The sequence below is a fragment of the Macrotis lagotis genome, chromosome 6 (genome assembly GCF_037893015.1).
Source record: "Macrotis lagotis isolate mMagLag1 chromosome 6, bilby.v1.9.chrom.fasta, whole genome shotgun sequence".
In the NCBI taxonomy this organism is placed as follows: Eukaryota; Metazoa; Chordata; class Mammalia; order Peramelemorphia; family Peramelidae; genus Macrotis; species Macrotis lagotis.
Window position 1 is genome coordinate 189,777,807 of NC_133663.1, and position 72,089 is coordinate 189,849,895.

The 72,089-nt window shown below is 35.5% G+C and overlaps 1 protein-coding gene across 2 annotated transcripts; it reads right to left on the reverse strand.

The window, feature by feature from the left end:
• Positions 1-12,492: 12,492 nt before the first annotated feature.
• Positions 12,493-36,385, reverse strand: SULT1C3 (sulfotransferase family 1C member 3). 2 transcript variants are annotated; one of them, XM_074192664.1, is made up of 7 exons: positions 36,214-36,385; positions 33,672-33,771; positions 31,662-31,803; positions 27,002-27,128; positions 20,076-20,170; positions 13,084-13,264; positions 12,493-12,605 (listed from the first exon to the last, which is right to left on the reverse strand). In XM_074192664.1, exons 1-7 carry the CDS (start codon positions 36,383-36,385, stop codon positions 12,493-12,495), a joined length of 930 nt encoding a protein of 309 aa, XP_074048765.1. The 2 variants fall into 2 exon arrangements, with proteins under 2 accessions (XP_074048765.1, XP_074048766.1); XM_074192665.1 differs by having other exon boundaries at positions 31,662-31,759; positions 33,643-33,771.
• Positions 36,386-72,089: the final 35,704 nt, after the last annotated feature.

Sequence of the window (72,089 nt, forward strand, 5' to 3'; positions counted from 1 at the left end):
CATCTTTAGGAGTCAGTGTCCTTCTTTGTAAAGTGTGTAGATGGAGTTTTGTTACTAAAGGATCTCTGGTCCTTTAAAAACAGGAAACATTCAGGGATATAGATTGTGTTTCCACATTGACCATTGCTTGGCCTAAAAATGACAATTATTTTCTCCAATCCTATTCTTTTACAGATGAGGAAACTGAGACCAAGAGAGGTTCCTTGAGGTCACAAAGAGAGTAGAGTAGCAGTCAGTGCTCAAACTCAAGCCTGTTTCTCCAAAGCCATCACCCCAACCATTATTAAATACTTGGTGCTATGTTTCATGTGACTTGTAGACATCAGAGTACTCTAACCTTTCTCACTCTTTGTGATTCAAAGTGTGAGTTCCCTTCGTACAAGCTGGTTCCCATCTCTTACAATGCATTCTCTCTTTAACTCTATGTCTTATGATTCCTAGTTTCCTACAAAACTCAAATCAAGTCCACCTATATGAGACCTTCCTATCCCTCAGCACAGTCTGACCTAATGCATATGAAGCTGCCGTCAGACTCAAAAACACCTGGTTCAATTCTGCCTCATATACAAACTGATTGTCTGATGCTGGACAAGTTACAAAGTATATGTTGATACATGAATAAATAGTGTTCCCCCTCTAGGTATTCTCTCACTAGATATATTCCCTATACCAATGAAATTATAAATAAAAACTGAATAAAAAAACAATGAAAATTTAAAAAAATCTCTAGAATAAATTCTAAAGCATAGCACTTGACATGGAACAGACTTTGATAAATACTTGGTGATTGATTCTTTTGCCCTCAGACTAAATGTAGCTTAGTCAACATCTTCCTCAAACAACTTCTTTAAACGTCCAAATACAATGTCTAGCTTAAACATTTACTTTGCTAATCAATCTTAACTCTAATTTTCCTCTATTAATTTAACTTTTCAAAACTAATCAATAATACAGCTTTTCTTTGGAACTCCTATGATTTTTCCACATTCTGTCTTGAAATATAGAGCTAGAACCCTAAAGTACTATGCACAGTATTAGGATTAGTAGAATGATGGCCTAACAAAAGAATATTTATTTAATACTCTGACATTTTACACATTAGAATTCATTCTTCCAATATTGCTTATCTATCCCTTTTATACTAAACTATTAATACATATTTTATCAGGGGTTCCCTTGGACTGTAGGCCTTTTTAAATTTTCCTGTAACATGAATGAATAGTTTATTTTCACTCCCCAGTTTTACTTCTTTATAATTCTTGCTGTAGGATGTCTTTCTGTTCAATATAAATGTTTACCTTTATTTATTGTTCAGGGTCACCTTGAATTTAATTGGTCTTCTGAGACCTTAACAACCTTACTATTCATCACACTTAGTCCACATGTCCTCAATGTCATTCTCAGTTGCATTTTGAGAGCTGATCAAAAGAAATTGTGAGAAGAAAGCTTTGTGTAATTACTTCAAGTATTCCAAGACAAGTTGTAAAACAGGTATGTGAGCAAAATATGACCCAGGCAATATTTTAATTGACTAGTTTTGTTTATTTCAATATCCTGTCTCAAAGGTGACTGACTGTCCAGTTATTGTTACTTAGGATATCTGACTTCATCTGAAACCAAAGTTTGGGATGTTAAGGTCCATATATATAGATGGTTTTGGTATCAATACTCCAATTAGATGATGTGGTCAGGGTTCATCTATATTCCTAGGAATTCTGGGAAAAGCTAGAGTAAATGGTCTTTTAATCTTCTCTGACCTGATTTCCTTCCCCAGGAGCAGCTCTCCTTATCTCCTATTAGGAGTTTGATTAATGTATTTACATTTGGAAGTACTGCCTACAACTAAGTGGTATATCAAGCATGAAGTTACTAGTATGAGACTAATTTGTATGTGTATGTGTGAGACAGAGAAAGAAATTTCCTGAGCTTCTTAAACAAAAGCCTTGAAGCAAATGGTCTTTTTATATCTATCAGAATTCATTTTTTTGAATGACAGCCCTAAAGTTAAAATATGAGGCCAATCATATTCCAAACAAAATAAGTTACAAACCCTCAGAAATCAGTAGTATTTGCTCTCTAAAGATATAGAACTCCCCAGAATCAAGACTTGGAAAATTGATAAATTTTCTTGTTTATCATGGAGATTATGAAAATGAGGATAGAGACTAGTGAAATCTCAACTAGAAAGGGCCTCTTAGAAGCCTTAACAGATTATATCCAATACCAGAAATGACCAATAATAACCAGCCTAAGGGGTCATGGCAACAACATCTTAGGCTTAGTGACTGACATGGAGAATGGCACCCTGTGTTATTGTTTCACTTGCATACTATTAAATGATTTGTACATTGGTAGAAAAAGGCTCTAGTTTTAGAGCAGGGACTCCAGAGGTTATCTGGTCCAACCTCCTCTATTTATAAATAAGAAAAATGAAGTCCACAGTGGTTGTGCCTTGCCCACATTCTTCCATAGAGTGAGCGACAGAGTTGGGATTCACTTCCAGGTCCTAAGACTTTAATTCTTACACATCTCCCATTATATCCCTGGAGTCATTGTGAATTATGGAGCAAGGGACATTCAGGGAAATATCGTGACTTTGGTGATTATATCTATTTGTAGTGGGATCTTTTTGCCTTAGGTCATGGCAGAAATATACTGTATTACTTGACAGCATTCAAGAAAAATACCAATGCCTTATTCTGCATTGCAGACTCAAGTCCACAAGAAACTCATAATTATTTTTATCTTTCTCTGCTTGAGAAAGAAATGGCCAATCTGTCAGATTCCCTTTGTGGTCATAGACATTTCTCCTGTCATGACTTTTTTGAAGTAAAATATACAAGAGTATTGAATGATGGAATTGTCACAATATAATTAAATACAGTTACGCAGCTCAGCTTTAACATTTTGCTTTATTTAGTAGAATAATTCACTTAGTCTTTTGGGCTCAACCCTGAAGAATTTTACCAGAAAGAGTGGTCCATCAGGTAGGAAGAGGACTATTCCTTAAACTTTTCACTTGAAAAAGATTCCAAGTAAATTTTAATTCAATCCCTAAATAGGTTTTTATTATTTTATTTAATTAGGAGACTGTACTAGTTGAACTAAACTGGTTTTGGAGGTAAATACATGCAGGTTTATTTAAAAATTACTTTGTGGATACTGGAGAATCATTCAAAAAATATTTCTACAAAGATTGTGTCTGAGCATATAAGTTCATGATTTCTTCTTTCAGACACTTAAATACATTCATTTTGCTTTCAAAGTGTTAAACAAGAGGAAGGCTATGCCAGGGGATCATGGTAATAATAATATTGGAGAAAAGATCATGCAAATAGAGTAAATTATCAGGATCTGGATTAATATATATATATATATATATATATATATATGTATATAGACACTTCGGACTTTGAAACAAGGATAGTTGAGAAATAAAATAAACCTGTTCATTGGACCTCTAAGAGAATTTGAATCAGTAGCAACATCTTTTTTTTTTTTTTAGGTTTTTTTTTGCAAGGCAAATGGGGGTTAAGTGGCTTGTCCAAGACCACACAGCCATAGCAAACATCTTTGAGCATTTTCCCCATATAAGATATGCCCTTACTCTGTGGGACAGAAAGAAGTAAAAGATAGGAGCTTTCTGCAGTGAACTTAGAATTTAATTAGGGAGCTGAAAATTAAATATATAAAAAAAGTAAATGATACTGCAAGATGAGCATTTTCAATACTCTCTGAATGCCATAGATAGGATACTGATCTTGGTATTGGATACCTACCTCTGATACTTACCAACTCTCTGACCATGGGCAAGTCAAATAATATTTCTGTAAAATGAAGGGTTTGGATCAGATGATCTCTACATTTCCTTCCACATCTAAACTTCAGCTCATATGAGAGTTACATATAGCAAGTTCAAGGGCGAATTAGAAAAGGAAGAAATCACTGTTAGCTGGCATGGATAGGAATGCTTTTGTGAAGGAGCATAGAACTGACTATAAATGGGAACAGGGAAAGGAGGAATTGGCATTCCACTTAGGGAGAATAGAATAAGTGAATTGATAGTGTAAGGAACAAGTAAAGCATGTTGGAGGCATAGTGAACAATTTGATTAATTGCTACTAGTAAATTTTGGTTGGAATAGTAGATTGATATAGGGAAATGAGATGGAGAGAGAGATGCAGTTGAAATTTTGAAGGACCTTAAGGATTTTTGACTTTATCCTAGGGGCAATGGGGAGTCAATGAAAATTTCTGAGCAGGGGAGTGTTAAAATTAATATGGAAAAGTGGATAACATAAACTGGAATGGGAGAGGGATTAAAAGAAGAAAAACTAGACAGAAGGATTTTGAAATAGCCCAAGAATAATGTGATATCTTTATACTAGGTGAGACTAGTGGAAATTGGAATAAATGGATAAATGTTTTGAGATACTCTGAAAAAAGAATAAGGATTTGGTGATTCATTAGATGTGGAAGCTGAGAAGAGGAGAAACAAAAGATTCCCTTATCATTATGAAGATTGAGCTTCTTAGCAATTAAAGACATTGATTGATCTGGATATCCTTATGTCCCTGACTGTTCACAGGGTCTAGGTCAATACTCATAAAAAAAATCATACAGATTTAGTGATGATTTTGCTCTATCTCCTTTCTCATCATAATTCTCTGTGATCCCTGTATATTTATTCAGTGTCATAGAGTGTCTGAGATAAGAGAAACCTTCAGTATTATGCAAGAAGTATACCCCATTTACTAATATGCAAGAAATTCACAAGTAACCTTGGGGGCAGTATAGACAGGGAACCCAATTCATTTACAATCTTAAGATCAGACATAATTAGAGGCTTCCTTTTCAATTAAAACAATTGTTTGAGAAACCAAGGAAGTCTTCCTTCATAAGATCTCTTTGAAAAATATGTGTATGTGTGTGTATGTGTATATCTGTATATATATGCATATATTATATATATATATATATAATATCTTCAAGTAACAAAAAATAAGCCTTATCTCTGTTTTCTATTCTCCCCCACCCTTAAAACTCCTATTATAAACATGTATAGTCAAGTAAAACAAATTCCTGCAGTGTCCATGTTCAAAAAAACATGTTTTATTTTAAACATGGCATTCTGAGTCCATCACTTCTTCATCACTTGGTAGGTAGCAGGTTTCAATGTTAGCCCTCGGGAGAGTTTTCAGTTCTTTCAAAATTGTTTACCTTTCCACATTGTAGTTCTTATATAAATTGTTTTGTTTTTGTTCAATTTACTTTGTATCAGTTCTTACCAATCTTCTGAAGTTTTTCTAAAATCATCTCCTTGATCATTTTTTACAGGACAACAGTATAACATCACATTTATTTATTATAATTTGTTTATCCATTCCAGAATTTATCCATACTCCTTTCAGATTCTCATTCTTTGTCATCTCAAAAAGAGATATAGTTTGATATATATCCTTAATTAGAGTTTGTTTTGCTTAGGACTAACTCTTCTTTAATCTAGCTTCTTCCAGTTTTCCTTTCTTTATTTTTCTTCCTATTCCCGTGTTGAATGAAATACATTTTGGTATTTCTTCCTCTCTTTATTTTTTACCTGACAGTTCAGAAGAGAGTGAAGGTCAAGTGTTAGCCACTTCTCCCAATAACTCCTCATCTGAATACTCAAATTTCCCCCAACCTTCTTTTCTTTTTCCCTCTTCCCTGTCATATATTTCTTTACCCTTCTCTTTCCATTTTATTCTTAACAGAACCTTCCCCAATCTTTGTCTAATTAAATTTCCTGATGATGACAGAGTTGAGAAGAGGAACACATATCATTCCCCCACTTATTTATGATTAGTTTTTTATCATAGTTTGTTTTTGTTTAATTTTTTAATTTAATTTTTTAAATGCCTGTGTTTGAACTTCAAAGTTCTATGCATCCTTGATCAGGAATGATGAAAGTCCTTTTATTCATTAAAGATAAATTTCCCCTCTGTAGTATTATACTCAATTCTGATTATGTTATTCTTGACCATAAGCTATACCTCCTTTGTCTTCTGGATTACTATATTCCAAACTCTGTTTCTTTATAATAGTGGTTGTTAAATCATTTATGTGATCCTGACTGACTTCTTAGTACTTGAATTCTTTGTTTCTGACTCTTTGCAGAGTTTTTTTTCCTTTTGACCTTGAAGCTCTGGATTTTGGTTATATATTCCTGGAAATTTTCATTTTGGGTTTTTTTTTGCAGAAGATGGATTCTTTCTATTTTCACTTTTCCCTCTAGTACTGAGAAGATCTAAGAGATATGAACAGTTTTCTTGAAGTATAACATCTAGGTTCTTTTTCTGGTCAGGGTCCAATGGTCAATTTCTTCCTTTCCTTCCCCCCCCCTCCTCCCCTCTCCTCTCCCCACTTCTCCTCTCCTCTTCTCCTTTTTTCTTTCCTTTCCTTTCCTTTTTTGCCCTTTCCTCTCTTCCCTCTCTTTTCATTTCCCTTCCTTTCTTCTGCTCTTCCTTCCTTCCTTCCTTCCTTCCTTCCTTCCTTCCTTCCTTCCTTCCTTCCTTCCTTCCTTCTTCCTTCCTTCCTTCCTTCCTTCTTCCTTCTTTCTTTCTTTCTTTCTTTTTTCTTTCTTTCTTTCTTTCTTTCTTTCTTTCTTTCTTTTCTTTCTTTCTTCCTTTCTTTCCTTTCTTTCCTTTCTTTCCTTTCTTTCCTTCCTTCTTTCCTTCTCTCTCTCTCTCTCTCTCTCTCTCTCTCTCTCTCTCTCTCTCTTAAATACATTTTTGATAGGAAAGACTGAAGCAGAGATTACTTAGGTCTCAAGTTATTTACTATCTGTAAGTAAGCTTTTTCATAATAATAATTAACACAAGACTATTATGGAGTATACTTGATCCTAAATACTTTTCAGTTTTGATCTCTTTGATATCTCCTTTTACAATGAAAGATAACTTAGATACAGTAATACTTTCTATGGCATTATTAACTGTATGAAACTGGAGGAATAATGATTGATGATAGAAAAAAACTTCCTTTTTATGATATTGTCATTAACGTTTTAATTATACATGTTATTTCATTAGTGAAAGGGGACTCATAATGGTCCCTCTGACCAAAAAGAGTAACACTTACTCTGCAAAAATACAGTTTTAGAAAATTGCTTGGGTCTCTCAAGTGTTCAATATGGTACTCAGAGATACATTGTCAATTTGTTTCTTCCTGACTCTGAGGTTCACTCTATCCACGTTGCTTTTCATATTATTATAGGTAACATTTTTATTTTCATAAAATACAGTACAATGGGTTTTAAAGATTTTTCACTATAAAAGACTGTAAAAGCACTGTCTAATTGTTATTAATAATAGAACATTTTCTGTATTCTTATTGCTTGCAAAGATATGTTTGGGAAAAAGTGAATCCAAAAAGGGAAGTTAAGTGCATGTTAGTACAAGTTATAAATGATCAGATAAAGAAAGGTATTTGCAGAGCAGAAAGTATTTGGTGTGAATGTGTAGGTGGAACATGATAATTTTTTTTTTTTGCTGAGAGATTAGCTTTGTACATAAGATAATATATTTTGGGCTATTACTGTTTACCATGATTGTCACATGGATTATGTCCTAGGCCAGTAGATCAGTAGAAGCCTCTTTAAAATAATAGTAAGTTAACTAATTGATTCTCACAGCAATTAGTAGAAAAGGTTTTGTCTAGGGAATATGATTTTAGCAACTCTAAAAAATACATTTTTTTAAAAGAAAAAAGTATGCATCTATCATTATTCAGACATTACCAGCTCTCTCTCTGGGAACAAATATCATTCTTTATCATGAATCCTCCAGAATTGTCTTGGATTACAACACTAATGAGAAAATTTAAGTCATTCACAGTTGATCATCCTACAATGTTACTGTTACTTTGTATTCGGTACACTTCTCATTATATCTGCTCATGTAAATCTTTCCAGTTTACTGAGAGCATCCTGTTCATCAATTTTTTAATAGTAGAAGAATATTCCATCATCATCACATACCACAGTTTGTTCAGCCATTTCCCAACTGATAGGCATCTCCTCAATTTTTAATTCCTTTCCACTAGAAAAAACTGCTATAAATATCCATATAAATCCCTTCTCTTCCCATTTAAAAAAGGTATTTTTTATCCACAAAATCTTGCAATTAGACATTTTTTATTCCCATTAAAATGGTAACCAGAGAAAGGCAACACTTTTAGATTTTGTCAGTTGTTTATGCCTCTAGCATAAATGAGTTTCTAATTTTTCCTCCAATAATAATTTTTGTAAAAAAGAGAATGAAGGGACAGCTAGAGGGTACAGTGTGGTTAGAATGCCTACCCTATAGTCAGGAGGGTCTGAGTTCAAATTTGACCTCAGACACTTAATAATTATCTAGCTGTGTGACTTTGGGTAAGTCACTCTTGCATATATGAAGGGGGTTATGAAAGAGGGGTAATGGATTAAAACAGAGAGGTTGGTGGCAAGGAAGAAAATTTTTTTTAGAAGTTTTCCTAGGAAAATCATAAAATATATTTTTCTTTAGAAATGTGATAGTTTACTTTTTAAAATAGTATTTATTTTCTCCCAATTATATATCTTTGAGGCAATTCTGATGAAAAGTGAGCTTTAAGTCCATCTCCCATTTTCCCCTGCTTACTCTTCCATCTTGGCTTCCAAAACTGATATTCTACTTTGGGTAACCCTGCATAAAATATTCTCATGAGTTTTGGGCCAGTGTGTTTTTTCTTTTTTTGCCTTCATTAACTAATCTTTCTGGGTTTTTTTTTTGTTTTTGTTTTTGCAAGGCAAATGGGGTTAAGTGGCTTGCCCAAGGCCACACAGCTAGGTAATTATTAAGTGTCTGAGGCTGGATTTGAACTCAGGTACTCCTGACTCCAGGACCAGTGCTCTATCCACTGTGCCACTTAGCTGCCCCATTAACTAATCTTTCTAACATCTAAAATTAATCCCTCTCCTATTTTCTCTTTACTCTATTTCTTTCATTAGCCACAAAGAGAAAGTGTATTTTTCTTCATCTTCCATTCCCCAACTTTAATCTTTTTCTTAGGTTCTCTGGTTCTATACGCTGAACAAATTTTACTTTGGTACTGGAAACCTGTGCCCATTTTTCTTATTATCTTCTTGATCCACAGATTCTATTTCTAGTCCATACCTGGTATGGAAAGAAGGAATCCTTTTTTTTATCATTTAAATCATATTGTATTCTTTCCTTTCCCTCTATCTCTCTTGTTCGCTCTGTCTTTTCTCTTAGCTTTGATTCCTCCCTCCTCCCTTGTGCTTTAGGTTATCACTCTTTTAAACTTTACTTCCTGGACATTCAAGTTACTAAAGATCTGAATGTGATGATGGATTTAAAAAATTAGCAGACTTTTCCTTATTGCTAATGAACGTTGTAATCACAAGGTAGGTGACATACTCAAGACAGATGAATCTTCTATTTTCTATCTATCCAACTACTCAGGATTCCAGCCTTGGCATCATCTTTGACTATTCATTCTTGCAAAACTCTCATCTCCAATCATTTGCCTGATAGTGTTTCTCCTCACAATGTCTTTTTTCCACCACCGACTCTTCACTAGTCTAATTCAAGCCCTGATTATCACTTTTGTATATAATTTCAATGTTTCTGGTGATTAAAAATATGTCCCATACATTCTTACTCATTCAAATTCCTGAAGAGATGGGTATAGATGATGAAGGTGAAATGTAAGCTGACTTCCATTTAGCACACAGGTGACCTTGTCAGAATACAGATGAATTTATTTTTTCTTTTTAAAAAATTATATAAATATTTTATTTGTTTTCCAATTACATACATTAGTTTCTACCAATCATTTTTTCAAGGTTTTGAATTTTAAAATTTTTTTTCTCTCTCCATCCCTTTCCTCCCCCCTCTCCCCAACAGAAGACACTCTGATATATTCTTTACATTTGTTTCCATGATATGTATAGATCCAAATTGAATGTGTTGATAGAAGAAACAGATCCAAAAGGAAGAACATATTAGAGACAGCAAAGCTGAAGATAATAATCTTTGGTTTTTTGTTTAAACTCCATAGTCCTTCTCTTGATACAGATGGCATTTTTTTTTTTAGGTTTTTGCAAGGCAAATGGGGTTAAGTGGCTTGCCCAAGGCCACACAGCTAGGTAGTTATTAAGTGTCTGAGATGGGATTTGAACCCAGGTACTCCTGACTCCAAGGCCAGTGCTTTATCCACTATGCCACCTAGCCACCCCGCAGATGGCATTTTCTATCACTATCCCCTAAAATTGTCCCTGATTATTGCACTAATAGAGTGAACTAGTCCATCAGGGTTGATCACCACTCCATGCTGTTGTGAAGGTGTTTGATGTTCTTCTGTTTCTGCTCATCTCTCTCAACATCAATTCATGCAAGTCTTTCCAGACTTTTCTGAAATCCTCTTCCTCAAGATTTCTTACAGAACAGTAGTGTTCCGTCACATACATATACTGTAATTTGCTCAGCCGTTCCCCAATTGATGAACATCCTCTCAGTTTCCAGCTCTTTGCCTCTACAAACAGAGCTGCTGTGAATATTTTTTCACATGTTTACATTTTTACCTCTTTTCATGATTTCTTCAGGATATAGACCCAGTAGTGGTATTGTTGGATCAAAGGGTATGCACATTTTTATTGCCCTTTGGGCATAATTGATGTATACATTTTCAAAACTTCGTGTCTACTTTTTGATTATGCTGAGGATTATCCAGCCACCCAGATTTCAAATTTTGGTGCCATACTTGACTCCTAACTCTTACAAGATTCACATCTCCTTTCAGTTGCCAAATTTTATCTTTTCTGTCTCCACAACATCTTTTGTATCTGTCATCTCTCTACCAATCAAGTTCAAGTCTTCATCACATTTTACTTCTTGCCTCAAGTTTGTTGCATCTTTAAACTTTCATAGACTTATCTGCCAAAACAATTTTCTTAGATCTTTCTTAATATGGTTTTGACCTTGTTACACATTGACTCAGTAATAGTCTAGCTTCCTTAAGTCCTTTAGCATCAAAAATAAATTCCTTAGTTTGCTACAGCCTTTTATGGCATGGCCCTAACATATCTTTGCAATTTAATTGCTCATTATTTCCCTTTATAACCAGTAAGGTCTTGACAAACTCATTTTTTTTTTTACCATTTCTCATACACAGTAGTCTTAATACTGTGCCTCTACAGATTGACTGTCTTCAATGTCTAGAGTGGACTCCATCCTCACCTCTGTCTCTTAATATTTTTTTTTAGGTTTTTGCAAGGCAAACGGGGTTAAGTGGCTTGCCCAATGCCACACAGCTAGGTAATTATTAAGTGTCTGAGACCGGATTTGAACCCAGGTACTCCTGAATCCAAGGCCGGTGCTTTATCCACTATGCCACCGAGCTGCCCCTTAATATCTTTAAGATACTAAGGTTCAACTCAAATCTCATCTTCCACAGAAGTCTTGACTAATTCCTGTCGTTACCTTTCCAAATATTCTTGTCTTTAACTTGTACAATTAATCCTCAATTTTTCACACAAATGTCAGAGAATGAAAAAATGCAAATGTTGATACAGTGAGCTTACAGGAAATAAGAGGCAAGATTTCCAATGACCACCCAAAACTGCAATCTTTCTCTAGAGATTGCTAAAAATATACTTTTCTGCATGGAATTCCTTATAACAGAACAGTAATTCTGATAACATGTAAATATCTTAATAAAAATAATTTTTATATGTTATTAATTTTTATAACATGTGATATCAACAAAAGCATAAATACTATACAGGAAATAAAATTCTTTAAATCTAAAGTATTTTTAAACTCAAAACATACTTTCCACTATGTCAGATGGTGGCATGAATGGGAGGATTATTTTGTATACTACACAGCTGTAAACCTCTCTACCATGTCTGGTACTCTGACCTTCATAACTGGTGGATGTATGTAGAAGCCACTTTTCTTTTTAATTTAATTTATTTAAGTCAATGGGATTAAGTGACTTGCCCAAGGTCACACAGCTAGGCAGTTATGAAGTGTCTGAGGCCAGATTTGAGCCTATGCCCTCTTGACTCCAGGGTTGGTGCTCTATCCACTGTACCACCTAGCTGCCCCTGTGGTGGATGTATGCAGACATAAATATATATATATGTATATATATATACACACACACATAGATATAATCATATAAATGCCTATATATCCATATTTATGTCTATACATCTAGGTATAATTATCTCCTTTTGCTGGATTATAGAAAGTCACTGAAACAGAGATTGTTTCAGTTTTGACTTTGTTATCACCAGTGTCTAACTTAGTATTCAATAAATGCTTAATAAAGCTTGTTGATTGATTAATTGATGAGAGACTGGAGTGCTGGTAGAAAGAACAAGACAGGAAAAAAGCTTTTATATGTGACCATGAGATTTAATGGGGAAAAAATTCAGGGAACAATTTTAGGTATTTCCATCATTTCCCCTTTAGATCTCTGTGCGAAAAGTCAGAGTAGTTCCTATCATCTTCTTTTTGTAGTCTTCATCAAATTTCTCATTCTGGGCAACAGTAAAATGGTTCTTCCAGTCCCCTGGCATTCCTGAAACAGAGTAAAACCATATTGTTGAGCTATCAAGGTAGAATTTAAAATATATATAGATATTTCTATATATATATATATCTACATATTCATAGTCATTAAATTAATGGGAGATTAAAAGCTTTGCTTACTAAGGAAAATGTAGGCATGCCATTGATCTGAATATATATAATAATAGATTAAATTTGTATTGAATTTTACACTATACAAAATACTTTTTCCCTATCTTCTCATTTCATTTTCACAATGATTTTGTAAGGTTAGGAAAAATCATCTACTTTTAATAGTTGAGTAAGCTGAAACTCAGACATATGGTCACATATTGGTCAGAGCTTGAGTTGGTCTAGTGATCCAATTCTGCTGTTCTTTCAGTAATGTTATGTTTTTTCTCCACAATATTCAGTGTTAAGGAAATTCTCAGAGAAGTTACAACTAGCATACACTGAGATTTGATGTCTCACAGAACATAAACTCTCACCTTTCCTCATGAATGGGGAAATGGAGTGGTCCATTATGCTTGTAGGCAGGGTAGTATAGTTTGCCATAGGATTTTCTTTCATGATGTCAAAAGAGGTGTGATAGATGATCTTATTGAGGGTTTCCTCTGCTAAGTCCTTCTCCAGGAATTTTAATATCTTCTGAATTTCCCGCTTTGGATTCTAGGTGAAGAGAAACAAGTTAAAAAAATATAAAATAAGTAGGCACAGAGCCCTACTACTTCTGTAAATGTGGTCATAGGAGCTTCTACTTAGAATCAGAAGGGACTTCAGAGGTCATTTAATTCAATCCAAGGTCAGTCAATCAGAATTAAAAACGTTTTTGTTTTGATCAGTCAGTATTCTCATTCTTAACTCACCTTTCCACACTAATTGAGAATAAGAAAAACAAACATATAATTAGTCAATCAGAACAAAAGTTCATATGTACCAAAAAACCAGACTTACTTAACATTATAAATTCTTCACTTCAGTATCAGGAATTGGGTAGCACATTTCATCATTAGTATTCTGGAATTACACTTAACATTCAGCAGAAGAACTTTTTTTATCATTTATATGCTGTAACTTGTTCATTCACTCTCCATTTTATGGGTACCCCTTCAGATTCCTATTCTTTGTCATTTCAGAAGAAATATATTTTTGTAAGTCCTTAGAGTCTGTTTTGCTTAGGACTAAGCCTTCTCTAATTTTGACCTCCTAATTACCTCTTCCCTTTCCCTACAAATGTAGTTTTCTGACCAGTTTTATTGAGTGTGAGGTTCAAGTACTATTTCTCTCTATCCTCTTTTCCATGTTGTAACAATGTCTATATTGAGATAATTTTCCCAAACCTTTCTTTCCTTCTCTACTCCATTTTTTCCCATTCTTTCTTAAGACCGTCAAGACATAACAGAATCACTGATAGGCCTTATCTAATTGATGAAGGGTTCAAAGGAGATGCATATATCATTTCCCTTTATTTGGATATAAGCAGTTTTAGCTTGTTTAGTCTTATCATTGTTCATTCATTTTTATATTTTTTTTTTTAGGTTTTTGCAAGGCAAATGGGGTTAAGTGGCTTGTCCAAGGCCACACAGCTAGGTAATTATTAAGTGTCTGAGACCGGATTTGAACCCAGGTACTCCTGACTCCAAGGCCCGTGCTTTATCCACTACGCCACCTAGCTGCCCCTCATTTTTACATTTTTATGGGTTTTTTTTTGTGTCTTTGAATGTCAAATATATCTTTAGTTCTGATCTTTTCATCAGAAGTGCTTGGAAATTCTGTTTCATTTTTTTCCAGATTTTTTTAATATTCAGATTTGGTAAGATTTGGGTAAGCTGTTCTTGATTGTAATCAAATATATATGACTTTATCCCAAGTTTTCTGTTTGTTTATAGAATTGTTTGTCAAATCATGGTGTGGCTGCCTGTGGTCCCCTGGTTCTCTTTTTTTCCCCTGGTGGATTGTAGTATTTTTAATTCAACTTGATTTCTATGAATTTTGGCTATGATGTTACTGGGCATTTTCATTTTGGGTTTTCTTTTAGGAGGTGATGGATTGATTCATTCTTTTTCTATTTTGATCACTGATTACAAGAGATCTGGGAAGTTTTAAAAAATTCTTAATATATCATGTCTAGATTCTTTATTTTGGTTATGATTTTTCAGTTAGTTCAATAGTACTTAATTCCCCCCCTCCATAATATATTCTCCAGTTTAATGGTTTTTCTTATGAGATATATTTTCTTCCACTTTTTTTGACTTTAATAGTTTAGTGTGACTTTTGTTTGCTCCATTCTGATTTTTCAGAGTTTGTTTCTTAGGCAAGATTTTTGTACCTATTGTGACAAACGATTAAATACATTTCCAATTCTGTCTTTCATGGTTCTCATTTCTTTTTCAATTGTTCTCAAGTGCTCTTATTCTCTTTATAAAAATATTTTAAAACTCTTTAAAAAAAAACAAACTCTTACTTTATCTCTTTCAGAAATTCTAGTCAAACTGCTTTTCTCTGAGTCTTTGTTTTTGGACAAATTTTTTTCCTTCTGGTTTTGATTCTGTAATTATAATAGCTCTTTAAGGTAGGGTTATTTTTTTGATTGCTCATTCTTCTGGTTTACTTTCTGACTTTGTACTCAAAGTGAGGGATGGCCTAGATTGGTCCTGTTGCATTTTTGAAGTATTAAGTATTGGGTTGTTCTAGATCTAATTGTCAAGTGGTGTGATTCAAGGAAAAGTCTGATTTTTTCCCCCTGATCTGAGGTTTAAAGTTCTTGACCTGGGGTTAGGTCGGAGAAAAAGGAGACATTACTGGATTCAGTCCTTTTCAGTCTAAAGCTCCCCATTAGTAGAATTCTTGCCCTGCTAAATTTCAGGTTGGACCACATGCTTCAAGTTAAGGTCAAGCTCTAGTACCTGGGAACATCAGCCCTGAAGGCAGATCCTCTTCTTAGTCTACCCAGAATCTGTGATCTAGAACTGGGCAATGGGTGACAATGTTGCCAATTTTTAAATGTAACCATCACAGTGTCCTGGTATGTAACTGGTGGTGGGTTGGGAAGGGTCTGGAACCTCGCATGCTTGGTGCACAGTCTCTCCATAAAGGTTAGAGTACTCCAAGAGCAATATGCTTTTGGCCCCATCCTTTTCCCTTTGGGGAGTTCCCTGTTACCCCAATCCAAGATGGATCAGTGCCTTCCTGAATCTTTCTGGATTTGTCTGGTGCATTTTTTAGATGTGATTGTTAGAGTTTTGAGGAGGAAAGAAAAAGAACAAGCATTTATAGTGCCCATTCTATGGTCCAGATATTATGTTAAGGGCTTTTTTTTAACCCAACACCCTCGGGTGTTGGGCTTCCTGCCACCTTGGTCCTACCAACCATAAATGTTTAGTAAGTTTTTACCTTGAGCCAAATATACCTCTCCAGGTTCCTGACTCTGCAGACTATCTCTTCCATACTATAAAATCCTCCACACACATTTGACCTCTGGACTTCTCCAAAAAAGTATATTTATCTTTGGGACCCATTTCTCTGATTGCCTAGTTCCTTCCAGAACCTCCATTTTAAGAAAAGTGTTCAGGCCAGTCCTATCTTCTTCTTTCTTCAGGTTCCCCTCCTGACTCTCTTACTCTATCATATCTTGAACTTCCTTTTGTGTTTTTGTTTTCCCTCATTAAATTTGAGCTCCTTGAGGACAAGGACTATCTTTCCATTAATACTATTTCCTTTAGCTATCATAGAATAATTGTTTAATAAATGCTTGTTTACTTATTAGGGATACAAGAAAGTAAATACATGACTACTGTCCTCAGAGAATGTATATTCTAATGGAGGAGAAAGTTTGCAAATAAACAGTTATGTACTAGATGTATACAGAGTTCTTAGGAAGCAATCTCAGATAACTTGGCAGAGAGCAGCAGCTGGCAGGTTGGAAATGTTCCATCACTGAAAGTCAGATTTAAAATAAGTCTTTAATGAGACCAGGGAAACCAGAATGTAGAGGGGGAGCATTTCAGGCCTGGGGAAACCACTGAGAGATGTAGAGTGATATGTGGGGAATGTCAGATACTTCTGTGTAACATCATGTTAAAACACTGGAAAAAAAAGGAAGGGACTAGGGGTGAGGTCAGTGAGGGGAAAGAGTTTTAAGTAGAAGACTTGATATTCAATCCTAGAGGTGATGGTCACTGTAATTTAGATCAAAGCTAATAGGTCAAACAACATTTATTAAGTAACTATTATGTACCAGGAGCTGGAGATAAAAAGAAAGCCAAAAGAAAGTGCCTGCCTTCAAAAAACTTATAGTGTATTGGAAGTTGGAAGAGATCTGAGGAAGGGAGACTAATTAGAAGTCCATTGCAATAGTCCAGGTGAGAGGTAAAAATGGTCTCAACTAAGGTGGTAACAATGTGAATGGAGAAAGGAGAAGTATCATATCTAAGAAGTAATATAATTTGTCAGTGGACCACATATGTAGGGTGAATGAAGATCCTTTAATTCCAGAACCAGAATCTACAGAAAAGTACAAAAAAAGTGGATATGGATTTCTAGGGGGAGAGAATAGAGGATTTATATATGAGAATATAAATAATTCTAGCATACCTAACTATCATTCCGCAGAAATGGAGATACATGGACTAGGAAAACCTTTTCCTTGTATCACACTGATTAAACTATAAGCACTGATTTAATTAGAGTAGTCATTTATTAGAAGAGAGTAGAAGGTCTAAAATTAAGAGATCTTGTAATGGTTAATCCTCTCTGAAAATTTTTCCTTCCTCTCTAAAATGAGTTAGTTGAGGGTCAAGTACAGGTACATCTTACCTAGACTTGTCAATCCATAAGTATGTGCAAGTGCACACAAGTGAGATGTTATATGATCCTCAAACATGTCTATTAAATAAAAGTCAGTTTAGAAAGGAAATATGCTTCATACATGTTTGTGTTGAAAGTATGTGTGCACATGAGTATACATGTTTATAATCTCTCTTTAGAAATTTGTTAATATCAGCACCCCTTAATTGATGAATAAACATTTTCCAAACCTCTGACCAGGATTCAGTAGTAGATGTGCATACAAAGATGTATAAGATACTTGCTTGACCTCAAAGAACTTGAAATTAAATTGAGGAAACAAGGTATTTATATATAAAAAAGAAAATGACAACATAAGATTATATGAAGCAGTGATGCTACAGTAATTCAGAGGAAGCTAAACAGAGAACTAGGGTGGTTTTAGAATGAATAAAAAATATGAGACTTGAGTTAGACTCTGAAGGCAGAGGAAGTTATCAAAGAGTAGCAGGAGAGAAGGAATAACTAAACCACAGGAATGCATAAGAATTTTTCAGGGTTATTAAGTAGACTGATTTAGCTAAGGAGAATGGGTTGATAGAGGGGGAATAATGAGAAATAATATAGCAAATATGGAGGCTCTAGAATGTAAAAGTAAAGAATTGGATTGTAAAATGTCCTCCCAAATGTAACAGCTGTTATAGTCACATAGAATATTAATGGAGGCATAGCCATTTAAAGGCAGCTAGGTAATAGAGTGGACAGAGTGCTTGGTTTGGAGTCAGGAAGACTTGAAATCAAAACTAGCTTCAAGAAACTTCCTAGGCATTAGACCTTGGGTAAATCACTTAACCTCTGTTTTCCACTGGAGAAGGAATTGGCAAACTATCCAGGAACTTTGCCAAGAAAACCTCAAATGGGATCACAGAGAATTGGGCATGATTGAAAGCAATTGAAGAACAACAAATAAATTTGTATAGTTTTAGTTAAACCTCCTGTCTATCTCTGATTCTCTAGCCTTCCACCACATTTCTTTGTAATTAATTTGTATATATTTTGAACTTAATTATCTGTGATTGTTTTGTTTTTATTGTTTAACCTCAGCTCCTCTAGAGGAGGGATTGTTTTTTGCTCTGACTTTGAATTGCTAGGGCCCCACAAAATTCTAGACTCTTAATAAATGCTTGTTGACTAGGAGACCTTTTATGGACAATGCTATCCACATCCAGAGGAAGAAAAAGAAAAAACAAAACAAAACACAACAACCCCCCCCCAATCCCTACAGAATTTGAATGAATATTACACTCACTTTTTAAAAAATTCTCTTATGATTTTCTTTCCTACCTCATGGTTTTCCTTCTTTTCCCTTTCTTCATACAGCAAATGACTAATTTGTAAATATGTTAAGTGCAATATTCAATATTAACCAAACTGTTTGTCACTAAGGGAGGGGAGGATGGAAAGGGAGGGTGGAAGGAAATTATGTAACTTAAAAATATGCACATGTATATGGATAATGTTGAAAAACTTTCATAACATGTAATTAGAAAAAATAAAATAAAACATCAATTAAAAAATAAATGGTTGTTGAATGAGTGAATGATATAGTATCTCTGTAACTTTGGAAGATTTCTATACTCTGTTTAAGTATGTCACTTGGTAGCATCAGCACTAATGAAATAAAATCCACAGGATTTATGACTGGGATCAAACCCATTCAAGTATAGACAAAGGAGTCTGTATCACATTATTCAATTCAATTAAATCCATTAAGCATTTGTTGTGCTAGATTCTGAAGAATTAGAATTAATTTTTTTAAAAGTCCCCACTTTTAAAGAGTTTCATGGGCACAGTCTCTAACTGATGAACTTCTTTCCTACCATTATACCCTTTTAATTTCTGACCCTTTCCAGTTGTCTTCAGGTCTACTATCTTTTCTATGTTGACTTCCCTACCCTTCCACCCATCCCAACCCCAATTAGAAAGGAATTATTTGAGAGTAAGGCTATCTTGATTTTTTTTTGTTTGTATCCCCAGTGTTTAATATATAGTAAGTGTTTATTTTTCTTTCATTCATTACTAATCTGGAAAGAAGTGACATTGTAGGACAAGGTGACTATAGTCAGAAATATATGATTAGAAATTAGGGATGAACTGGGAACTAAATATTATGTCAAGGAAAATTTAAGAATAGAAAACTTTTGGTTAACTCTCAATTGATAAGAGAATGAAGTAAAAATATGGAAAGAGAAAATTTAACCTATAAGCATTTGGTAAGAAATCTTTGTAATACCATTCAGAGTCCTTTTCCAGGAAAACTTTGTCATTAAAGAAAACTATTGTAGAAACTTGGAAATAATTAATTTTTCTTTAGGAAGGGAAATAATAACTGGGTTTAAGTGTTGGAAGGGCTAACACTGGAACAAGTAATACATTTATTCTGTTTGGTCTTAGAGGCTGAAAACTAAGATCAATGGGTGGAAATCAAAATCTTTCAAACAATTGGAGCTATTAATCTGCAGGAAGTTGTGAGTTTTCCCTCATTAGAGGTTTTTAAGAAAAGGTTGAATAAACACTTGTCAGATACTTTGTAACTGCAGCCTTGGGTTCTTTGGCTCTGAGAATATTTCCACTATGATTCTGTAATTCTGTAACAAAGCTTGTTGAAAATATGAACATTTAAGCTGTTACTTACCTCTTTCATGTCTTCATAGAACAGATAAAGAATGGGATGCTTTTCTTTTGCATCCCACCATCCTTTTACATGATCATACCAGGAACCCCAGAGCACTGGAAGTGAATGCAATGAAACAATGGTTAATATCAGTTATGCTAATCGTGGAATAATGATTCATATTCTACAATCTGACAAAGTATATATTCATTCATTGATGTTGACCTTCCTGCTTATGAAGATAAACATCACCAGGAAGTTTAAACAAGAATTTAATAAATTGAATTAATATCACAAGGTTCACAAATTATTTGTTGTAGCAGAAATAACAATACACATATGAATGTTTGTATATTCATCGAAGGTGCTGTTGTTGAGTCATTTCAGTCATATCTACTCTTTTGATTTGGTATTTTCTTGGCAAAGATGGTGGTTGGCTATTTCCTTCGCCACAGTTTCCTCATATGTAAAATAAGGAAATCATCAGTAAATTACCTATTAGAGAACTCTACAATCCTTTATGCTCATTCTTACCTTTGTGCCCTTGACCATATTATTTAAGCTTAGGGTAACAGGACCAGGTAGAGTGATATGGAGGAACGATGGGTGAATTCCAATTTGTATTATAGGGAGAACTTTCCAAAGCAGTGAGATCATATGTATTCATAAAGCAGTGAGATTCAACTATATATTCATATAGATTGAGCACAAGCTCTTAAGACTTCACACTTTATCTTCCTATTCATTTGATACTTCCAACAACTGTGAGATAGGTAGAAGAGGTATGGTTCTAGTTTTATAAAAGAAAAAACTAAGGTCATATGGTTGCTAGTAGTACTAATATACTAGTACTATTATGAAAATGCTAGTTTCATGTATTTTAGTCAATTTTCTACAAGGTTCTCAAAAATTGTTCTTGACCAGTAAATTGTTTTGAAAAAGAAGTTATAAATAATCCATTTTGAATGGTTTATAGCAAGGCTATCCAAAATGTGGCCCATGGGTGGCAGTGGACCACAGTGTGATTTTCTGCAGCCCCCAATGGTTTACTAAAAGCTTTAGCAAATGAAACTGAGCTACCACAGGGCTCTCACTAAAATGGCAAATCAAAATATATTGTCTATTGTTTCAATAAAATCTTTTAAAAGTAAGGTTGGACAGCCCTGATTTATAGAATCAAATTTTTGGAGAAGTCTGATGATATTAATTCAGAGTATAGTACTTCTGGGGAGAGCTGAGATGGTGGGGTGAAGCTAGCATGCTCCTGGAGTTTTTCTTTATAGAATATTAAGTCTCTACTCAGACATTAAAGCTATAGTTTCTACCAAAAAAAATTAAAACAAGTTTTCAACTGTAATCATCATTCAGTGGAGGGCTGTCTCTTGGGGGGTGGGGTGGGGAGATGAAGTAAAGCCCAGGTAGGTGGGAGAGTGGGAAAGCCAGAGGGCTTTTAGTCACAGAGCAGCCCAGGTCCCAAGAGCTTGACAGTAGTACAGGTCCTGGCAGTTAGAGAGCAAACAAGCAGGGAGGGTCCCAATCCCAGACAAATTCTGAACCCTGGGAACACTGGGACAAAAGATAGGTCTGGGTTGGGAACAAACCACTGCATAGGAAGAGTCTGATTCATAAAGGACAAAACACTGCATAGGCAATGTCTGGACTGTATAGGCAATATCTTGATCAGGGATCAGACCCCAGCCCCTGGAAAAAACTAAGTACTATACACTCTATGCCTCAGGAGCAGAGCTCAGCAATCAAAATGAGCAAAAAAAAAAAAACAAAACGAAACTAAAAGAGTACTAATCATAGAAAGCTACTATGCACATAGAGATGATGATAATGCTATCTCTGAAGAAGAAAGTAGTGATAAATTAGCTACAAGGGAAGTCTCAAAGGAATCTATGAATTGGACTCAAATCCAAAACCTCATAGAAGAGTTTAAAAAAGAATTTTAAAAAAAAGAAGAGAGGAAGAAAAAAATGGAAAAAAGAAATGAGAGCCATGCAGGAAAATTATGAAAAATTGATCAAAGAAATCAACTCCTTTAGAAGTAAAAATAACCAACTAGAATAAGAATATAATGCTTCAAAAAATAAAATCAACCAACTGGGAAAGGAATGCAATTCATCTAAAACTCAAATCAATCAATTGAGTAAAAAGTAAAATTAACCAGGAAACACAAAAGCTAACTGAAGAAAATAAAACCCTAAAAATTAGAATTGGACAAATAGAAGCTAATGAATCTATGAGACACCAAGATTCCATCAAACAAAATCAAAAGGCTGAAAAAATTGAAGAAAACATAAAATACCTTTTAGAAAAAATTGATGACCTGGAAAATAGATCCAGAAGAGATAATTTATGAATTATTGGTCTATCAGAAAGCCTAGATCAAAAACAGAACCTGGAAAAATATCTTTCAGGAATTACTAGGGAAAATTTTTCCAAAATACTAGATCAAGAAAACAAAATAGAGGCAGCTAGGTGGTGCAATGGATAGAGCACTGGCCCTGGAGTCAGGAGGATCTGAGTTCAAATCCAGCCTCATACACATAATAATTACCTAGCTGTGTGGCCTTGGGCAAGTCATTTAACCCCATTGCCTTGCAAAAAAAAACTAAAAAAAAACCAAAAAAGAAAAGAAAACAAAATAGTCCTTGAAAGAATACAGAGAACACCTCCAGAAAGAGACCCCAGGAGAAAAACTCCAAGGACTATCATAGCCAAATTCCAGAATTCTCAAATAAAGGAAAAAAATACTACAAGCAGCCCCCCCAAAAGCAATTCAAATATAAAGGAAGCATAACCAGAATTACACAGGACTTATCCACTTCATCATTAAAGGATTGGAGGACCTGGAATATATTTCATAGGGCAAAGGACTTTGGATTACAAGAATTTATGATCCTGTCAGTGGAAAAGATGTTCAATGCAATAGAGCACTTCCAAAATTTTCTGATAAAAAGACTAGAAGAGAACAGAGAATTTGATCTTCAAACATAAGATTCAAGAGATGCATAAAAAGATGTAAAACAGAAAGGGAAAAAAATGTTAGTCAAGAACATTAAATTGTACACAACCCTACAAGGGAAAATAACACTTGTAACTCTTGAGAGTGGTATTTCTCTTCGGATAGGTAAAGGGTTGAACATAGTTGAAGAAATTGTACTTAGAGGTTATGGGTATGGTTACTTCCTGTCCATTATCAAAGAACACCAAAATGATATCACTATATTTGAGACAAAATACAGGGCCTCTGACTGTGGCAGATCATACTCATATGAACTCAGAATACTCAACCACAGTTGGGAGTCCAGGCGAACACTTAGGTGTTTACTCTAAACTTATGTATCTCATGTTTCCTTTGAGATACTTTAATTCTACCTTGCTCATAGAGCTCGGCACTTCCTCTGATAAGGGTACCTAATGCTGTGCAATCCTGTGCCAGTGTGTCCCATCACTTACAATCAATTCTTAAATTCTCAAGAGAGACCTTCAGGGTATCCTAGTACTTGGAGTACTTAGAGATTCTATCCATAATTAAGTCAGAAGTGATTACTTTACTTGATCCCTGGAAGTTTTTAGTATAATAGGGACAGAGGGTGGGAAGTACTTAGAATGGTCGGTCTTAAAGAGATTAGGAAGTGATCTTGTCTCAATCCATACTTTAGTTAATGAGGGTTTTAGTAACATGTTGGGGTACTAAAGGAACAGTGGAAGAGAGTATACCCAATATTTTGGATGGGGAGGGTTATAGGGCTATAAGGTTGGGGTATTATAGAGATGGAGGGAAAGAGTATACTTAAAGGGACTGAACATGAAAACATCATGAAGAGATTTTGCTTTGCTTGACACTTTGGATACTTGGAGGGAGTATGTTGTGGGGGGGCATGCATCGTTCATGAAATGATTTGACTTTGTATGATGCTTTGGTTCATGAGGATTGTGTATCCATAAAGGTTACTTGTAAAGGGGGTAAGATATAAAGTGATTATAATTTGATGTTGTTCATAACTCTTGAGAAGTATATATCTAATGAGACAGAAGAGGTGACAGTACTTAGTGACTATGAGGCAATTATCAATCAATCAAGTTTTGAGAATAGTACTTCTGTCATGTAAGATAAAAGGAACATATTTTGACAAAGGGGATATAAGTACAAGACAGGGTTAAAATAATAAAAACATAAAGAAAGTATTATACTGGGAGAAGGCTAGGAATTAGCAGATAAATAATATCAGAAGAAAGAGAAACAAAGAAGGGAGGGTATGAACACTGAATGAAACCTACTCAATAGATTTAACCCAGAGAGGGAATAATAACATTCCCAATTGGGCTTATCCTACCCTACAGGGAAAGGGAAAGAAAAGGGTAGAAGGGACTGATAAAAGGGAAGATAAAGGTAAAAGTGAAAGTAAACTTAAAGTTAAAATTTAAAAGAAAAGTTAAAGGGGAAAGGGAGCAAAACATTGGTGAGGAAGAATAAGAGGAAAGGGAAAAGTACAAATAGGGAAAGATAGCATGAAGGGGAGTATAGAATTAATAATATTAATTGTAAAATGACTAGAATGAACTCTTCCATAAAACTGAAACATAGCAGAATGAATTAAAAAACAGAATCCTACAATATGTTGTTGATAAGAAACACATTTGAAGAAGAGAGACATACACAGGGTAAAAGGAAAAGACTGGAGCAAAATATATTATGCTTCAGCAGAAGTTAAAAAGTCAGGGGTAGTGATCCTCGTCTCAGACAAAGCAAAAACAAAAAGATCTCATTAAAAGGAATAAGGAAGAAAACTACATCTTCTTAAAAGGCTCTTTAGACAATGCAGTTATATAATTAAACATATATGAAACATTAAATATAATTAAACATTAAACAATATATTAAATTTTAGGAGAAGCTGAATGAATTACAAGGAGACATAGTAAAACTATGATAGTGGGGGACCTCAACCTCCCTCTTTTAAAACTTGATAAATCTAAGCACAAAATAAACAAGAAGGAAGTTAAGAAGGTAAAATTGCCTGATACTGGTTAAGAAACAGAGTAATGGAACAATGGATTAAGATAGGTACAAAAGTCAGACACTTAATAATTGCCTGGCTGTGTGACCTTGGGTAAGTCACTCTTAACCCCATTGCCTTAAATAAAAAAAAATAGGTACAAAAGAAATGGTAGTGAATGATTATAGTAATGTATTATTTAACAAAGTCAAAGAATTAACTTCTGGGATAAGAATTCACTATTCAATAAAAATTGTTGGGAAAACTGGAAAATAATATGGCAAAAACTAGTCATAGACTGACATCTCAAACCCTACATCAAAATAAACTCAAAATGGGAGGAGGATTTAGACATAAAGGACAATACCATAGACCAATTAACAGGTCAAGAAATACTCTGTCAGATCTGTGGAAAACTGAGAAATTTATGACTAAATGGATGATTTTGACTATATTAAATTAAAAAGTTTTTGCACTAATAAAACCAATGCTGCCAAGATAAGAAAGAAAAGAGAAAGCTGGGAAACAATTTTCATTGCTAGGGGGTTCTAATAAAAGTCTCATTTCTAAAATATATAGAGAGTTGAATCAAATTTATAAGTTTACAAGTCATTCCTCTATTGATAAATGATCAAAGGACATGAATAGGCAGTTTTCAAATGAAGAAATTAAATATATATATATATATATATGTATATATATATATATACACACACTCAAATTAAAAAAAGATCCACATTACTGATTAGAGAAATGCAAATTAAAACAAGTTACGAGGTACCTACCATCTCACACCTATCAGATTGGCTAAGATCAATGATGTCAGAGAAGTTGTGGGAGGATTGGGACATCACTGCATTGTTGGTGGAGTTGTGATCTAATCCAATCATTCTGGAGAACAATATGGAACTATACCCAGAGAGCAAAAAATCTGATCATACCCTTTGACTCAGCAATACTAATATTAGGCCTATATCCAGAAGAAATCATAAAAAATGGGGAAAATTCCAAATGTTCCAAAATATTCCTAGAAGCTCTTTTTGTAGTGGCAAAGAATTAGAAATAGAGGGGATGCACAACAATTGGGGAATGATTGAGCAAGTTATGTATATGAATGTTATAGAGAACTATTGTTCTGTAAGAAACCATGAATTATCAGATTCTAGAGAAGCATGGAAGATACTGAATAAAGGGAGCAGAACCCAAAGAACATTGCATACTTTAACAGCAACATTGTGAGTTGATCAACTTTGCTGGATGCAGCTCCTCTTAGCAGTTCAGAAAATTAGGACAACCCAGATCAAGAAAAAATAAAACAAAACACCCCCCCATCAAAATCTGAATGAACACTATATTCTCTTGTAAAAGATTTCTCTTATGTTTTTCCTTCCTATCCCATGGTTCCATGGATTTCTGTCTTTTCCCTTGGTCTTCATTACTCATACAGAAAATGACTAATATGTAAACACAAGTGTACATGTAAAATGTTGACTGTTCCCAGTTCAGGGGAAGGGGTTAAGAAAGAAGGGTGGAAGAAAACTGTGCAATTTATAAATATGCATGTGGGGTGAAAGTTGAAAAACTCTCATAATATGTAACTGGAAAAATACATTACAATAAAAAATAAACTAAATAAATTAAAATGCAAAGAGAAGAATCAATGAAAAAAAAACAGTATCCAAGTACAATTAGAAAACTTCTTCCCAGGTCAGCTAGGTGGTAGAGTGGATAGAGGACAGGCCCTGCAGTCAGGAGGATCTGCGTTCAAATCTGATCTAAGACACTTAATAATTGCCTAGCTGTGTGACCCTGGGCAAGTCACTTAATCCCATTGCCTTAAATAAATAAAATAATAAAAAAAAGAAAACATCTTCCCATGGTTAGTGCTAATGTCAGATGAGTTAAGAATTAGATGACCAAAGATCTAGTTCCACTCACCTCTGCCATTCATGAATTCTTCGATGTATTCTTCAAGGGTACCTGGGTCAGGTAACATTTTATTCATTCTTGAGAAATGGTAATAAGATACAAGACAATCTTTTGCATTTCTTGCCACATAAATTATCTGTAGTGGGTACAGACATAGGTGAAGTCAATGGAAGGCAGCAAAAAAGAAAACAGAAGAGGAATGTTTATGCTCCTTATTAGCAATTATTTAAAAACTATTTTTAAATTCAGTTTTATTTCAACTCTGAATTCTCTGCCCTCCCTATTGAGAATGCAAAATATTGAAACCTATTATAAACATTTAAGTTAAGAAAAATATGTTCTTTCTTTTGCCAAGTCCAAAAATATGCCTCAGCATTTACTCTGAGTCCATCACCTCTCTATCTGGAGGCAGGTTAGCATGTTAAATTATGAATGTTCTAGAACTATGCTTGGTTATTTTGTTGTTCAGAATCAAATCTTTAAAATTTAACCTGTCTGTAATTGTACACTCTAACAGCAACATGGGGGTGATGATCAACCTTGATGGACTTGCTCATTCCATCAGTGCAACAATCAGGAACAGTTTTGGGCTATCTGTAATGGAGAATACCATCTGTATCCAGAGAAAGAATTGTGGAGTTTGAACAAAGACCAAGGACTATTACCTTTAATTTAGAAGAAAAAACCCTGATATATTATTATGTAATCTTGCTATCTCTTATACTTTATTTTTCTTCCTTAAGGATATGATTTTTCTCTCATCACATTCAATTTGAATCACTAGAAACATAGAAACAATGTAAAGACTGGCAAATTGCCTTCTGTGGGGGTAAGGAAGCAAGATTAGGGGAAAATTGTAAAGCTCAAATAAAATCTTTAAAATGAAAAAAAGAGAATAGGAAAAAAATTTAACCTGCTTTATACAAATTGTTCTGCTTCTGCTTCTTTCACTTTGTATCAATTCATACAAGTCTTTCCTGGTTTCTCTGACACCACCCTCTTCATTTCTTTTTACTTTTTTTTTTAAAGTTTTTGCAAGGCAAACAGGGTTAAGTGGCTTGCCCAAGGTCACACAGCTAGGTAATTATTAAGTGTCTGAGACCAGATTTGAACCCAGGTACTCCTGACTCCAGGGCCGCTGCTTTATCCACTGCGCCACCTAGCCGCCCCTAACTTTCTTCATTTCTTACAACACAGTAGTATCCTATCACATTCATTTATCTCTTTTCTTATATTCCTCGTCCAACATTTGTTATTTTGCCTTTTTTGGTCAATTTTGACAATTTCATTGTTATAAAGTTTGATTTTTGTTTTTCTAATTGTTAGCGATTTAGAACATTTTTTGGGTATGATTCATAACTTTTATTTTTTCTCAGAGAACTGCCTATTTATATCCTTTGATTATTACTTGACAAATGATTCTTATTCTTGTAAATTTGCCTCAATTTCATATATATAACATATTGAAAAACACCTTTCACAGAGAAGCTTTCTACAAAAATCTCCCACTTACTTTCCTGCTTCTCTAATTTTGACTGTTTCTGATCGTGTGGATATATGTCTACTGCTTTCATGTGGCAGTGGGTGTTATGTTATTCCAGGATTTCAGGGACAGTTCAGTCTAGGGACCTACAAGCTATCATCAGTGTTCTCAAACATTTTTTTGTCTTTCTAGGGTTACATGGGATGAAAAAATATCTCATTGTGATCTTTTTATTTGGAGTTTCTGATCATAATTTGGTCTAGATTTTTTGAGGAAAGTAGAAATAGTGAGGTAGCTAGATGATATTTCTTCTTTGTGTTAAAATTTCTGTCTTTCTTTACTCCATATTCCCCACATAAGATAGTTCTCAGAGCACATGAAAGCTGAGAGTCTGTCAGCTATAGATTTTAGAGTGTAATGGAATAGAAATTTTTCCTTTTTATCCACATGATCATCTTTAATCTGGTATTAGAGCAGGATTATGCACTTAAAATTTAGAGATCTGGCTAGGTGGCGCAGTGGATAGAGCACCATCCCTGGAGTCAGGAGGACCTGAGTTTAAATTTGCCCTCAGACACTTAATAATTGCCTAGTTGTGTGTGACCTTGGGCAAGTCACTTAACTCCATTGCCTTAAAGAAATAAAATAATTTTTAAAAATGTAGAGATCTGGTAATTTGTCCATCATGAATTCCAGCACTGTAGGTGAGTCTTCAGTACAACTCTCCCCACAATTACAGGATTAAAAAGACTCTTTAGAGTCTTAGTTGAATGTTGGGTTCACATGCAAACTCTATTTCATAATTCCCAAGTCATTTATGGAGTAGCCTGTTGCTTGGTAGGCAGGACTAGACTGGAGGAGAGAGGGAAGAGTTGTCATCCTCATACTCTTTTTCTGAGTCTAATTTGATCTCCTTCCTTGACGCATGCTATTTACTCTGAAATAGCAAAGAAGAGATAAAGAAACTTCTTATACTTTAATGAAAATTATCTTTACTGTTCCTAAGGTAGTTCATTATTCTGTTTCTCACAACTCTACTAATCTCTGATCTTTAGAATCAGAATGGATCATTGGAAAGAGAATTGGATTTGGAACTGAGAAACTCGGTTTCTAATCTTGGCTTAATCCTAATTTTGAGATCTTCTTCCTTCTGCTTCTTTATGCCTTGCTTTCTTTAATCAGACTAAGATTACTGGGATTAGATTAATGATCTCTTAAAACTACAGGATATAATGAGAAAGTTTTAATCCTGATAACCACAAATACATATATATTTCTAGATGCTTATGTTATGCTTTCTAGGAAGCAAACTAAAAATAATAGCTGACATTTGCCTATTGCTTTAGATAGATTATCTCATTAAGCTTTCATAATAACACTTTCAGTTAATTACTAGGAATCTTATAGCTCATTATTATAATCCTAAATTTACTGTCAAGGAAGCTCAGAGACAGAAATTTTAGTGTTTTTTTCATGATCATACAGCTAACTAGAATTTGTTAGTAATTTGCATCCAGATCTCTTCAGATCCCATGTCCCATGTTCTTTCAGCTTCCTCTTTAAGAAGTATCAATTGATAAAAGGCCAAAGAATATGAACAGGCCTGTTGAAGGAGCTGTAAATTAATGCTGCTGTTCTGAAAAAGAAAATTGAAGTTATTAACAATGCATACCTTGTCATCCAACAATACCAATTCTAGACCTATTCCCCAAAGATGCCAAGGAAAGAGTAAAAGCATTTATATGTACAAATATATTAATAACGGTTCTTTTTTCCTGGACAATAACTGGAAACTAAGGGTGCATTCATCAGCTGGAGAAAGGACAAACAAAGCAACATATATGAATGCAATGGAATAATAATATTCTAAAAGAAATGATGAAATGGATAGAGTCAGAGAATAACCATGTTTCCAGAGAACTGATGATAAAGAATTCTCCCTAAGTCCTGACAGAGAAGTGACAGCCTAATGCAGAATGAGATACACATTTCTGAACATAACCAATATGAAAGTTTGCTTATAATGCCGGGCATTATAAGAGTAATAAATTATGAAATAATATTATAAGTAATTTGAAATAATATTCATAGATTATGCAATTATACATTATGCATTATACATATTTATCATAATGATTTTATTATTTTTCTTTTTCTTACTGATGGGTAAAGGTAGAAGGGAGAGAAAACACATACTGTCTATAAGGCATTATAAGAATAATAAATTATGAAATAATATTATAAATAATATTCATATGCAATTATACATTATGCATTATACAGATTTATAATACTGATTTTATTATTTTTCTTTTTGTTACTGATGGGTAAAGGTAGAAGGGAGAAAAATACATGCAATTAAAATTAGATTAAACATAATATCTTCATGTCTTAATTTTCAAGTACTAAATACATTTGTTCACCAAGGTCTTATAACAAGACAAAAGATAAGGACTGAACCATTGATTTTATTGGTTTAGGATTCTCAAGTTAAAGGTTTTTTTTTTTTTCAAATTCTGAAGGTTAACATCTCTTCAACTTAGAGACTTAGAGAGTTACCTGGTGTAAAGAGATTCAGGGTCCCATAGCTTGTATATATCAGAGGCAGGACTTGAAATCCTGTCTTTCTGACTTTGAGGAGGTTGACTCCCTGGTCTTTCTGACTTTGAAGCTGACTCTCTAATGATTATATATACCATGACACCTCTTCATACATGGGCAAATGTTTCAATGTTAAGGAGACATTTGTCACTAGGTATTCCTGTTTCCTCCATACTCATCCTTTGAATTGTTTTCTATGTATAAAATTAGAGAGAATTTTAAGAATAAAACAAAGTGGGAACCTGACCCAAAGACATTGAGTGAGAGAAGTAAGAAAACTTTACTCTTAGAATGATAAAAATTGGATACAGCCTTTAGCATGTGAAGATATAGTTCTCTACCATGCATAGCCACTAAATGGTTATTTTATTTTTTATTTTTATTTTTTTTGTAAGGCAATGAAGTGACTTGCCCATGGTCACACAGCTTAGTAAGTATTAAGTGTCTGAGGTCGAATTTGAACTCAGGTCCTCCTGACTCCAGGGCCAGTGTTCTACCCACTGTACCACCTAGCTGCCCTTAGATACCTCTTTAAAAAAAAAGAATTGTTTGCCATTCTCTAGAATACAAGTTAATACAGCTTACCTTTGAATTTTGTGTCCAGAAGGATGGGGGTAACATCTGGACAGGTAGATGTGTTTTCAGAGTTCTTGGAGAAGGCATTTTAATGGCTAGATCCAGACCTGGAAAATAGTGTGATGTCATGCAGATTCCCTCTGCTATGTGACTTTTATTTAACTTTCCCACATATTCCAAGAATTCTTTACTGTATATAAAGTGATAATTTTTGACTGTCTTGTCCTTCTTTCTGAATATAAATAGTAGTAATAGCTAGCATGTATATAGTACATTAAGATTCGTAAAGCCCTTGATGTGTATTAACTCCTTTGATCTGAAGATGATTTACCTTCATGCCAGCAGCTGCACTAGGGGCACAGATGTAGCCAACAAAGAGTTCTCTGCTCCCTAATGTAAGCACAATGTCTTTAGATAGAAGGTAGTTTGGGGATCCAGGGAAGCATATGAGATTTGTGACCCTTTACAAATCATTTGAGAAATGCTTGACTATTCATTATGTTAATACAGTCATAGGATGGGGAATAGAAAGAGGACTACAGAAGAAAAGAAGCCCATATTTTAGAGGATGGAGGGTGAATTGTTGGCTTTCATATCTCTAACTTATGGCTTAGGTGTATTAGTTTAACCTATGGGTATCCTAGTTATTGTGGTTTTGAAACTCACCAGAAATCCATGTGATGACAGGTTTTATTAATATAGCTTCTATTTTAATTGCTGATAGATTTAAATCTGTTAGCATGATGTCTGAGAGAATTGGAATTCTTGGAATATGAAGTTATATAATCAATGTTAATAGTGGGAAAATTAGAATCTTTAAACTAGTTCTCCATAAGGGAAACTCTTTTTTAATTTTTGCTTTTTGTAAGGCAATGGGGCTAAGTGACTTGTCCAAGATCACACAACTAAGTAATTATTAAGTATCTGGGGTGGGATTTGAACTCAGGTCCTCCTAACTTTTCAAAACTTTTTTTAAAAACTAAAAATCTGGGGCATCTAGGTGGCACAGTGGATAGAGCACTGGCTCTGGAGTCAGTAGTACCTGAGTTCAAATCCCCCCTCAGACGCTTAATAATTAATCTCGCTGTGTGGCCTTGGGCCTTGGGCAAGCCATTTAACCCCATTTGCCTTGCAAAAACTTAAAAAACCCCCTAAAAATCTCAGGTGGGCCATATATGGCCTATAGGCAACATTCTGGATGATAGGATTTTAATCTTTATTTCTAAGATGCTTTCAATTTTCTAAATAAATACACACATGTATTGCTTTCTATGTGATGATCTTTTTAAATGTATGTTGTAGTACCGAATAGTTTGAATTGCAATAGGATGACCTCACTGTTTTATGAATCATTATTGTTATTATGTCTTTATCCTACATTTTTTGTATTATCTAAAATTGGATTTTTTGTATTATCAATGACCTGATAATAGTAAATGTATTTTCATTTATAAAGAAGATGCTTCAGAACTACCACAACTAGTGCATAAATTTGAGTTACTTTCTTAGAGTTAAAAAACCTGTAATTATCAAAAGGGAACAGAGTAAGCAGAATCTGTTTCATTTATAGATCACAAATGTCAGTCATATACCTTTTCCTCCCCCATTTACTGCTTCCTGTTTATAAAGAAGGAAATGAGATAAATGAAATGAAAAGTGTAAGAGAACTAGATAGAAGCACATCAACATTTAACAACTATATTTCTGAACATAAATGGGATAAATTCACCACCATAATTGAAAAGCATATCTAAGTAGAATAGAAAACATCCCATTAATAGCCTTTCAAAGAGTATTTTTTTTTGTAGTAAAGAGTAATTAAGTTGTTTCAAAGAAGAAGATTATACTGTATCATGGGCACTTTTTAAAGACAGGAGCCTGAATTATGCTTTTGGAATTATGTTTGGAATTATGTTTTCTCCTTCAGAAGAGGCTAATGGATTCAGACCATAAATCTGAGGCTAATCCAGTTTTAGAGTAGTAAACTTACCAGAATTGAGGGGTGGAGGCAGAGTCCACTCAATAAAAGGATGCCTATCAAAGGTGTTAGCTCGTTGGCACTTCTCTACATTCCCATCATTTTGGATCATATCCACAATCTCTTGTGTCCAGGTTGTACCTGAAACATTTGGACTATTTTTTAGTCTACCTATTTAAAATATATTTTAACCCTGCATAATCTATTTATTCATTCAACAAATCAAACTCTTGCTGTCTGTAAGGCATTATAAGAGTAATAAATTATGAAATAATATAAATAATATGACAAATAATATTCATAGATCATGCAATAAAAGATTCAGTATATCATTCTGTAAGCATTTAACAAGTACCCATTATGTCTAGAGCCTGCATTAGGTTCTTGGGGAGCTGCAATGTTTTAGTGAGATCACAATCTACTAGAAGGATAAGAAAAAAAGCAAAGACAAATGATATGCATCATTCCTGAAAAGTATTTTAGAAAACTGTAAAATGAATTATTGTTTGAAGAAATGGTCATTACCACCTTGGTGGGAGAGGAGGCAGGTGTGTTCAGGAAATGCTTTATAGCACAGTTGGAGTTGGACTTGAAAGTATAAGAATTTAATAGGTTAAAGAGGTAAAAGATGGATTCTAGCAATAGGGAATGAATAGTTTAAACAAAGGGAAATGACTGTTTGGAGTATTGTGGGGATAGAGATAGGGAGACATTTCTTATTCTTGAGGAGTTTAGGGGGATAGCCATCCTAGCAGTGGGGGCAGCTAGATGGCACAGTGGATAAAGCACCGGCCCTGGAGTCAGGAGTACCTGGGTTCAAATCCGGTCTCAGACACTTAATAATTACCTAGCTGTGTGGCCTTGGACAAGCCACTTAACCCCATTTGCCTTGCAAAAACCTAAAAAACATAAGAAGATTCTGATTTAATTTGTTCTTTTTAGTATATTAGATTTTTTTAAAAATAGAGCATCAAAAGTTCCCTCTATCATTTTTTAAAATTTGGTTTACTCTTTAAATAAAGATTGGCAAAGCCTGAATGGAAGGGGTAAGTGAATGGAAAAGAATATTTTTCATTTTCTAGAAACCATAAGAAGTAGAAAAGAAAAAAAGTACCAGAATGTATCAATACTTTTTCCTTGATATCAGCTTTCAAACACCTATAACTTCATTCTGAACTTCTGGTCACTGTGTAAATTTATGAGAGAGATTTTGGTGGGCACAGACAGAGGAGACTCCATCAGCCTGTAACAATTATAGGCGTGGTAAAATCATCCATTAGACTGATGGCCTATTGTATTATCTCTAAGTGGTTGAGTCTCAGTGAGTCCTGATTTGTTCTGGGGCATATCTTGATTTATTAAAGTAAGAACCCAATTGAAGTCTTATCTCTGTCACTTATTGTCACTAACTAAAACTAATTGGATGCTGGTTCATTAAAAGCAGCCTTTTCCTTTTCCTGATGATAATGAAAACAGGACCATACTTTGACTTGTATCCAGCCTCTTCCCTTCACTCTCTTAATTCAGGCCTTCTTCAACTAAATTGTTACAAAGGGCACCTAATTAGACTACCTGCTTAAAATCCTTCCTTAATAGAATCCATCTTCCACAGAGCTGCCAAAGTCATTTTGTGCTGACCATGTATTTTTCCTACTCATTCAGCTTCAGTGACTTCTTTATTACCTCTTGGATAAAATAACTAATTTTTTTTGGTCTTTAATCCTTACACAACTTGAACCCAACCTAGCTTTCCAGGCTCATTGGGCAGTACACCCTCACTGGTACTATGTGAATCAACAAAACTGGCATTCTTTAAGTTCTGACATTCAATTGTGCTATATATATACCCTTCTAAAATCCACTTCACAGGGATCTCTGCCTTTAAGATGAGGCTCAAGCACCATTTTGTACATGCAGTCTTTCCTTCTTCCTCAAGCATTAATGCCTTCCTTCTCAAACATGAAAGGCCAGATATTATAGGTCCAGCACCACAGCATCCAGTCAGCCACACAGGAACAACCTGTTCTAATCCTTTTCAAATATAACTCATTATGAGTATGGTTATGTAAATTAGATTGATGCTGGTCAACATTATTTTTTTCCATTTCCTTCTGGAAAATATAGCAAAATTATCTCATGCCTGAGCAATGAATTCATATTAATTTCAAAGTCTAATGTAGGTAAGATTGCAAAGAGGTCCCTTCCAACTTTTGTTTCCTCATCTCAATCTTTACTCCCCTTCTAAGGAACTCAATGTGTTACCTACTCTTTTTCCTGTGATCTTCCCTCATGTGCTGCCATCCTAAGTTGCATTCTCTCTTGTTTCTTACTCCAAAATTATTCCCCCCTTTTTTTCTTTCTAATAATTTTTCACTTCTTTGATTAAGAAGAGCTTAACTAAATATTAGAAAAAAAACACAAAGCTCTTGTGGTTGATGGGAGAGAACAAAGTTAGTAGGACACCATTTGCCATTTTTGCTCAGGGCTGGCTCTGCAATGAACATGAAAATCAATTAGAAGCCCACTTTCTCCTACCTTGTTAAAACTAGATTCATCCCTATCTTCTAATTTCCACATACCTACCTGCTTTTGCATATGTTGCAATGAGCAGATCATCAGGTTTGGCTTGGAAGTTCCAAATTTTGTCCCAATTATCACTTATTATCTTGGTCATGAGAATTCCATTGATTTCTTTGGTTTCTGGTTTGGGGGACTCTTCATTCAGTTGAAGATCTTTCATCTTCTCAAGGGACATTGTGTGATGGGACTTGCCAGTTGCTTAAAGAAAATGAGTTCTTTAATCACTTTTTCACAGTCAATTGTAATAATCCCCTTTTTATTGTTTCTGAAGAAAACAGGAAGTTCCCCCCCCCCCCACAGGGAATCTTCAACAGGTTTTAAATTTTATTTATTTCTTTGAGGCAATAGGGTTAAGTGACTTTCCCAAGATCACACAGCTAGGCAATTATTAAGTGTCTGAGGACAGATTTGACCTCGGGTCCTTCTGACTCCAGGGTAGGTGGCTCTATCCACTGTGCCACCTAGCTGCCCCCTAACAGTTTTTAAAAATACAAACTTATCTGAGAGAAACTCAACTTGTCATCATGAAAAGGTGTCTATTCCTATTCTTGCTTTAATAGTATTTTAAGAATAGCACAGCTCTTGGTTGGTTGATGGATTCTTTTGTAGGGAGATGGTTTCATCTAGTAGAGGCTAGTCTTGGAGTGGCCTTACCTGGAGGTGAAGTATGTGTTGCCTTCAGAAATAAACTATTTACTGATAGTTGAAAATTCCTTAGCAGGGGGAAAATATTTTCTGCTTGCGATTATAGGTAAGCCTTAAAAAGAAAAGGAACATAATGTCTATATATGGATATGCATGCATACATATGTATATACATGTAGGTATATACAGATACATATAGACATATAATACATGCACACATATGTGTGTATATTATATATAATATATATATATATATATATATACATATTTATGTTTTAAAGCAAACATGTGACCTTCACGAGTCTTTCTGGTTTTCAGTTTCCTTGGTCAATGAAGAAAATTATAAAAATTAAGAATGGAGGCTATGATTAAAAAAAATCTAGTCTTAATTTTGTCATTTTACATGAGAAATTTAAGAACCATTAAGGTTAAATGAATAGATTAAGGGCCCTGTTTCAGAAGCAGAATTTGAAACTTATTTCTTCCTATTTCATTAATTTATACAAATTAAAATTGTCATGCTAAAAATATAAGAGTTGATGCAGAAGACAAGTTTTATCCTTGGTGCTCCCTTCCCTACTTTTATCACAAACTCTCCCTTTTTCGACTTGTCCTTAATGACCCTCAGTAATTTCATGCTGCCCTCCCCAACCAGTCTTCCTTCCCCAGCCAATGCTAAATGTCTTAAATTTTTCTCTTTTCTCTTTGCCTCTCATTGAAACTGGGATTTCTTTTGTTTTAGCCCTTCAATTCTTCTGGGCTTATACTGGGCATGTACTGATTGATTAATCTGCATTAATAAATTACTGAGCAGCTCTACTCTGGTGCCCCTTTTTAATTCTCCTTTTTCTTCTGCTTAGGCAACATATTCAGATTTTAAAAAGGAACTTTTGAAATGCATGATGGTTTACTGGGAAGAGGACTGATTAGAATTGGGTTTAAAAACCTTTCTCTGATCCTTTTTATTTGTTTTACCTTGGGTAAATTACTTCATCTCTGAGCCTCAGCTGTAAAATGAGTTAGCTCTAATGATTCAATCTATGGCTTTATGGACTAACATTTTCCCCTACTGAATATTCCATTGCTCCCTAGGTGGGGGCTCAGAAGGCTTTAGGCTATAGCATTACAATCAAAGAGGCCATAGAGATTTGGTCTTGGAGATCTGACTTCAAGTCTTGTCTGTAACATATATTGCCTTTAGACACTGGGCAAATAACTTATAGGTGATCTATACAACTCTCTAAGACCATAATTTATAGAAAAGAGTCTACCTGCATTAATGTAGAGCATGTCTTCCCTGGCAGTTTCCTATTCCAAAATGATCATTTCAGTGTCCTTACCCATGTGCTACTCTGAGAAAAGATTTGAATTCAGGTCTTGCTCACTCCAAGGAATATCCTAGTTGTTTAGGTTGAAGATATTTTCTTTTGCATACATATATGACATAGCTGAGTGTATTGCCTGCACATTTAGTTATCTACTCTAAACTTTCAACAATAGTTAACACTTTTATGGAGTTTTAAGTTTTATAAAACATTTTATACATATTTTATCCTGTCAAGAAACTAAAGCAGAGAGAGATTAAGGATTATCTCAGGGCTGCTCAGTCAACATATATCTGAATTGGGATTCAAATCTTGGTCTTCTTGACTCTAAGGCCGTCACTCTATCCACTATGCCATGCCTAGTTCTGAGAGTCATCTGTATGTTTAGAATTCAGTTAGTCATTTGGTACATTTTAGGATCATAGGACTAAATATTCATATTTGAATAGAACATGAGAAGCCATCTAATCCAATTCCCTCATTTTTCAAGTGACAAAAATGAGGCCCAGGGATTTTAATGCCCTCTCTAAAGTCATACAGACAATTAATGTTAGAGCTGGAATTTAAACCCAGGACCTCTGACTCTTTCCACTAAGCCTCATAGGTGTGGTAGCATGAGCCAGGAAAGGGAAGAAATAGAAAGGGGACAAATGTGATACTGGAGAAATTCTTCCAGCTCTCTGGGTCACCATGTGTTTTATGGTTAAAACATTAGAACAAACATCTCTGCATTGTACGGAAGAAGATGAGGTCCTTATCTATTGTGTAGACTGACTGGAAGGGAAGGGTTAAGGAAATTCTCCATGAAATATATTGCTCAGGTCCAAATATATAGAAAACCCTAATATTCCTTCCATGAAATTTTTAACTCTTAGCTTGTATATCAATATTTGTGTAATCCCTGTATAGAAGGAGTCCTTGACATCTTTCTGGGTCCCAAGAAACTCCTCAGAAATATAACTTTGGCTAGGCACCTTTGGGTCTGAAAATAATCTGACAGGACCCAAATGCTTGACTCTTGGGGTTACTGATATACCATAAATTTGTCTAAGATTCACAAAGCACCCTTGTTAGCCTAATTCTCTTGCTGTATCTGTAAAATTCCTGCTTTCTCCCAGGACTGCCTCCCCTTCCCCAGATGAGACTGGAACCATAAGAGAGTAAATTTCACTCCTTCATACCTGTGGGAAGCCCATAAATATGTGATTCCCTCCATCTCAGGAAACATGTTCAGACATAACACAAAGACCCTGATCCTTTCCCACTCTGTCTAGCTCCCTATCCATACTGAACCCTATGTTTACATATGTTTATAATAGCATGACAAGACAATATATCTAACTGTTGTTGCTTCTGTATCCTTCTTGCTCCCCCCCCCCCCCCCCCCCCCCCCCGCCAAACACTATAAAAACCCTATCCCCTGAACACTCAGGGACTGTCTGATTTGGGTACTCTTCATCCCCAGGCAGTCCCCCGGAAATTAAATAACTACAAACTTATCAAATTCTGGTCTCCGTCTGGCTCTTTGGGTTCAGCATTTGGAGGCCCCAGTGAGATCTTGGTATTTTGTGTCACCACAGGAGACCAGGAGAGCCTCGAGTTTAGATTAGAAAGGACTGTCTCTCCCTTTCCTAGGGGAACTGGCCCCTGATGATGTTCCAGGGCCCCAGGACTAGGTAGACATAATCTTAGTATGAACCTCTCCTCTACTGCCCTCCCCCATTCGGCCTAAGTGGAGATCCTGTTACACCTCCAGAGGTAAGCTTGTTCTGGTTCTGGGTCTAGACATTTAGTTGCCTGAGAATTCCATATCAGACATGATGTCCAGGTTCCCTCTTTTGGGTGTTCCTTGTGATAGTAAGGAACACATCTGGTCAGCCTTTGGGAGGGAGAGATGGTTGGATGCAACCCTGAAATCTCCCCTTGGTGTTCCTGAGACATCAGGAATTTGCCATTGGCCTGTCTTTGTTGATATGTGTTGAAATTATCAGTTCATAAAATTTTGTTGTGTTTGTGTGATCTGTGCTTGTGCCTCATCTGTGTTTATGTGTTCAGATTGTCTATTTACTTGTGTTTTGGGGTTCTTCTATTGATCTGTTAAATGGGGAGGAAAGTCCCCCTAAAAATTTCCTTGGGTTGCCTCATTTAAATTGCTGCTCTTTGTTATTTCAGGCACCTAGATTTTTAGGCATCTAATGCCCTCCCTGGCTCTCCCCTTGAGCCTGCTTTCTGCCTCTGTTACAATGGGTAATATGATCCCTCCCTCCACCCCCTGCATTGTCTCTTAAACACTTCCTAGAGGGATTTTTTATTTTTTTTATTTCAAAAAAGAAAGGGATTATGGTGTTAAATTGACTGAGGCCAAACTACTCACCCTGTTATTTTACTATTATGAGAAGCCCCCCCACTTTGTTTATGTTCCCTTCTCTTTCCCGTTCTCCTTGATTCTGTGCTGCCAGAGTGTTTACCCCCCTCCCTCCCCCTTTCAGGAGAGAGAGAGAGAGTTACTTCAGGAAGAATTAGTAAAGTAAGTGTTAAAAGGGACCTTATTTTGAAGTTAAAGAAAGGAAAAAGAGAGTGAATATTACCAAATATGTTAAACAAAGAAATAATAGAAAGAATGCTATTTTAATTTGAAAATAGGGAAAATAAATTTCAGAAAGACAAGAGAGTTAAGTTAATCCTAAAGTATGTAATGTGGTTACCAAACTATGCCCGTATAAGGGAAACTAAATAGTTAATTTTTTTCTAGAATGATATAGCATTGTTAGAGCTTCAGGAATTTATTAATATAGATTCAGATATTGTTAGTTATTACAGAAAATTATGGGACATGTAAGGATTTAAGAATAGAAGATCAACCCCCCCCCCAAAGAATCTAGGACAGTCTCTCTATAAAAGTTATTTCAGTTTACTCTATTTGAAGAAGAGGGGCAGGGAATATTCTAATTAGGCTAAGGGATTTTTGAATGACAGCCTTCTCTAGGGTTTTAGCAACTATAATCAAGAAGTGTTAAATATTAAAATCTTGGAATGGAAAATGTATTGTGTAAAGTGGAATCATATCTGTGGTTTATGTAGTTATGAAAAGGAGGAGAAGCAGGGTGCAGATGTTCTCCATTGAAATAAAAGGAGGGAGACTATTGGTATGTTTATACCCTATTTAAGGAGAGTCTTATCTATGATTTAGCTGGCCTGAGCTATCTATCAGGGTAGATATATGTGATATATGTGTAAGGAAGGGAGCTGATTGATTATGAGCCCCACCCCCAATCTAGATTGAAGTGAATTCACTTAGAGATCTAATTAGGTAAAACAACTATTTTAGATCACGGGACTTTTAATCAACTTTCTTTTTATAACAGATACCAGGATGGTCAGCAAAAGGAAATGCTACTGGGTAAATGCCATGTTCCTGTAGCCAAGGAAGCCAAGATGTCAGGTGATAGGGATGTGCAGCCAAAGGGGCTCTCAGTATGGCCTGGGGTTGGACCCTTTTGATTTGATTTCCCCATAATGACATTTGGATAATGTCTCACCTGGAAGAATAAATCTGACCTACGACTATACACATGACCTCTGCCTGGACACTGATATTCAATACCTATAAGGGAATTTTCCTTTGATGTCCTGGATCTCTATGGCTACTAAGAAAACCAGAAAAAAGAAGTTTTAGGTGAACTGGATCTAATAACTAGAGGTAGGTTAGTTGTGTTAGGTGTGTGGCTCTGACACCTGCTAACAGCTACATGTTAGGATAGGAATTAAGTTTCTTTAATTTTGTTGGGGATATTTGGGTAAGAAGAAGAATGGGAAATTCTTAGGATAATTACAGTTTTAAGGTCTAACTTAAGAAAAGGAATGTGAGTCAGATAAGTATATCAGGAAAAGGAAACTCAATGGTATATTTGGGAATATTTTGAAAATTTTCATTTTGGTTAAGGATATTTGAGCCATTCTTGTAATAAGAGCAAAGGCTAAGATTGTTTTATTTTTAAACCATATGCTGGGTACTCTGAACTAAGATGATTGTTGAATGTATGTTACAAGCTTAAGACAGTATGACAATTCTCATTGGGAGTTTGCTCATATAGTAAAACTAATGAAGATTTATTGTGTTAAAGTGAAGCATATGCATCAATATGGCAATAAGGCAAAATGTAAATTGTAATAAGCTCCAAAATCTCATTGTGATGAAAATATGTGTTTTGATCCGAGTAAAATATTAAGCAGTTTCTTTACCAGAAGACAAAGTCTCAACTAGTCACCTGAGCTGGAGAGGACTTTTTGGAACAGATTCAAAAGATGCAGAAAGACCGTGGAGGTCTCCAGGAGAGAAGAGACGAGACACTGGACCAGTTCATCTCTACCATTTCTCACCTATGTATACATGGTATAGTCAAGTGATCTGTTTTTGTAACCTCCCCTTGATAATGTAAGTGTGACACCCCTACTTATGCCCTTCTCCTTATGAAAAGGAGGAGAAGCAGGGTGCAGATGTTCTCCATTGAAAGAAAAGGAGGGAGACTATTGGGAGGTATGTTTATACCCTATTTAAGGAGAGTCTTATCTATGATTTAGCTGGCCTGAACAACTTAAAGAGACAGGTGAATTGAGATGTAAGGATAATACCTGAATGCTTTGTAAAGATGCTTGTAGTTCATGCTTACCCAGGTTATGAAGATGATAACTCAAGGGTTTGAGTTATTTTGAAAAAAAAGTGGGGAATGAAGTATAATATCATTATTTGTATAATCCCTGTCTAGAAGGGGTCCTTGCCACCTTTCTGGGCCCCAAGAAACTCCTCAGAAATATAACTTTGGCTAGGCGCCTTTGGGTCTGAAAATAAACTGGCAGGACCCAAATGCTTGACTCTGGGGGTTACAGATATACCATAAATTTGTCTAAGATTCACAAAGCACCCTTGTTAGCCTAATTATCCTGATGTATCTGTAAAATTCCTGCTTCCTCCCAGGACTGCCTCCCCTTCCTCAGATGAGACTGGAACCATAAGAGAGTAAATTTCACTCCCTCAGACCTGTGGGAAGCCTGTGAATATGTGACTCCCTCCATCTCAGGAAACACGTTCAGACATAACACAAAGACCCTGACCCTTTCATACTCTGTCTAACCCCCTATCTATACTGAACCTTATGTTTATATATGTTTAGAGTAGTATGACAAGAAAATATATCTAACTGCTGTCATTGCTTCTGTATCCTGCTTGCTCTCAGTACCCCCCACCCCCAAACACTATAAAAACCCTATCCCCTGAACACTCAGGGACTATCTGATTTGGGCACTCTTCATCCCCAGGTAGAACCTGGGAAATTAAAGATCTCCAAACTTATCAAATTTTGGTCTCTGTCTTGCTCTTTGGGTACAGCAGTATCTTTCAACTATTCAATAGTTACTGAAAATCTGGGGGGAAGATACAGAAGATATAGTATTCCCTTTCCAATTTAGGAAAGCATTTTCTTCCTGAGATGGAAGGAAGGGATTTAATGCTATGTTCTTCTTTCCTGTTTTCAATTTCTAGCCTCACAATAGGAAAAATACACAAATATACACACAAACATAATACTTAAAATACTTACAGACTAGAGAGATCTCTCTTGAATTCCCTTTGGATTTCTTGACTTCTTTACTCTTCCTCTTGTAGGAGTTTTGAGTTTTGAGTGCTAGGGGAGCAGTTTTGAAGACAGAATTTTCCTTTGTTTAAATCACAGGTAGTCTGGTATCACTAAAGTGATGCGTGACTCACAAGAGAATGTGAGAGAGAACCATTCTTGTCTTAATCCTGTTGCTCCCTACCCTTGATATAGGAATTACTAAGGCGGAAGAAGGATCAGGCTACATTGAAATTACCTGTGCTTATACCAAAAGAAGGAGGAACTGAAGGTGACAACCAATGAAAGGCTTTTTAATAGGATAAGTTCACTCTTTTCATTGTGGTGAAACTTACATTCTAATGGGAGTTAGGTGTGGAACCTGATGTACACAGAAAGGTAAATACAAAATATGTAGAAAGCAAATGGAATATACCTAACAATGTAATGGGAAAGGGACACTAGCAGATGGGATTGTGATTAGGAAAAGCCTTATGTAAAAGGAAGAATTTGAACTGAGTTTTGATAGAAGTGAGGTTGTCAAAGAGGCAGATAATGGGAATGTATTTCATGGACGGGGGACCACCTTTATAAAAGCATGGAAATAGAGGATAATTTGACACGTGAGGAACAGCAAGTGGGGGCAGTTTAGCTTCAAAGTAGAATGCATGATGGGGAGCAATGTGCAATAAACCCCAGAAAAATGAGCTGGTGTCTGATTGTGAAAGGCTTTAAATGCCAAACAAAGAAATTGTATCTTGTCCTAGAGGCAATAAGTTGGCTATTGGGGCATTTGGATTAAAGGAAATGGCATCTTCAGACCCATGCTTTAAGAATATTCCTTTGGCAACTGGATGGAGGATGAATTAGATAAGTATTGAAGAAGGGAGTTTAATTGCTTGTACTTTGTTCTCAAAGAGATTCTAGAACCACAGCTGGAGTTAAGTTACAGTGTGTTCAACTATATGAGACCAATACAAACTTGGAATGCCCTACCACAGATTGAACCAAGTGTCCATGTGAACATTTGGAGTAGATTCTCTAAATCTATGCATATCTAATTTCTTTTCAGCTACTACAATTTTGCTTTACATATAGAGCACAACAATTTCTCTGATGAGGGCATACTATTCTGGGTTGTCCTCTGCCAGAGTCTCCCATGTCGTAAATCAATTCCAAAGTTCTTAAGAGAAACCTTTAAAGTTTCCTTGTATCACTTTTTCTGATCCCACTGTGAGTGCTTGCCCTGTGTGGATTCTTCATAAAATAGTCTTTTTGGCGAATATACATTTGGCATTGTAAAACATGGCTAGCCCAGTTTCATTCAAGAAAGGATCAGGGGGTGGCTAGGTGGTGCAGTTGGATAGAGCACTGGCCCTGGAGTCAGGAGTACCTGAGTTCAAATCTGACCTCAGACACTTAATAATTACTTAGCTGTGTGGCCTTGGGCAAGCCACTTAACCTCATTGCCTTGCAAAAAAGAAAGAAAGAAAGAAAGAAAGAAAGAAAGAAAGAAAGAAAGAAAGAAAGGATCTCAGTGTTTGTTATCTTATCCTGCCTGGTGATCATCAGTATCTTCCTAAGACAATTCAAATGGAAGTAATTCATTTTCTTGGTATGACACTGAGTAATTGTCTAGGATTCATAGGCATATAAATGAGGTCAGCATAGCAACTCTATTGACTGGCAGACTTGGTAATCAGTCTAATAATTTCTCTTCTCTGTCACACTTGCCTTCTGAGGTTTCCAAATACTTAAGTGTTCTTGGCAACGTGTATGTCAATCTTGTTATCAATGTGTACATCCCTAGAAAATATACTGCCAAGGTGGTGCTGGCTGATGGAGCACCTGGGTTTTCTTGGCATTAATTATTAGGGCAAAATTAGCACAAATACCAAAGAAGGAAGCCACATTTTGTGTATCTCAACTTAGAGGTTGCATTAAATGCACAATCATGTGCAAACAAAAAAATCATTCACTAACACTCCTACTTTGATCTTGTCTTTTCAAGGGAAGTCAGTGAGGTAGCTGACATTGATGCCATGTTTATTTACATTGAAGACTTTTGACAACATGGCTGAAAACATCATGCTAAAAAGCCTAGCAGCCAGCTAGGTGACACAGTGTCTGAGCACTGACCCAAAAGTCAGGAGGACCTGAGTTCAAATTTGGCCTCAGACACTTAATAATTACCTAGCAGTGTAACCTGTGGTAAGTCACTGAACCCCATTCATTGTCTTGCCCCTCTCCCAACCCCCCCAAATACAAAGTCTGACAGCAAGAACACAATCTTGTTTCGCTCCATTAGTGAAGGGCAGAGCATTGTCCATTATCCAGATGAGTATGTCCAACCTTAGGACTCATACATGTCTCTAAGCATATGTTCTTGTGTTCTGTGATGTGAATTGGATTCATGAATGGGAACTGAATTCTGTATGTGGCCCTTGAGGGGTTTTCATTGGGTGATAGGACCCAGAAGAAACTGACATAAACTGCTGATGAACTTCTCCAGGGAGCCAAATTTTATCATAATTTTCCATAAACCCTTGTGACTGACCATGTCAGAGGCATTGATCAGATCTACAGATTTTGTGTACAGATCTCTTTTCTGCTCCTAGCATTTCTCCTGGAGTTACTGGGCAGCAAATACTGTATCAACCATTCTTCAGACTGTTCTGAGGCTATATTGCTTTTCAGGTAGATGACCAACTTCCAGGTGAAGGATTAGCCTAATAAGAAGGACTCTAAAAAAATCCTGCCAGCAATGACTAAAAAAGAAACTCCACTGTGTTTGTCACAGGACAATCTATTTACTTTATGAAAGTAAAGATGGACAGTGGAGGCATCCTTGAAAAAGAGATGGACAATGGAGGCATCCTTGAATTCCTGGGGGATAGCCTTCTCTTGCCATATAAACCCAGAAAATTTCAGTCAACTTTTGTATAAGCATTGACTTTCTCCTATTCCTCCTATCTTGTAAATCTTGGAATAGAATCTGCACCACGTGCTTTGCCAGTGAAAGGAGTGTAGTGGCATTTAAAACCTCTTCTTCAATTGGAACTTCAGATAGGGAGTATTAACTTCAATCTGAGTGTTCAGCCCATCTCTCTAGGATCATATCCCTATTACTAATTAATGTGGTTCTATTAGTACTGAGTAGTTGAACTGTATCATAGGTCTTTGGCCCATAAATAGCCTTTGGGGGCATCATAAAGTGCTTTGGATTCTTATTATCAGAATTAAACTGAATTTAATTTGCCTTCTTAATGAGCCAAGAATTCTGTATCTCTCTAATTGTACTTGTACTATGAATATTTTTATACATGTGGAATTTTTATCTTTTTTTCGTGATCTCTTCAGGATACAGATCCAGTAGTGGTATTGCTGTATCAAAGGGTATGCACAGTTTTATTTCCTTTAGGCATAATTCCAAATTGCTTTCCAGAAAGATTAAGGTTCTCTAGGTATACCATCATATCATGTAGAGAGAGTGAGAGTTTTATTTCTTCATTACCAATTCTATTACCTTCAATTTCTTTTTCTTCTCTTATTGCTAAAGATAATATTTCATTACCAATTCTAATTTCTCCAATTTCTTTTCTTCTCTTATTGCTAAAGTTAACATTCTAATATAATGTTGAATAATGGTGATAATGGGATCCTTGTTTCATCTCTAATCTTATTGGAAATGCTACTAACTTATCCCCATTACATGTAGTGCTTGTTGATGGTTTTAGATAGATACTGCTTATTGTTTTAAGGTACATCTATTTATTCCTATGCTCTCTAGTGTTTTTAGAAGAAATGGGGGCATATTTTGGCACAATCTATTGAGATAATCTATTGAGATTTCAGCATCTATTGAGATAATCATGTGATTTTTGTTAGGTTTGTTATTCATGGGTCAATTATGCTGATGGAATTTCTAGTATATATCCTACTTGATCATAATGTATTATCCTATATTGTAATCGTTTTGCTAATTTTTAAAAACAAATTTGCATCCATATTTATCAAGGAAATAGGTCCATAATTTTCTCTCTCTGTTTTGACTCTTCCTCATTTGGGTATCATAGAAGGAATTTGGCAGAACTCCTTCTTTACCTATTTTTTCAAATAGTTTATATAGAATTGGAACTAATTGTTCCTTGAATGTTTTGTAGAATTCACTTGTGAATCCATCTGATCCTGGGGATTTTTTCTTAGCAAGCTCATTAATGATGTCTTCAATTTCTTTTACTGAGATGGGGTTATGTAAATACTTAATTTCTTCTTCCTTTAACTGTTTAGTTTATATTTTTGTAAATATTCATCCATTTCACTTAGATTATCAAATTTATTGGCATATCATTGAGCAAAATAGATCCAAATAATTACTTTAAGTCCCTTCTCATTGGTGGTGAATTCACCTTTTTCATTTTTGATACTGGTAATTTGATGTTCTTTTTCTTTTTTTATAAAACCAGCTTCTTTCTCATAAAACCAACTCTTAATTTTATTTATTCAATAATTTTTTTACTTTCAATTTTATTAATTTCACCTTTAATTTTAAGAAATTCTAATTTGGTATTTAATTGGGAATTTAAAATTTGTTCTTTATTTAACTTTTTTTTAAGTTGCCTGCCAGTTCATTGATCTTTTCTTTTCTTTCTCTATTTTATTCATGTAAGCAATTAGAGATATAATATATCCCCTCATAACCTCATTGACTGTATCTCAAAAGTTTTGGTATATTGTCTCCTTATTGTCATTGTTTTGTATGAAATAATTAATTTACTCTGATTTGTTGTTTGATCCACTCATTCTTTAAAATGAGCTTATTTAGTTTCCAATTAGTTTTAGGTCTATCTCTCCATGACCCATTATTGTATGTGATTTTTATTGCATTATGGTCTGAAAAGAATTCATTCAATATTTCTACGTTTTTTCATTTGATTATGTGGTTTTTTTTTTAGGTTTTTGCAAGGCAAATGGGGTTAAGTGGCTTGCCCAAGGCCACACAGTGTCTGAGACAAGATTTGAACCAGGTACTCCTGACTCCAGGGCTGGTGGTTTATCCACTGCACCACCTAGCTGCCCCTGATTATGAGTTTTTTTTTTATGCCCTAATACAAGGTTAATCTTTGTGTAGGTGCCATGTACAACAGAAAAAAGGTATACCTTTTTTGTTTATTTTATTAGCTTTATCTTAATTCTGAGAGAGGGAAGTTGAGATTCCCAACAGTTTTGCTGCCCATGTCTTCCTGTAACTCATTCAGTTTCTCCTCTAAGAATTTGTATGCTATCACACTCAATTTGGATCAATGTGCAACATGGAAACAATTTAAAGACTGACAAATTGCTTTCTGTAGGGGGGGTGGGGGAGGGAAGTAAGATTAGGGGAAAAATTATAAAAGTCAAAATAAATAAAATCTTTAATTAAAAGAATTTGTATGCTATACCATTTGGTGCATATATCTTTAGTATTGAAAGTACTTCATTACTTTTTTTTATTATCTTTTTTTTTAGTTTTTATTTTAATTTTATTATTGTAAATTTTTATTGCTTATTATCTAATTCTCAGTGATCCTATTTGGTGTATTTTTTCTTTTTTTCTTTAATATTTATTCTCATTTTGTACAAATGATGTTTTTTTACATTAATAAAATATTCTTGTTTAAGAGTAAATGAAATACACCCTCCCCCCATAAATATAGACTTGCTTGAGCGATAAAGTAAAGGGGAGAGAAAAAAATTAAAATTAAAAATATAATAGTAATAATTGTAGATATGGCCAGGTGGCACAATGGATGGAGCACCAATCCTGGAGCCACGAGCACCTGAGCCCACATCCGGCCCTGTACATCCAACAATCACCCAGCCATGTGACATGCAAGTCACCTGAACCCCACTGTCCTGCAAAAACCAAAAAAAAAAAAGAAAAAAGACTCAAAATAAAATAAAATAGTAATAATAATAGTAGGGGTGGCAGGATGGCGGACAGAGCATTGGCTCTTGATCCAGGAGCACCTGGGTCCAAATCCGGCCTCAGACACCCAGCGATCAGCCCTGCTATGTGGCCCCAGCAGGCCACCCAGCTCCATTTGCACTGTACCCCCACCAAAAAAAATAATAGTAATAAAAAATGTGCTTGAGTCTTTCTTCTAATACCAACAACTCTGTTGTGAGTGGATCACATTCTTTATGATAAGTCCATCACAAAAGTTACTTCCATAGTTTTCCACTGTTGCCACTACTGATCACAACTCCCTTTCGAATTTCTCCACTACCATGTACTATATTTTCTCTCTCCTTTCACTCTGACTCTGCTGTAGGGTAGCTGAGTGGCACAGCAGACAGATCCCTGGCTCTGGGGACAAGAGGCCCTGAGCCCCAATACCACCCCTTACCTAGCATCCACCCAACCCTATGGTTCCGGACAGGCCATCCAATCCCAGCCCCTTGCAAGAAGTAAAAAAGAAAATGTGTTATATCTGACAACTCTACCGCCATGGTTCATCCTCTCCTCCATCACTCACATCACCCCCCTTCCCCCTGTCCCCCACTTCTTACTCCCGATGTCTATACCTCATTGAGTATATATGCTATTTCCTCTCCTAGCCATCTCTGATGAGAGCGGAGATTCCCTCACTCCCCCTTGCCTTCCCTCCTTCCATATCATTGCAATAGCTCATTGTAATAAAGAAAAATCTTATGTGAAATATCTTGGCCTATTCTCCCCTCTCCTTTTTCTTTCTCCCATTACATTTCCCTTTTTTCTATTGACTCCATTTTTACGCCATATTTTATCTTCAAATTCAGCTTTCTCCTGTGCTTCAACTATAAAAGCTCCTTCTACCTGCTCTATTAACTGAAAAGGTTCATATGAGTATTATCAGTGTTATTTTTCTATACAGGAATACATGCAGTTCATCATCATTAAGTCCCTCATATTTTCCCCTTCTCCTCCAATCTCTATGCTTCACCTGAGTCCTGTATCTGAAGATCAAACCTTCTGTTTAGCTCTGGCCATTCCAGCAGGAACATTTGAAATTCCCCTGGTTCATTGAAAATTCACTTTTTCCCTGGAAGAGGACATTCAGCCTTGCTGGGTAGTTCATTCTTGGCTGCATTCTAACCTCTTTTGCCTTCCTGTATATTATATTCCAAGCCCTACAAGCTTCCAATGTAGCTGCTTCTAAGTCCTGTGTGATCCTGACTGCAGCTCCACGATACTTGAACTATGTCCTTCTGGCTGCTTGTAATATTTTTTCTTTGACTTGGGAGTTCTGGAACTTGGCTATAATATTCCTAGGGGTTGTTTTTTTGGGATCTCTTTCTCGGGGGGGGGGGGGAATCAGTGGATTCTCTCCATTTCTATTTTGCCCTCTGCTTCTAGAATATCAGGGCAATTTTCCTGTAGTAATTCTTTGAAAATGATGTCAAGACTCTTTTCCTGATCATGACTTTCAGATATTCCAATAATTTTTAAATTATCTTTCCTATTTTCCATATCAGTTGTTTTTTCAATGAGATATTTCACATTTTCTTATAATTTTTCATTTTTTTGGTTTTGAAGTATTGATTCCTGATTTCTGGTAAATTCATCTATCTCCCTGAATTCTATTCTTTGTCTGAAGGATTTGTTCTCTTTGTATTTCTTTTTCCATCTGGCCAATTTTGCTTTTTAAAGCATTCTTCTCAATAACTTTTTGAACTGTTTTGTCCATTTGACCTAAGCTGGTTTTTAGCATGCTATTTGCTTCAGCATTTTTTTGGATTTCATCGACTAGACTGCTGACTTCATTTTCATGTTTTTCCTGCATCTCTCTCTCATTTCTTTTCCCAGTTTTTCTTCTAACTCCCTCATTTGATTTTCAAAGTCTTTTTTGAGCTCTGTCATAGCCTGAGCCCAATTTCTTTTTTTCTTGGAGTCTTTAGATGCAGGAGCTTGTGCTTCCTCATCTTCAGACTGAGTATTTTGGTCCTTCTTGGGCTCATTTGCAAAATATTTCTCAATGGTGTTCCTCTTTTTTCTCTGCTTGCTCATTTTCCCAGCCTGAGCCTGTTTTTGGTGTGCTTCCTGAGCTTTTGGGACACTCCCACAAGGGTCTCAGTGTGTGAGGCTCTGTCCTCCCTCCTGGTCTGTGAATGACCATAGGCGCCCCCCTCTGCCACAGGGCTGTGGTGGGGGGGCCCTGCAGTTCTATGGGGGGGCCTAGACTGGGATCAGGATCTGAATGTGGTCAGAGCCCCAGAGTCCTGTTCCAGAGGCAGAGGACAGAGCTAGGCAGTCTCTCTCTTTCCTCCCCTCCCTAGGTTCAATGGGCTCATGCCCTGGGGGCTCCTGCTTACTGGTTCTGCCTGCTTTTGTTCCAGGATCTTGGCTGTGCTGGCCACACTGCTTGCTGTGTGCCCTGAGGGCTGGGCTCCATGTGCTTGCTCTGGCAGAGGCCCCCCCGCTGTTCCCCCAGTTTGTGCCCGGTGCTCCCTGGGGTGTAGCTCAGGAGACTCCCCCACTGTGAGCTGAGGCTCCCAGTGCCCTGGGACTGCCTCTGGGAGGCTGAAGTTCTTTCGCTCTGGTGGGCCACCCCTCTGGTGGGCCGCCCCTCTGACCCCGGGGAGCAGAGCCTTTCTGCTCTTTTCCAGGTCACTGGGTGCCCCTGTGGGTTCTGTCTCTCGACAGTTTAGTTAGAGTCCTTAGCTTATAAGTTTAATGAGAGATCGCCTAAGACAGGATCCATTTTTGTAGCCATCTTAGCTCCACCCCCAGTACTTCATTATCTATGGTACATTTTAGGAGGATGTAGTTTCCTTCTTTTTATCTTTTATTGAGATCTATTTTTGCAATTACTTTGCTGAGATAAGGATTACTACCTCTGCTTTTTTTCACTTCAACTGAAGCAAATATTCTGCTCCAGTCTTTTACCTTTATTCTGTGTGTATGTCTCTGATTCAAATGTATTTCTCATAAGAAGCATATTATAGAATTTTGGTTCTTAATTCACTTTGCTATTTGCTTCCATTTCATGGGCAAGTTCATCCCATTCACAATCATGGTTATAATTACTAACTTTTCATTATCCTTTATGCTGTCTCCTCTCTGCATTTTTCCCTCCTTTCATCTTATCCCTCCTCCCCAGTGTTGTATTTCTGAATACCACCTCCCTCAATATGCCACCCCTTCTATCCACTACCCTCTCTTTTTTCCCCCCTTTCTCTTTCTTCTTCTTCCTTTTCTCCCTTCTGACAGTCCTTACTTCTCTTCCTTCCCCCACATCCCTGCCTTTTCTTTCTTAATACTTAAATGTTAAGAAAATTTTCTAAGCTCAACTGAATGTTTCTCTCTCTCTCTCTCTCTCTCTGTGTATTAATCCCCCTTTGAGCCAAATCTGATAAGAGTAAGCTTCAGGGGGTTCTCATCTCTTCCCTTCTTTCCCTTTGTTGCAACTGGTCCTTTGTACCTCTCTATGTGATGTAATTTATCCTATTCTACCTCTCCATTCCTCTTGTCTCATTACATTCTCCCTCCCCCTTTTTAATATCTTAATTGCTTTTAAATCATTCCATCAAAATCATGGGCATACCAAGAATGTTCAACCCTCACCCAAAGTATATTCCCTTTAATAGTTACAATTCTGAAGAGTATGAGAATCTTGCTCTCAATTAGGGATGCAACCAATTTAATTTTAATGGATAGCAATCTTTTCCTTTTTTTCTATTTACTTTTCATGTTTCTCTTGAATCTCCTGTTTGAAGATCAAATTTTCTATTCAGCTTTGGTATTTGCATCAGGAAAGTTTGAAAGTCATCTACTTCATTAAATATGAATCTTTTTTCCCTGAAAGAGAAGGTTCAGTTTTTCTGGATGGTTGATTCTTGGTTGTAATCCAAGCTCCTCTTCTCTGTAATATCATTTTCCAGGCCCCTTGATCCTTTAATGTTACTGCAGCCAGGTCCTGTGTAAGCCTGACTATGGCTTCTTGGTATTTGAATTGCTTCTTTCTGATCACTTGCAGGATTTTCTCCTTGATCTGATAATTCTGGAATTTGGCTACAATATTACTTGGTACTTTCATTTTGGGATCCTTTCAGTAGGTAATTAATATATTCCTTCAATGACTATTTTGCTCTCTGAGTCCAGGATATTAGGGCTGTTCTCCTTAATTATTTCCTGAAGAATGCTGTCATGGTTTTCAAGTAGTCATATGATTCTTAAATTGTCTCTTCTAGATCTATTTTTCTGATCAGTTGTTTTACCAATGAGATATTTTACATTTTATTTTATCATTTTTTAAATTTTAAAAGATTCTTGATGTCTCATGAAGTCATTAGTTTCCACTAGTCCCAATCTATTTTTCAGGGAGGTATTTTTTTCCATTTAGCTTTTGTGCCTCATTTTCCATTTAGTCAATTCTATTTTTTGGTTTTTTTTTTTTTTAGGTTTTTGCAATGGGGTTAAGTAACCTGCCCAAGGCCACACAGTTAGGTAATTATTAAGTGTCTGAGGTTGGATTTGAACTCAGGTCCTCCTGACTCCTGGGTTGATACTCTATCCACTGCACCACCTAGATTTTTAAAATTTATTTATGGCAGTGGGGTTAAGTGACTTGCCCAAGGTCATATAACTAATCATTAAGTGTCTGAGGTCATACTTGAACTCAGGACCTTATGACTCCTAGGCCAGTGCTCTATCTCCTGCTCCACCTAGGTGCCCCAATTCTATTTTTTAGTGACTTGTTATCTTTTCCCCTTTTCCCAGTTGGGTTTTTGAGGGAATTATTTTCTTTTTGCATTTGTCCAATTGTATTTAAATTTTTTTCCTGTAATTTTTTTGTTGCCAGATGTTAATTTTCTCTTGCATTTCTTTTCCCAATTTTTCCATTTTATTTTTAAACTCCTTTCTGAGCTTTTCTAAGAAGTCTTTCTGGACTGGAGACCAGTTCATTTTCTCCTCTTCACATATAACATACCTCTGCCCTCCTTTTCTGAGTTAGTATCCTTATCTCCAAAATAACATTCAATAGACCCTGCTTTTCACTGACATTTCTTCATTTGGGGATTTATTATATTTCTCTAGGGCAAGATTGCATTGTGTTGTATTGGGCAAGGGGCTTGTTCACAGACTTTCAGTGTTGAGAATAGAATGCTAGAGTCCTTGCTTATTGGAGTTAGTAACTCCAGGGAGTTACTCAATGAACCAACCAATAAGGAATGAGAGAAGCTTTCTCAGGATTGCCTGTGTTGAGATGTCAGTTGTCCACTCCCTATACCTGGGGCTATCTCTGGACTTTCCATACTGCAGTGCAGGTCACTGCAATAGGCTGTTAGGGCTGGAAATGCCAGAAGGTCTCTCTGCATAGACAGTCTAAGGAAGTCTAATTCCTACATCCAGGCCTTTGGGAAAGGTGTGAACACCTTGAACTGTTTCTCTGTTGTTTGTACTGGGGAAAGTCATACCCTCCCATAGGAATGCCAGCGGCTTGCAGTTTGTACTGCTCAGACCAGTTGCCCAGGCTGGTGGAATGGGTGTCCTGGACAATCAGTGCTGAAACTATCCCCGTCTATTCATCATGCACAATGCAAAGGTTTCAGTTCCCATTGCTGAGGTTTTCAGGTTAGACCCCACCTCATCATGGCACCAGTGTTCTGGGTCCCTATTCTCTGCCCTGGACAAGCTCACACTCCCCTGGTGACAAAAGTTGCTGAAACATGGTCCACTCTGTTCTTTTGTGGGCTCTATTGCTCCATAATCTGTTTAGAGCTTGATTCTTGTCAGTTATGAGGGAAAGCCAGGAGAACTTAAAACAGTATGTGACTTCTCTCTGTCATCTTTTTTTTTTTTTTTTTAGGTTTCTGCAAGGCAAATGGGGTTAAGTGGCTTGTCCAAGGCCACACAGCTATGTAATTATTTCTCTCTGTCATCTTGACTGAAAATCTTGTACTTTTTTGATGGAATTAAATGCTATTTTCTTAGAGATGGATAATTATCCTTTTGGTAAACTCTGTCGAATTCTCATTTGTATTTAGCAACTTCTGTATTTCTCCATCATTTTCATCAAACTAGTCTTAATATTTGCAAGTGTTCTGATTCAGATGAGCAAATGAAGCTTTGTACACCAAATCTTTGAAAGCTGCCTACTCCTTTTGTGCTTCACTGTTACCAATTGTGTGTTGCCTCAACTTTCTCTCCAAGTTGGCAACAAAATGTTCTTGCTCAGAGAAGCACTCTGATTTGTTGACATTAATACATTAATTCTTCTGTTAGTCATTTTGTCTTGGGGCAACAACTTCTGTTGAATGTGAATATTGGAGAACTTGGTGAGGATAATTCTATGAATGATTGCTTTTTCTCACATCCCTTCTATCTCTTCTCTTTACAATCATGTAATCTATTAAACGCCAGTGCTTGCTGTGAGGTTGCATTCATACACTTTTATTTCCTTTAGGTAAATGAAAAACAGTGTTGGGGATGAGATTGTGAGATGCACAAGTCTTCAGTAGTAAGTGACCACTGCTATAGTTGTAGTTGTAGCAAATCCATTCCTTCCAAAGACACAAAGGTGAAAAGCAGTCCTGAAAAGGGCCTGGCAGTCCTTATACCACAGGTAGTAGTCTTCCCAGACATACACTAAACCCTAATTGGGAGACTATTGTAATAGCTCAGGTGAAGAATCATAAAACCTGACTTAACAGTGGTGATCAAGAGAGTAGAGGAGAAGGGGAGAGATACAATAGATGTTCTGAAGGTAGACTTCATAATTAGCTAATCTCACTGGGGTGAGGGACAGTGAACAATTGAGAATAATGTTTATTTATGGACATAGATGCCTAGAAGACTGTGACAGCATGAAGAAAAATAGAAAAGTCAGGAAGATAATTACCTTTATTTGGGAAAGATAGTTATATTTTGTATATAATGAATTAAATTAAGATGCCTATTGGACAACCAATTAGAAATATCCAGCAAATAATTAGTGAAGCTGGATTGAAGTTTAGGAAAGAAATGAGGGCAGGGATTTATCTGCATAGAGATGATACATGAATCCATGGGAGTTGGTGACATTAATAAGAAAGAGAGTATATAGAAGGGGGCTCAAGCTAGAACCTGGGAATATGCTCATTATTAATCTTTTATACAGTTCATAATTCATCAAAGAAAAAGGGTGGTACTAAAGATTTAGGAATTGAAATAAGAGAAATCAGTAGAGAGAGAGAGAGAGAGAGAGAGAGAGAGAGAGAGAGGAGAAAGTAAAACAAAGAGAAGAACATACCAGAAAGAAAAAAGGTAGTCAAGAGTGTTAAATGATACAATGCTGACATGATCAAGAAAGATGAAGACTAAGGAAAAGGTAATTGAATTTGACAATAATCAAAGGTCACTGATAACTTTAGAGAGAACAATAACAGGTGTGTGCTAATCTTGGAGATATGAATTTAAGAGATTGATAAATAAGTGAAAGGTATGGAAAGTAAGACAATGAGAAATCATGAATTTTTCAGTGATTTTAGTTTTAAAAGATAAAATACAGAATAATAGTTTGGGAAATTTTCTTCATTTAGAATGAGACATTTTTAAGAGGAAACTTTTTCAAAAAAAGGTTTAAGTACAATTGACAGCTGTCTGGTTTCTTTAAAGCCTCTACAAGCCTTTAAATTCTTGTTCACTTCTTGGCCCCCATTTAAGTTATGAAATTTTGACCTTGAATATGTTCAGAAGAGAGACCATTGTTCACCAGACATCATCATAAGTAATTTTAATGCCATACTCTTTCTTATTGCTGTTGTCTCTGCTAAAGTAAATCAAGATTAGAGCTCTTAAGATGATAGAGGAAATGAATGCACATTGTTCACCAAGACAGTGTAGCCTTCCAACTAACTGATTTGGAACATTAGAATTTTATTTTGTCCTATCTTGCTCCCTCCCACTTAACCCCCTATTTGTTTGAAAGGATAGCTATGACCTAGAAAGATTCCTTTAGTTACATAAAATTCTTTTTGTGAAATGAAATCATTGCCCCATTCATAACTCATGTCTTGTTGGAGTTCTTCCAGCTGGTAGACTGACCTTTCAGAGCCCTTGCTTTTGAAAAGTGAAGGGTCTCAATTTTGGATATTGTCATGTTTTCACCATTTTTTATATTTTATATATAAATACTCTTTATTATATATAAAACATTTTATTTGTTTTCCAATTATATACAATAGTAGTTTCTGCCTATCATTTTTGTAAGGTTTTGAATTTTATACTTTTTCCCTCACCCTCCCTTCCCTCCTACATTCCCCCACAGAAGGCAGTCTGATAATCTTTACACTGTCTCCATGCTATGAATTGATCAAAATTGAATGTGTTGAGAGAGAAAAGAACCATATCCTTCAGGAAGAAATAAAATATAACTTTTTGGGGTTTTTATTATTTATTACGGTATATATATATATATATATATATATATATATATATATATATATATAATTTTGGAAAAATTTATTTATTTTGAGTTTTACAAGTTTTCCCCCAATCTTGCTTCCCTCCCTCCACCCCCCACAGAAGGCAGTTTGCTAGACTTTACATCATTCTCATAGTATGGATTGATTTAAGTTGAATATGTTGAGAGAGAAATCATATCCTTAAGGAAGAAACATATAGTATGAGATATAGCAGAATTACATAATAAGATGTTTTTTAAAAAATTAAAGGTAATAGTCCTTGACCTTTGTTCAAACTCCACAATTCTTTCCCAGGATACAGATGGCATTTTCTGTCACAGACACCCCAAAATTGTGCCTGCTTGCTGCCCTCTTGCTATGAGCAAGTCCATTAAGGTTGATCATCATAGTTCTTTTGTCTGGATACAGATGGTATTCTCCATCTCAGATACCCTAAAATTGTCCCTGATTATTGCACTGTTGGAATGAGCAGGTCCATTAAGGTTGATCATCATCCCTATGCTGTTGTTAGGATGTAAAATGTTCTTCTGGTTCTACTCACTCTACTCAGCATCAATTAATGCCAGTTTTTCCAGGTTTCTCTGATATCCCATCCCTCCTGGTTTTTAATAGAACAATAGTGTTACATCACATACATATACTACAGTTTGTTTAGCCATTCCCCAATTGATGGACATCCCCTTGATTTCCAATTCTTTGCCACCATAAATAGAGATGCTATGAATATTTTTGTACAATTTATGTTTTTATCCTTTTTCATGATCTCTTCAGGGTATGGACCCAGTAGAGGTATTACTGGATCAAAGGGTATGCAAATTTTCATTGCCATTTGGGCATAATTCCAAATTGCTTTCCAGAAAAGTTGGATCAGTTCACACCTCCACCAATAATGTAGTAGTGTCCCAGTTTCCCCAATCACTTCCAACATTGATCATTGTCCTTTCTGGTCATATTGGCCAATGTGAGGTGGTACCTTTAATTAAATGTTTAATTTGCATCTCTCTAAGCCGTAATGATTTAGAGCAATTTTTCATATGAATTTGGATAGCTTTGATTTCCTCATCTGTAAATTGCCTTTGACCATTTGTCAATTGGGGAATGACTTTTTTTTTTTTACAAATTTGACTCAGTAGGGGTGGCAAGGTGGCACAGTGTATAGAGCACCGACCCTGGAGTCAGGAGTATGTGGATTCAAATCCAGTCTCAGACACTTAACAATTACCTAGCTGTGTGGCCTTGGGCAAGCCACTTAACCCCATTTGCCTTATAAAAAAACCCCTAAAAAACCCTAAAAACAAATTTGACTCAGTTCTCTATATATTTTAGAAATGAGTCCTTTTCAGAAATACTAGTTGTAAAAATTGTTTTCCAATTTGTTACATTTCTTTCCATCTTTGTTATAGTGGTTTTGTTTATGAAAAACCCTTTGAATGTAATCAAAATTATCCAGTTTATTTTTGATGATTTTCTCTAACTCTTCCTTGGTCATAAACTGCTCCCCTTTCCATAGATCTGACAGGTAAACTATTCTTTGTTCTCCCAGTTTGCATATAATATTGTCTTTTGTGTCTAAATCCTGCACCCATTTTGATCTTATCTTGGTATAGGGTGTGAGATTTTGGTCTAATCCAAGTTTCTGCCATACTATCTTCCAATTTTCCCAGCAGTTTTTATTGAAGATTGAATTCTTATCCCAGAAGCTAGACTCTCTAGGTTTATCCAAAAGCAGATTACTGTAATCATTTCCTGCTATCTCGTTCGCACCTAGTCTATTCCACTAATTCACCACTCTATTTCTTAGCCAGTACCAGACAGTTTTGATGACTGATGCTTTATAATAAAGATCTGGTAAGATTAAGTTATCTTGTTTTATGCATTTTTTCATTAAATTCCTTGACATTCTTGAATTTTTGCTTCTCCATATGAATTTAGTTACATTTTTTCTAATTCATTAAAGTAAAAGTTTGATTGGTATGGCACTAAATAAATAGTTTAATTTAGGTAGAATTGTCATTTTTATTATTAGCTAACTAATGCTTGGCCTATCCATGAGCAGTTGATATTTGTTCAGTTATTTATATCTGATTTTATTTGTGTGAAAAGTTGTTTTCATAGAGTTTCTGAGTCTGCCTTGGCAGGTCAACTCCCCAAATATTTTATATTGTTTAAAGTTATTTTAAATGGGATTTCTCTTTTTAGCTCCTGTTGCTATATCTTGCTAGTATTATATGGAAATTCTGAGGATTTAGGTGGGTTTATTTTATATCCTGTGACTTTGCTAAAGTTGCTAATTATTTCTAGTAGTTTTTTTAGATGATTTTTAGGAATCTCTAGGTATGCCATCATGGGATGTTTCTTCCTTCCCAATTCTAATAACTTCAATTTCTTGTTCTTCTCTTATTGCTGAACCATCACAATTCTAATACAATATTGAATAGTAGTGGTGATAACAAGCATCCTTGTTTAACCTCTGATCTTATTGTGAATGCCTCTAGCCTAACCCCATTGCATATAATGCTTGTTGATGGTTTCAGATAGATACTGCTTATTATTATAAGGAACATTCCATTTATTCCTACACACTCTAGTATTTTTAGTAGGAATGGGTACTGTATTTTGTCAAAAGCTTTTTCAGCATATATTGATATAATCATATGATTTCTGGTAGGTTTGCTATTGATATAATTAATTATATTGACAATTTTCCTAATATTGAACCAACCCTGCATTCATGGGATAAATCCTATTTGGTTATAGTGTATTATCCTAGTGATAACTTGTTGTAGTCGCTTTGCTAAGATTTTATTTAAGATTTTTGCATCTATATTCATCAGGGAGATAGGTCTATAATTTTATTTCTCTGTTTTGATTCTTTCTTATTTGATTATAAGCAACATATTGGTGTCATAGAAGGAGTTAGGCAGAGTTCTGTCTTCACCTATTTTTCCAAAGAATTTATATAGAATTGCAACCAATTGTTCCTTAAATGTTTGATAGAATTCACTTGTGAATCTATTTGGCCCTGAAGATTTTTTCTTAGGGACTTCATTGGTGGCTTGTTGAGTTTCTTTTTCTGAGATATGGTCACTTAGCTATTTAATTTCCTCTTCCTTTAACCTGTGCAATTTATATTTTGGGTAAATATTCATCCAATTCACTTAGATTATCAAATTTATTGGCATACAGTTGGGCAAAATAGTTCTGAATTATTTAATTTCTTCCTCATTGGTGATGAGTTCATCTTTTCCATTTATGATACTAGTGATTTGATTTTCTTCTTTCTTTTTTTAATTAAAATTAACCAAAAAATTATCAATTTTATTGTTTTTTTCACAAAACCAACTCTTGGTTTTATTTATTAGTTCAATAATTTTCTCACTTTGATTTTAGTAATTTCTCCTTTAATTTCTAGATTTTCTAATTTGCTATTTAATTGGGGGTTTTAAAATTTGTTCCTTCTCTATTTTTTTAGTTGCATGCTTAATTCATTGATTTCTTCTTTCTCTATTTTATACATGTAAGTATTTAGAGATATCCCCTAATAACTTCTTTGGCTGCATCCCATAAGTTTTGGTATATTGTCTTGTTATTTTCATTGTCTAGGATGAAATCATGAATTTTTCCCTATGATTTGTTGTTTGATACACTCATTCTTTAAGATGAGGTTATTTAGTTTCTAATTAATTTTAGGTCTATCTCTCCATGGTTCATTATTGCATTTGATTTATATTGTATTATAGTCTGAGAAGGAACTATTCACTATTTCTGCCATTCTACATTTGATTGAGGTTTTTATGCCCCATTACATAGTCAATTCTTTTGTAGGTGCCATATACTGTAGAAAAAAGACACATTCTTTTCTATACCAGTTCATTTTTCTTCAGAGGTCTATAATGTCTAAGTTTTCTAACATTCTATTTACCTCCTTAGCTTCCTTCTTGTTTATTTTATGGTTAGATTTATCTAATTCTGAGAGAGGGAGGTTGAGGTCTCCCACTAGTAGAGTTTTTCTGTCTGTGTCTTCCTGTAACTCATTCAGTTTCTCCTCTAAGTATTTGGATCCTATACTGCTTGGTGTATAAATATTTAGTATTGAAATTGCTTCATTATCAATGGTACTTTTTAGGAGAATATAGTTTTCTTCCTTATCTATCTTAATGAGATCTATTTTTTCATCTGCTTTGTCTGAGATAAAGATTGCTACCCTCGCCTTTTTTTCACTTCAGCTGAAGCAGAATATATTTTGCTCCAACCTTTTACCTTTACTCTGTATGCATCTCTCTGCTTTAAATGAGTTTCTTTTAAGCAGAATTTTGTAAGATTCTAGTTTTTAATCCACTCTGCTATCTGCTTTTGTTTTATGGGAGAGATTGTCACATTCACGTTCAAAGTTATAATTACTCATTCTTTATTGCCCTCCATGCTATCTTCCCTCCATTTGTATTTTTCCCCCTTTTTCATCTTATCACTATGTTTTTATTACTTAGTGTGTTCTTTTCACATAGAAAGCACATAATTGATTGCTTATTAAACTATATTAAAAAGAGAATAACTAGGGGAAAGTAATGACTTTGATAAGTAAAGAATTGTTTTTTTTAAAACTATTAGATAATTACTGATAAAAAAATAATGCCTTTTTATTTTCAAAGTGTCTTCCATTTGATGTTTCATTTGAACCACAACAATATTGTAGGGGTATTTCACAGGAATATGATGAGAAAACTAACTTGCCTTTGGTATGTATCGAGGTTGGCATTTGGACCCAGATGTTCCCAACCCTGGATCTATCAGTCTATCTTTTTAATCATGTTGCCTTCTATATATTACATGAGAAAAAATAATTTCATATGATAAAATTCATTGTTTTTGAGACCATGTTAAAATTAAGCTCTGACCTTTAAGTAGAGGTGGGAAAAGATTACCTCATTTTCCTGTGCCCTCCTTCTATATTGCTTAATATTTCTAGAGAAAATAAAAAAATAATTGAAAAAATATTTCCACAAGGTCAAGTTTTATACTGTATCACTTTTATAAGTGAAATTCTTGCTAATTCATGTTTACTTGCTGCATTAAGAAATGCGGCTAAGGAGAAAGAAAAATAACCTTTTCCTTTCTATATTTCTTCCGGTGCTTTTTCCATTCATTTTCATGGTATTGACAATTGGAAACTTGAGGTTTGTAAACTGGAAAAGAAGATCAAATATGAGAATCATCAGTGTTGGAGGTGTAGGGGAAAGATAGATACACTAATAACTTGTTGGCTATGTGAAATTGATTCAACTATTCTAGAAAGCAATTTGGAATTGTGTTAAGAAAGGGACTAAATGCTCATGCCTTTTACCCAGACATCCCATAGTTAGATGCATATTCCAGGGAGGTAAAAGATGTTAAGGGTTCCATGTACACCCAAATATTTTTAGTACTTTTTGTAAGAAGAGACATTGTAAAAAAGTAGATGCCCATTGATTGGGAAATGGTTAAATTCACTGTCATTCATGAATAGAATGGTATATCATTGTACTGTGAAAAACAACAAATATGAAGAATTTGGGAAAGTATGGGAAAATTTATGAACCGATGTGAAAAAAATAGACCGGGAAAACTATAGATAATGACTACAATAATGTAAAAGAAAAGAATGAAAAAAATTAAGAAAATTTGGCCACAAAAAGGAGATTCCTCCTTCTTAATAATAGTTTAGCATTTTAAAATTTACAAATTTATGAAGTTTGCTTAATAAATATTATCTTATTTGAACCTCACAGCAACCTGGGAGCTATTATTATTCCCATTTTAGATGAGGATATTGAGGCAGAGAAAGGTCAAATAACTTTACATAGCTAGCAAGTATTTGAGGCTGAATTTGAACTCAAAGGTTTTCTGACTAGTTCCAACCTATTATCCATAGTGCCACCTAACTTTTTTATATTGTAATATTTGTATTTATTGATTTAAGTTTAAAATTAAAATGTCAAAAATGGAAAATGAGAAAGAAAATGTACCTCTTTCTCTTCAGTGGAAAAGATTTGTCCATCACATAGGCTGTCCATGGGTCACAGTGCTACATGAATGTTCTGGAATAGAGGTTCAAACCAGATTAAAATGCAATTGGGAAATATTTAACAAAATAAACAAAACTACAATAATAAGCCAATTTATGACTGCAAAGATCCTTATGTTTAGTTTAGTCAAACTATTTCTGAGTTTTACCCCACTTGTGTACAGTATTAGATTCAGTCATAATGTTGGTTATAACTTTTGGAACAGCTTTCTGTTTCTCCCATCTTTTTAATTCTTTGCTACAAGGTAATGGGGTGAGAAATTATTAGAAATTGAAAATTTTATAAAGGTAAAGGGAATAGATTATCATGTGACAATCACAGGAGTATTTCTCTTTTTATTCATTGCTGGTAAGTCCATTGCTGGACTCTTGCCAGAGTCCTTCTCAATAGACTCATCTTTCACCTGGAAGATATTCACCTCCCTGGGAGCCAATGTGGCTTCAGAAAGGGTTGAGAAACAGTGTTTGCTGCCCAACAACTCCAGGAAAAATGCCAGGAACAAAACACATGTCTGTATACAATATTTATAGATCAGACCAAGGTCTTTGTCAGTTGTGAGGGTTTATGGAAAAATTATGTCAAAATTTGGTTGCCTGGAGAAGTTCATCAGTATTGTTCATCAATCTCATGACAGTGTGCATACCTGGGTTCTGGATAGTTAATGATGCTCTCAAGATTTCCTAGTCACTAATGGAGTAAAACAGAGATCTGTCCTTGCTCCCATACTTTTTAGTATGATGTTTTCAGCTTCACTAAGGATGAACATGTCCTCAAGGTCAGCTAACGCACTGATGGCAAATTCTTCAGTTTGAAAAGTCTACAAACCAAGATCAAAGGGGAGGGAGTGTTGGTCCATGATGTTCTGTTTGCAGATGAATGTGCACTCAACACAGCCTGTGAAGCTGAGAGTTTGTCTAATTCTGGTCTAATAATTAGCATCAAGAAAACACAGGTGCTCTATCAGCCAGCATTACATCATTCATATGTGGAAACATCGATTACAGAAAATGGAGAAGTTTTGAGTACTTTGGACAAGTTCACTTACCTTGGCAGTGTCCTTTCCAAGGAGGTACACATTGACAATGAGGTTGACACTCACATTGCCAGAGCCATCTAGGTATGTGGGAGAGAAGAGGTATTAGATTGAGACTACCAAACTGAAGGTTTGCAAAACCTTTGCATTGACCTCATTGCTATATGCCTTTGAAAACTAGTCTACCAGTGCCATATCAGGAAACTGAATTACTTCCATTTAAATTGTCTTAAGAAGATTCTGAAGACTTTTTTTTTTGTAAGGCAAATTCAGTTAAGTGGCTTGCCCAAGGCCACACAGCTAGGGAATTACCAAGTGTCTGAGGCTGGATTTGAACTCAGGCACTCCTGATTCCAGGGCCAGTGCTCTATCCACTGCACCACCTAGCTGCCCCCTGAGGTCCTTTCTCAAGTTAAACTGCCTAGCATTCCAACATTAATACAGAGAATGCAATTATGATGGGCTGGACATGTTGTCAGAATGCCACATGTATGCTTGCCTAAAACACTATTTTATGGAGAACTCACACAGGGCAAGTGCTCACAAGAAGGTCAGAAGAAGTGTTACTGAGATAGCCTTAAGGCTTCATTGAAGAACTTTAGACTTGATTGTATAGCATGGGAGTCACTAACACAGGACCACCCAGCATGGCATGCCCTCATCAGAGAAGGGCCTGCACTCTATGGGGAAGGCAGAATTGAAGTAGTTCAAAGGAAATGTGACATCCATAAGTTTAGAGTACCCACCTCAGGTATTCACATGGATTGTTTGTGCCCAATCTGTGGTAAAGCATTACAAGACAGTTACACTGTAATTTCTCTCATACATAGTGATGTCATTTTGGTCTTTTTTGATAACAAAGGACAACAACCAATCAACCAACAAGGTAATGGGGTGAGAAAATTGTTAGACAATGAAAATGATATAAGAAATAAAAGATACCAATAAAAAATTTAAAAGAAATTGCTGTGTTTCTTTTTCCCTGCTCCCCTGCCTCCAGTAAAATCTAGATCTGTCTAAAATTCCAACCCTAAGTGTGGTAGGTACAATAGAAAAAGCACTGGCCTTGGGAATTAAAAGATAAAGATAGTCACAGTTCTGCCAAAAGATAGAAATGGGTTTGAGTCTCAGCTCTGTTACCATCTCTTAGATATGTGACTTTGGGCAAGAACCTTCACATCAAGACTTCTGAGGTGGAGCTAAGATGGTGGTGTGAAGCTAACCTGTTCCTGATGCCTTTCTCTACCAAAGTTAAATGAAACCTCTATTCTGACATTCACACTGCAGATCCCACCAAGAAAAAGAAAATTCAAAGACGTTTTCAAGTGTAGACATCATAGAAGATTTTCAGTGGAGGTCTGTCTCTGGGGGAAAAGGGAAAGTAAAGTCCAGGAGGCAGAAAAGTGGGGAATGTCGGTAGGAGGCTTTTAGCCACAGTGCAATCCAGGTCCTGACAGCTTAATAATAAGAGATCCTGGCAGGTAAATTGCAAGCCAGCAGGGATAATCCCAACACTAAACAAGTCTGAACCCTGAAAACACCAGGGTAAAAGACAGGACTGGGTCAGGAACAATGCTCTGTTAAGTTAGAACCTGGACATAAAGGAAGAAACAAACCTCTATAAAGGCAAGGCCTGTACTGCATAGACAGCATCAGACCCCAGCCCCAGTAAAATAAAAGCTTGGATCTATACTCCATATACTCCAGGTACAACAACAAAAAATGAACAAAAAAGCTAAAAGAGTGATCACTATGGAAAACTACTTCACAGATAAAGAGGACAGCAGTGCCATGTCTGAAGAAGAAAGCTGTGAAAAATCACTCACAGGAGAAGTATCAAAACAGTCTATAAATTGGACTCAAATACAAAAGCTCATTGAAGAGCTTAAAAAGGAATTTAAAAGCCAAAGAAGAGAAGAAGAAAAATGGAAAAAAGAAATGAAAGTCATGCAGGAAAATTGTGACATGTTGACCAAAGAAATAAACTCCCTTAAAAATAAAAATAATCAACTGGGAAAGGAAATATAGAAGCTAGTTGAAGAAAATAAAACCCTAAAATTATAATCGAACAATTAGAAACTAATGAATCTACAAGACTACAAGATTTCATAAAAAAAAATAAAAAGACTGAAAAAATTGAATGTAAAGTACCTTCTAGGGAAAATGAATGACCTAGAAAACAGATCCAGAAGAGACAATCTGCTAATCATTGGACTACTAGAAAGCCTGGACCAACGAAAGAACCTGGAAAACATCATGCAGGAAAGTATAAGGGAAAGCTACCCCAATTTACTAGAAGAACAAGATAACAATATAACAGTTGAAAGAATATACAGAACCCCTCCAGGAAGAGACCCCAGGATAAAAACTCCAAGGGCTGTAATGGCCAAATTCCAGAACCCTGAAATAAAAGAGAGAATATTGCAAACAGCAGAAAGAAAACAATTCAAAACAAAGGGAAGACAAGACCTATCAGACTCAACATTGAAGGATGAGAAGAACTGGAATAGCATATTTCAGAGAGCAAAGGATCTGGGATTACAACCCAGAATGTACTACCCTGTAAAATTCAGCATATACTATCAGGGGAAAAGGTGGATGTGTAATGAAATACAGGGCTTCCAGAATTTCCTAACACAAAGATCAGAACAGAGAATTCAATCACTAAATACATGACTGAAGAGTTACTTAAAAAAAAGGTAAATGATAAAGGGGATTGAAAAAACATAATAGTTTAAAACAAATATTGATCCCTAAGAGGGAAGATATAACAATTCCAATTCTTTAGATCTTTACTTCTCTAAGGAAAATTAGAGGGTAGAATATAATTCAAGAGAATGAACCTAAAAGATATGGGTTTAATTGGGTCTTGTCTCTCAATTGAAGAGGTCCAAGATCACATCAATGTTTGAGAAAAAAAGCCCTGGGAAAAAAAGCAGGAGTGTTAACTTCAACTTGAGTATCTCATTATACTATGACTCACTTAAATCACAAGGTGCTAAGCACCTTGTCTAATGAAGGCATCATAAGCTGAAAGGATCTGAGACAATGTCTCTGTTACTTACCGTCATTTGTAAAGTTCTGAGTGAGACCTCCAGAGCCTCCCAGTACTTCAAATGCTTCAAGACACTTATAGTTAATTAGATCAGAATCCCATGTTTCACTTAACAAGGAATAAAGAACCCTAGGTGGGGAGAAGTGGGGCAAAGGGGGAGAGACAATAAGCCTTGGTTCACTTAACAAGGTGTTAAGTACCCTGGGTGGGGAGGGGAGGGTAAAATGTGAAAGAAAATAGGCCTGGGGCAGGTGCACAAATAGTAACAAGACTTGATATGGCTTTAGATGATACTTTGGCTCATGAAGAGGATTGTATGTTCTTGAAAGATACTTGAAAAGGGGGTAAGATAAAAAATGATTATAATTATAATTTGATGCAATTGAGTTAATGGCTGCTTATCAAGCAATCAAGTAAACAATCTATGACGATATCTTGATAACTATAGGAACTTATCAAGCAATCAAATAATTGAACTGTGATTGATGATACCTGATTAATAATAGAGCACCTAGGGAAGAGGCACAAAGATTTATAAATTTAGATGGAAAGAAGGGAGAATGTGAATGCTATGTAAATTCTGTTCAATAGATTTAGCCCAGAGAAAGAATAAGATGCATTCTCATTTGGGTTTAAAAATCTAACAATCTACAGGGAAGAGGGAGACAGGGAATGGGAAAGATAAGAGAAGAAGGGACTGATAAATGGGAAGGGAAGGTATAAGTGAAAATAAACTGAAAGTTACATTCCTAAAAGAAAAGTCAAGGGGGAAAGGTGGTAAAATTTTGGTGAGAAGGAATAAGAGAAAAGGAAAGAAATAAATATAGATGGAGAAGGATAGCATGGAGGGAAATACAGAATTAATAATTTTAACTATAAATGTGAATGGGATGAACTGTCCCATTAAATGGATGCAGATAGCAGAATGAATTAAAAACCAGAATCCTAGAATATGTTGTTTATAAAAAACATATCTGAAGGAGAGACACACACACACAGAGTAGAGGTAAAAGGTTGGAGCAAAATATATTATGCCTCAGAGGAAGTAAAAAACTCTGGGGTAGCAATTCTAATTTCAGACAAAGTAAAGCAAAAATCAATTTCATTAAAAGGGATAAGGAAGGAAACTACATCTTCTTAAAAGGCACCATTGGTAATGAAACTATATCATTACTAAACATGTATGCACCTGGTGGTATAGCATCCAGATTCCTAGAGGGAAAGCTGAGTGAATTACAAGGAAAAACAGCAAAACTTTAATAATGGGAGACCTCAATCTCCCTCTCTCAGAACTAGATAAATCTAACAAAATAAACAAGAAGGAAGTTAAAAAGGTGAATGAAATCTTAGAAAACTTAAATATGATAGACCTCTGGAGAAAACTTAATGGGAATAGAAAAGCTTATAACTTTTTCTCAGCAGTACATGGCACCTTCACCAAAACCAACCATGTACTAGGGCACAAAAACCTTAAAATCAAATGCAGAAAGGCAGAAATAATAAATACCCACTTCTCAGACCATGATGCAATAAAAATCACATGTAATAAAGGGTCAGGGAAAGATAAACCAAGGACTAATTGGAAATTTAAGTAACTTTATCTTAATGGGTAGATCAAACAGTAAATAATCAATAATTATGTCCAAGAAAATGATAATAATGAGACATCATACCAAAATTTATGGGATCCAGCAAAGGCAGTTTTGAGGAGGAAACTTTATATCTCTAAATGCCTATATGAGTAAAATAAAGAAAGAGGAGATCAATGAATTGGGTATGCAACTAAAAAAGCTAGAAAAAGAACAAATTAAACATCCTCAATTAAATACCAGATTAGAAATTCTGAAAATCAAGGGAGAGATTAATAAAATTGAAAGCAAGAAAACCATTGATCTCATAAATAAAACAAAGAGTTGGTTTTATGAAAAACCCAATAAAATAGACAAACCTCCAGTAAATCTGATTTAAAAAAGAAGGAAGATAATCAAATTACCAGTATCAAAAATTGTAACGTCCCTCTCTGGGCAGCCGGGTCTCTTGCTGGGTTTCCACAGGTCTTTGGGGTGCCCTGGACATGCCAACACGTTCAATAATGAAAGTCATCCAGTGAGATATAAGCAAGGAGTTTATTGCAGGCAGATGCTACATCTCTAACTCATATAGTTGAATAAGAGTATATACAATCCAAGTCCCCTTGTTATCAGCATTCCTCATCTCCAGGCACTGTGAAAGAGTAATGGGCATGCCACAAAAGGTGTGTATCCTGGAATATGTCGAATCTTAAACAGAATGAGGTTGAAAGGCAGAGAACAAACTGAGAGAAGGGACAGAGCTCCTTCCTGAGTTCAGGTATGGACATTTCTGTTGTCCCTGGTCTCATGACTCTCAGGATGAACTCCTCATGGCCACATACTCTGTCTATTAACCCCTTACAAAAAATGAAAAGGGTGAACTAACCACCAATGAGGAGGAAAATAAAGAGATAATTCGGAGCTACTTTGCCAAACTCTATGCCAATAGATTGGACAACTGGAGCAAAATGGATGAATATTTACAAAAATTCAAACTGCCCAGATTAACAAAAGAGGATATAAATTACTTAAATAACTGCATTTCAGGAAAAGAAATTGAAGAAACCATCAGTAAACTCCCTTAGAAAAAGTCTCCAGGTCTAGATGGATTTAAAAAGGAATTCTACCAAACATTTAAGGAACAATTAATTCCTATTCTACATAAACTATTTTTAAAAAATAGGAGAGGAAGGACTTCTGCCAAACTCCTTTTATGACACCAACATGGTGCTGATACCTAAACAAGGAAGAACCAAAAATAGACAGAGAAAATTGTAGACCAATCTCCCTAATAAACATTGATGCAAAAATCTTAAATAAAATTTTAGCAATGAGACTACAGCAAGTTATTACCAGGATAATACACCATGATCAAGTTGGATTTATACCAGGCAGGCAGGGATGGTTCAACATTAGGAAAACACTCAACATAAACATATCAATAGTAAAACCAACAGAAATCATATGATTATTTCAATAGATGCTTAAAAAGCCTTTGATAAAATACAACATCGATTCCTATAAAAAACACTAAAAAGTTTAGGGGAAAATAGAGTTTTCCTTAAAATAATAAATAGTATCTATCTAAAACCATCAACAAATATTATATTTAATGAGAATAAACTCAGAGCATTTCCAATAAATTTGGGGATTGCCCATTATCACCATTACTATTCAATATAATATTGGAAATGCTAGCAGTAGCAATAAGAGAAGAAAAAGATATGGAAGGAATCAGAATTGGCAATGAGGAAGCAAAATTTTCACTCTGCAGATGATATGATGTTATACCTAGAGAACCCAAGAAAACCATCTAAAAACTCTTTGAAACAGTTAACAAATTCAGCAAAGTAGCAGAATATAAAATAAACCCACATAAATCATCAGCATTTCTTTATATGAACAACAAAGCCCAGGAACAAGAGATAGAAAGAGAAATTCCATTTAAAATAGCTGTAGACAACATTAAATACTTGGGAATCTACCTCCCAAGACAACCCAGAAATTCCATGATTTTCACAATTTTAAAGCTCTCTTCACCCAAATAAAGTCAAATCTAAATAATTGGCAAAATGTCAAATGCTCATGGTTAGGTCTAGCTAATATAATAAAAATGACAATTTTACCCAAATTAAATTACTTATTCAGTGCC

Coding starts and splice junctions, on each gene's coding strand:
- SULT1C3 (XM_074192664.1), bottom strand. CDS start 36,385: ATGTCCCTTGAGAAGATGAAAGATCTTCAACTGAATGAAGAGTCCCCC. Junction 20,171..27,001: donor AGAATTCATGAATGGCAGAG/GTGAGTGGAACT, acceptor ATTCACTTCCAG/TGCTCTGGGGTTCCTGGTAT. Junction 12,606..13,083: donor TTCCCCATTCATGAGGAAAG/GTGAGAGTTTAT, acceptor ACTCTGTTTCAG/GAATGCCAGGGGACTGGAAG.